General features: G+C 59.9%; 4 protein-coding genes across 7 annotated transcripts; 2 read left to right on the forward strand and 2 right to left on the reverse strand.

Annotated features, from left to right (window-relative positions):
* Positions 1–2,793: 2,793 nt before the first annotated feature.
* On the reverse strand, positions 2,794–36,207 carry IQGAP3 (IQ motif containing GTPase activating protein 3). 4 transcript variants are annotated; one of them, XM_039251396.1, is made up of 38 exons: positions 36,131–36,207; positions 33,347–33,434; positions 28,749–28,905; positions 28,171–28,248; positions 26,825–26,901; positions 26,104–26,171; positions 25,902–26,015; positions 25,527–25,705; positions 25,022–25,097; positions 24,358–24,521; positions 23,888–23,975; positions 22,102–22,265; positions 20,725–20,882; positions 19,389–19,507; positions 19,146–19,309; positions 17,870–17,960; positions 16,957–17,124; positions 16,734–16,873; positions 16,466–16,636; positions 15,151–15,234; positions 14,926–14,997; positions 14,762–14,831; positions 13,415–13,623; positions 12,826–12,978; positions 12,417–12,580; positions 11,875–12,099; positions 10,724–10,864; positions 9,948–10,032; positions 9,388–9,620; positions 9,013–9,145; positions 8,819–8,921; positions 8,157–8,283; positions 7,144–7,231; positions 6,305–6,517; positions 5,811–5,977; positions 5,485–5,586; positions 5,050–5,158; positions 2,794–3,744 (listed from the first exon to the last, which is right to left on the reverse strand). In XM_039251396.1, exons 1-38 carry the CDS (start codon positions 36,165–36,167, stop codon positions 3,631–3,633), a joined length of 4,893 nt encoding a protein of 1,630 aa, XP_039107327.1. In that variant the 5' UTR covers positions 36,168–36,207; the 3' UTR covers positions 2,794–3,630. The 4 variants fall into 4 exon arrangements, with proteins under 4 accessions (XP_039107327.1, XP_039107328.1, XP_039107331.1 ...); XM_039251397.1 differs by lacking the exon at positions 36,131–36,207 and adding an exon at positions 33,883–33,959; XM_039251400.1 differs by lacking the exon at positions 36,131–36,207 and adding an exon at positions 33,912–33,955.
* A 4,618-nt stretch (positions 36,208–40,825) lies between these two features.
* TTC24 (tetratricopeptide repeat domain 24) lies at positions 40,826–45,653 on the forward strand. The gene is made up of 9 exons (XM_039251287.1): positions 40,826–41,537; positions 41,735–41,938; positions 42,535–42,663; positions 42,776–42,888; positions 43,184–43,282; positions 44,180–44,247; positions 44,378–44,481; positions 45,107–45,203; positions 45,572–45,653. The coding sequence occupies exons 1-9, from the start codon at positions 40,826–40,828 to the stop codon at positions 45,651–45,653; spliced, it is 1,608 nt and encodes a 535-aa protein (XP_039107218.1).
* A 5,704-nt stretch (positions 45,654–51,357) lies between these two features.
* NAXE (NAD(P)HX epimerase) lies at positions 51,358–53,374 on the forward strand. Its single transcript, XM_039251415.1, has 6 exons — positions 51,358–51,557; positions 51,636–51,744; positions 51,840–51,950; positions 52,031–52,144; positions 52,660–52,807; positions 53,125–53,374. Exons 1-6 carry the CDS (start codon positions 51,376–51,378, stop codon positions 53,325–53,327), a joined length of 867 nt encoding a protein of 288 aa, XP_039107346.1. The 5' UTR covers positions 51,358–51,375; the 3' UTR covers positions 53,328–53,374.
* Positions 53,375–53,613: 239 nt separating this feature from the next.
* GPATCH4 (G-patch domain containing 4) lies at positions 53,614–59,926 on the reverse strand. The gene is made up of 8 exons (XM_039251410.1): positions 59,868–59,926; positions 57,804–57,942; positions 57,296–57,369; positions 57,115–57,207; positions 56,930–57,016; positions 55,289–55,380; positions 54,992–55,042; positions 53,614–54,717 (listed from the first exon to the last, which is right to left on the reverse strand). Exons 2-8 carry the CDS (start codon positions 57,880–57,882, stop codon positions 54,012–54,014), a joined length of 1,182 nt encoding a protein of 393 aa, XP_039107341.1. The 5' UTR covers positions 57,883–57,942; positions 59,868–59,926; the 3' UTR covers positions 53,614–54,011.
* Positions 59,927–66,806: the final 6,880 nt, after the last annotated feature.

Consider the following 66,806-nt stretch of genomic DNA (forward strand, 5'->3'; position numbering starts at 1 on the left):
CCATCCGTACGCGCACAGCCTCTGTTCATGTGTCATCGGCTCACAGACGTCTGTACCCCGACTTCCCTGTGCTCATCTGCTTTCAGTTCCCTCAGGGATGCACTCAGGAGGGCGAGTTGCTGGCGCCTATGTTTAACATTTTGAGGAAATGCCAATTTGTTTTCCAAAGTGGCCCCAGCATTTTACAACCACCCGGCCATACAGGATTTATAATTTCTCCCAGTCCGCAGCAAACCGCGTTATTACCTGTTTTACTGTAGCCATCCTAGCTGGGGACGAAGTGGTAGCTCATTAAGATTTCATGTGCATTTTGCTAATACCAGTGATGCTGAGCATCTTTTCATGGCTTATTAGCTATTTGTATATCCGTCTTGGAGAAATGGCCACCAAAATTTTTTGCTCATTTAATTGGATTGTCTCTTCATTTTTGAAATAAGTCCCTTATAAGATTCACGATTTGCGGGGCGCCTGGGTGGCTGTCAGTGAAGCGTCTGACTTCAGCTCAGGTTGTGATCTTGCAGTTTGTGGGCTCGAGCCCCGCGTCAAGTTCTCTACTGTCACCTCAGAGTCGGGAGCCTGCCCCAGATTCTGTCTCCCCTTCTCCCTGCCCCTCCCCCACCCATGCTCCCTCTCCCTCTCTCTCAAAAATAAACATTAAAAAAAAAAAAGACAAATGATTTGCCAATATCTTCTCCCTTTCTGTAGGTTGTCCTTTCATTTTTTGAAATTTTTTAAAAGTTTATTATTATTTTTAAACGTTTATTGAGAGAACCAGAACATGAGTGGGAGAGGGGCAGAGTGGAAGACACAGACTCTGAAGCAGCTCCAGGCTGAGCTGTCAGCACAGAGCCCGACGCGGGGCTCAAACTCATGAACCATGAAATCAAGACCTGAGCTGAAGACAGATGCTTAACTGAGCCACCGGGGTGCCACCAAGTTTATTTAGAGAGGAGAAAGCATAAGCAGGGGAGGGGTAGAGAAAGAGGGAGAGAGAGAGAATCCCAAGCAGGCTCCATCCCATGAACTGTGAGTTCATGACCTGAACTGATTTCAACCAACTGAGCCACCCAGATGCCCGTCCTTTGCATTTTCTTGAAGGTGGCCTTTGAAGCACAAGTTTTTAAGCTTGATGAGGGTCCACTTTATCTAATTTTTGCTGCTTTTGCTTCTGGTGTCTTCAGAAACCATCACCTGGTCAGGTGCATGCAAATTTATGTTTTCTTCTAAGAGTTTTAGCTGTTACATTTTGGTCTGTGATCCATTTTGGTGTTTGTATATGGTACGAGATAGGGGTTCGGCTTCATTCTGGGTTTTTTTTTTTAATTTCTGAGAGAGAGAGAGGAGAGAGAGAGAGAGAGAGAGAGAGAGAGAGAGAGAGAGAGAGCGCAGGGGAGAGACAGAGAGGGAGACACAGAATCTGAATCAGGCTCCAGGCTCTGAGCTGACAGCACAGAGTCTGACGCGGGGCTCGAACCCATGAACCCCGAGATCATGACCTGAGCTGAAGTCAGACGCTTAACCGACTGAGCCACCCAGGCGCCCCCATTTTTTGGTAAGTGGATATTCAGGTGTCCCAACAGTATTTGGTAGAAAGACCGCTCTTTCCTCATATTTGATGTTGTCAAATTGTCGTCCGAATTGTTGTCAAATTGCACTCCCCCCATAGGAGCTAAGTGGCGGTGTCTCAGACTGGCCGTTGATGGTTAGGAAGACACCGGGGAACCGCAGCACGTCGGGGCCACCGGGAGGGCTGAGCAGTGGCCTTGAAAGAGAGCGGCCTGAGCGGGTGGGCTGAAGGAAGTGGAAAGGTTTCTCTCAGATAAGACACGGAGGTGGGGACGCTGAGCCTGGAGGGGGCGGGTCTGAGCGGGCGGGCCCTGCCCCTTGCCACCGCAACCCAGAGCTCCCAGCCTCAGCTCCATCACCTGCTGAACAGGGGGCTGCTCCCCTTTGTGGAGTTGCTGTGAGGCGTGAGAGTACGCTGACCCCCAGCCACACAGGCCCTAGTGACAGCAGCCACAGTGCCCTTCCAGCGCGTGCTCTACGTGGCTGACACCACGCAACCGCCGGGGAGCGTCACAGTGGGACACGGTGCCAGGGTCATTGGGTGAGTGTGAGCTTTTCAGTGGCGACTGATGGCGTGTGGGGGCCTGGCTCCACAGTGTGTCACTGTCACCCAGAGTGAGGCGGTACTTTAAGCCTCTGCTGTGACACGTTACGGGAAGGACGAGACAGAGACAGATCCTGCGCTGGGCCAGCTGGGGGTGCCTGCAGGGGCTTCTGGGGAGTTCGGAGGTCAGGGTGGGCGCCTCTGTACCGTCCCCTTGTCCCCTAGCTTTGTCCCTGTTCCCTGAAAGCCAGGATGAAAGGAGGGGCTCCTGTCACGGAAAGGGGGTTTTGCTCTGAGCACAGAGGCTGTGGCACACTTAAGGCTCTGTGGCCAGGGCCCTTGTGTGGGTCGCCCAAAGCCCAGGAAGAGAAGCTGCTGGAAATGTGTGCGGGGCGGGCGGGGCACAACCAAGGCCGGGGTCTCCTCCTCTTGGCTTCAGTCCCCAGAGTGGCCGATAACAACAGCATCAAAACCTAAGCACCCGCCCCCCTTTTGTCCCCCGGGCCAGGCCGGAGAGGAACACACCCACGTCTCATTAAGCTTTTATGAGCGCGGGAAGGCAGAGCGGACCCACGCGGCGGCAGGTGGGCGCCGGGGGCCGCAGCAAGGACCCCAGCTGTGCCGGGAAGAGCAGTCCCGGACCCCGGAGGCCTGCTCTGCGGGGGACGAAGCCCAGGACGAACTGCAGATGTGCGGCAATAGCTGCTTTTACTCAAGTGACAGCAGGGACGGAGGGACAGGAAGTCAGCGGACGTGGGGTGAGCCAGTGGCAGGGACAAGAACGCAGGTTGATGGAACTGCCCGGAAGGGTGAGCGAGCAGAGGGAAGGCCGCTCCTCGTACCGTAGGAAGCAGACAGAAGGCGTCTGAAAGGTGAACGGGGATCTTTCCGCCCCGCCCAAGGCGGCCTGCGCACACAGCGTGGGGGGGCTGCTGGCGGGACCACTGGGCTGGGGGGAACCGGAAACCCCTTCTCTGAGCTCAGAGAGATGGACGAGGAAAACCATGAGGAAGGGCGCACAGTGACCCCCAGGGCTGGGGTGCGGGGAGAATAAATGCCCTCGGGGCGGGACGCGAGGCGGGCAGGGGTGGGCCCGGCTGGCATCAGGGCAGGAGCACCAGCTGCTGCTGAGGAGGGAGGGGGAGCGAGCCGGGGCCTGGCTCTGGGGTCTGCAGGGAGGCAGAGGGAGACGAGGTGGCCAGGGCAGTGCCTGCAAGTGTCAGGGTGACCGCAGAGGACAGCCACCAGCCTCGGACACAGAGCAGCAGCCTCCGCGGGCAGAGGGCGGGGCCAGACCCACACCTCGAGGGCTGGCTGGGAGGCCGAGGGCCTCCAGGGCTTAGTGGCCAAACAGCCAGCCTCTGGGGCCGGGGAGGGGTGGGACCCCTGGAGCCCAGCCTGGCGGGGGGCGGGGGGGGGTCTGTGGGCAAGTGCAGTCTCGAGCTAGTTAGTGTCGTCGAGAGCCAGTGTCACAGGCAGCCGGCAGGTCAGAGGGGCTTGCGGGTCGGCCGCTGCCGCCGTCACTTCCGCAGGAGTTTCTTGTTGAGGAGGAAGATGAGCAGGTTGACATTGACCTTGGCCTTATTGAAGAGCTTCATAACAGCTACACCTTCGTACTGGAGCTGCAGGAGGTCCTGGGGAGAGCGGGATGGGCTGCTGGCAGCGGCCCGTCAGTCTCCACAGCACCCGCGCCCCCGAGCCTCACTCCCCACCCAGCGGCACTGCCATCAAAACCGTGCTTATGAGGGGCGCCTGGGTGGCTTAGTCGGTTAAGCGTCCGACTTTCGCTTAGGTCATGATCTCGCGGTTCGTGGGCTCGAGCCCCGCGTCGGGCTCTGTGCTGACTGCCGGCTCAGAGCCTGGAGCCTGTTTCAGTCTGTGACCCTCTCTCTCTGACCCTCCCCTGCTCACGCTGTCTCTCTCTCTCTCTCTCTCCTAGAAATAAATAAAAATATTAAAAAAAAAAAAAAACGTGCTTATGAGGACGTCAAGGCCAAGAGGGGCACGGCGACTTGACCAAATGTGAATTCGAGCAAAGTCAGGGCTCGAAATCCATTTTCTCATTCAAAAGGCCAAAGAGCAGAACAAAAAGATGTGGGTTTAAAGTCCCTGATTCCAGGGGCATCTGGGTGGCTCAGTCAGTTGAGCGTCCGACTTCGGCTCAGGTCATGATCTCACGGTTTGTGGGTTCGAGCCCCACATCAGGCTCTGTACTGACAGCTCGGAGCCTGGAGCCTGCTTCTGATTCTGTGTCTCCCTCTCTCTCTCTGACCCTCCCTTGCTGACACTGTCTCTCTCTCTCTCTCTCAGAAATAAATAAAACATAAAAAAAAAAAAATTTAAAGTCACTGCTTCCCAGGGCGCCCGGGGGGCTCAGGCGGTTAAGGGACTGACTCTTGATTTCAGCTCAGGTCATGATCTCATGGCTGGTGAGTTCGAGCCCCAAGTCAGGTTCTGTGCTGACAGTGTGGAGCCTCCTTGGGCTCCTCTCTCTAATCCCCTCTACAGCTCATGCTATCTGTCTCAAAATAAACACACACACACACAAACATAATCACAGCGGCCCCGAAAGCTGGCCTGTGACGTAGGCCACGTCCTATGTGTCAGCTTCAGCGCCTGGACAGCAGGGGTCCTGCTTCGGGCTGTGCAGAGGGCTGCACCGGGGCACGCGAGGTCCCAGACCCAGGCTGGGATGTCAATGCTCACCCCGCTCTGACACTGCCCGCCCGCTGCACACTCTGTACTTGGCAGCAGGGTCTGTCAGGGCCTGGGGACAGAGGGGCTCGGCTGCAAACCCCTCAGCCTTCTGTTCGGGAACGGCCAGTGCTGGCGAGTGGGGAGAGGGGCAGATGCCCTCTGAGGCTGAGGGGGCGAGAGGGGCCGCTGTCCTGGGGCGCCGGAGCCTGCAGGCAGCTGAGGGCCCCCGGGAGGCCTCTCACCTGGTAGTGAAGCTGAAACCGCTCCATGTCCACCCCCAGGAACCGGGCATTGACCTCGAACTTCCCGGCCTCGTCTCCAGGGCTGATGTCAAAGATCACGTTTCTGAAGCTTTCGGGGACAGGATTCAAAACGCAGACTCAGGGCCTCTTTCCAGCCCCCCCCGCCCCCCCTCCAGAGCCCAGCCTTCCCGTCAGCACTCCCGGGGCCACGGCTGCCTGTCTCGTGTGTCCCAGGCCCTTACAGCCACCCCCTCCTCCAGGACGGGGCCCCTGCGTCCTCCTCCTTGGGTGTCCAGGGCTGTGCCGGACCACGTGCATTGCCCTGGGCTATCTGTCCGCAGGTGTCCTGTCTCCCGTCACCCCACAGCCCCCCCAGGCAGGGCCAGGCCGGGGGCCCAGTGGGGGCCTGACGTCCTGCCCTCCAGACACACGTACTGAGAGGCGGGCAGGCCCTCGATGTCCAGCAGGACCCCCCTCTCCAGGAGCTGGGCGGCCGTGTAACGCAGCGATGGCCGTTTCTTCCCTTTCCCGGAGCTCCTGGTTTGAAAAAGGGCCAGAGAATTCAAGGCGCAGGGTCTTCAACGCCGAACACCTCAGTTCTCTCTGTGGCCGCAAAGTCCCACCCCAGGACTCCGTGAGGGGCTCGGAGGCCTGGGTCAGAAAGGGACCATGCCGTCCTGGGGCCGGCTCCCTTTCAGAGGTCACATGGGCAGAGGTGAGGGGTCCCAGGGAGCCCCGGCGTGCCCGGAGGCGGCACCTACTTGGTGCGGGCGGCCAGCTGGCCCAGGCAAGCCCGGATGTACTGGCCGTAGTAGTCGGCCTGCTCCTCGTAGAAGGTGGCCTTACTGTCCAGGCCGCGCAGCGTGGCCTGCAGCTTCACCAGCTCCGCCTTCCGCCGCTGCCGGCGCCGGCGCTGGTTGCAGATGTCCTGGGTTGGGGGACGAGGGAGGGGGAGTTGCCCCCTGCGACAGGAGCGCCGGAGGCCTGGCGGGGCCCACACGACCCCTTGGGAGGGCCTCCAGGAAGAGGGGGGTTTCGCCGCTGCTTTCCCAGGGGGAGGGGGCCTCCAGGGTTCCTCCCGGACCCTCACGGCCGCGGCCTCCCCGGCCGAGGAGTAACGATCCAAGGTTCCTTGCCTTTCAGTAAGGAGCTCCCGGGGTAATTTCGAGACCTCCCCTTCAAAACGGGCCCTCTGCCGCCCCGTGGACACATGCCAGGGGGAGGCCGCCTCCCGCCCCCCGCGCCCGGGTCACACCTTGGCCAGTTCATCCACCAGCCCCTGGTAGCCGTCGCTGGCGCGGAGCAGCCCCAGGCCCTCCAGCCGCCGCAGGTTCCGCAGGACGCGCCGCCGCTTGTCCGCCAGCGGCAGGAGGGAGTGCGCCGTCAGCGAGCAGTGGCGCCGCAGAGGCTCCGGGGTCCGGCTCTCATAGGCCTGGCGCCGGCTCGTCAGCCGCTCGTGGGCCGCTTCCTGGGGGGAGGAAGGAAGAGCTACGGGGGTCTGCCAGGCCCGCCACTCCGCCCCTGGCCAGGGTGGGTGGATGGGGACGTCACAGACGGACGAGGACTCCGGGGGTCACCCCAGGGGAGCAGTGGCCCCAGGGAGACCCGGGCGGAAGCCACAGCATAAAGGGTTCTGGACACACCCCCACACCGCAACGGCCCTGGGGCACCCCTCTCCTGCGCCCTGTGCTTTGGGACTTGCCCCTACGGGCCGGCCTCACCTTCTCTCTGGGAGGCCCTTGGCTTAGACTTAGCTGCTGGGGCCCGAACAGACCTGTACCCACTACCTTCTCCTGCCTCCAGGCCTCTGGAGGCCGCTCCCCCTGTGGGGTACCTGCCCCTCACCGGCCTCTCCCCTGTGGGGTGCCCACCCCCCAGCTCCCATCAGGGGTAGCCCTCCATACCCCTGTGGACCCGTCCCACAGCACGGGCATCAGGGGCTTTGGGGTCCCTGCGGGGCTCACTCTTGCTGCAGGGGGAGCTGGAGGGGAGCACAGCTGTCTGCCTGTGGAGCCTGGGCGGGTCCAGGGTAAGGAAGGGGCGGTGCTGGGGGGGAGGGTGGGCGGACAGGACTTGTAGGCACCGGCCACTCACCTGCTCTCTAGATGCCGGGAGGGACAGCATCTCCTCGAGGGAGTCCCCAGGCTGGAACTGCATGATGTCCACCAGCATCTGCTTGGTGCTACAGCGGGGGAGGGGAGCGGGGGACGGGCTGGACGGGGGGCTGGCCAGGGGCTCAGGGTGAGTGGGCCCTGCCTTGTGTCATGCCTGCCAGGGACCTTGGGAGGTCAGATCAAGCGAAGAGGGAGACCCCAAGTGGGCTGCGGGCCTGAGTACAGGACCTCCGTGTGCACACACCGCGCCACCTCACTGCTGCCTGTGTGCACACACCGCGCCGCCTCACCCCTGCCCCCGTGTGCGCACACACCGCGCCGCCTCACCCCTGCCCCTGTGTGCGCACACCGCGCCGCCTCACCCCTGGCCCCATGCACCTACACTGCGCGCTTCACCCCTGGGCCCCTGCTGACAGTGCCCTCCCACAAATTGTTGTCCTGAGTCCTTGGGCTGAAGGAGCCGCCTCCTCCTCCGGGAGACCTTCCCCAGCTCAGGTGTCCCTTCTGCTGAGCTCTCAGGGCGCCTGACAGCCACCTCCCTCTCGGTGGCTCTGGCTGCGTCTCAGGCCTGGCCCCACCCGGCTGGAAGCGCGATGGCAGGACAAAGCCAAGCGCCACGCTCGCCGGTTCACTGGGTAAGCGGGTGCGGGGGGGCCGCCCTGACTTGGCTCCTCCTCTGCCTAGATGGCCAGCCAGCCCAGCCGGGCGCTCCGTCGCCTTCACAGGACCGGGGACGGAGAGCTCCCGACCGTCTCCCCCGGCAGGACACCTACCCCGGGTGCCTCTCCACCCAGGCGGGAAAACCATCCCTGACCCCACGGTCGTCCCTCGGCCTTCGGCTCAGCACCGAGCAGAGGCCCGGGCGGACAGCGGAGGCCCGGCGAGGGCAGCGCCTCAGGGGGACCCGCCCAAAGGACAGGGGCCCAGGCAGACGGTGGAATGGCCTCCTCCCTGGTCCGAGCAGGGCCGGGGCTGCGGGCCGCCCTCACCCACCTCAGAAGCAGGCTGCGGGCACTGGCGTCGCCGGAGTCCGTCTCCAGCCCTTCGAACTTGTTGGTGAGCGTCAGGGACACCTCCAGCTTGCTCATGTCCAGGCTCCCATCCGCGGCCGCGCCCTCCCCTGAGGTGCAGACAGCCACGCTACAGGCCCCCCCCGGGCACCTCTGTGCCACGGGAGGCGGGTCCACCGGGGGCAGCACCCACAGGACGGCTGTCGTCCACAGAGCTCAGCCTCCCGGTCCCTGCGGACGAGCCTCTGACCGACACCCTCGCCTGGATGCCTGGGGCTTCTGCCTCTCAGTCTGTCACCACCCCCACCCTGACCTTCCCCCTGTAGGACTACGTCCTGTCACCCCGTGGCCCCCGCAGTCCTTGTCAGAGAAACCCGTGGAGACTCCAGACAGACTCGCATCCATCCACGTCTCCCTCCCACGATTTGATTGGCCGTTTACACGATGACACCGGGTCCCTCTACTGTCTGTCCCTTTCTTCCTATCAGTCCACGTCCCTGTGTCCATCTTGCACCAGAGGGAAAGGGGAGGTGGCGTGCGGACTGGCTTCCTGGCACACGTGCATGGCCGTACAACTCGGGAGAGGGCCTGCGGCCTGCCCAGCTGCCCAGCCATCCCTCCCTGCCGGCCCCCTGGCCCCCGCACCGATGAGGTCACGGACGGTGGGCAGCTCCCCCAGGTCCTCCAGGAGCTCGTGCAGGGGGTCGCGGTGACTGGGGGCAAGCCGGTCCTGGTGCTCCAGCAACAGCTGCAGGTCGGGGGAGAGTGGACGGAGGTCCAAGCCCGCCCTCCCTCCGAGGGCCGCCCCCCCCCCCGCGACCCCCGGCCGTGCCCCTCACCCTGTGCGTGCTGACCAGCTCCCCCATGGTGATGTACACCACAGGCTTGGCCACGGCCACCATGTCCGAGTACTCGTCCATCACAAAGCGCTCTTCTGGCTCCGGCACCTGGCAGGCTCGGACCGCGAACCTCCTGTCCCCAGAGGCAGGGCGTGTGTGGCGGCAGCTCCCCCCCATTCTGTTCCCCCTGCAGGGCCCGCCCGGCCCCCCTCCCGGTGTCCCCTGTCGTCTCCACTGAGCAATGCTTCCAACAATCCACCCTCTGGCTCGCTCACCGCCGCTTCCCCGATGACCCGGCGGGGGGTGGGGGGGGGGCGTGACGGAGGGCGAGAGCAAGAGGAGGGCACAGGGGGGTCAGGGTGCCGGGACGGAGACCTGAACTTGAGGTGCGTCTCCTCCAAGTAGTCGTTCAAGACCCGCAGGTGGCGGCTCTCCCCGGAGAAGGCCTTGCCGGCCGCGGCGTGCTGCAGGACCTGGGCCACGGCCCCGAGCGCGTGGCGCTGGGGGGCGGCCAGGGCACCGCCCGCTGCCACGGCGACGACGTCGAAGGCATCGGGGGCCACTACCGCCGGGTTCAGGAAGCGGTAGTAGAGGAGGTTCCCTACCACCTGAGGGCAGAGGACACCGTCCCAGAGGCGTCCCGCGCGCCGGCCTGGTAGCCCCTGCCCCGCTCCCCAGCTGGCAGCCTGAGCAAGGTCACACGGCAAATCGGGGGCAGGAGCTGGGCCCGGAACCCAGGCCCCCTGACCGGTGCAGGGCTGCCCGGCCTGTTAGCTTGTGCCTTGGGCCGCAGCAGAGGCCCGGCCGGTGCGCCGGCGGGGGGAAGATTCCCCGCTTGGATCTTTAGACCATCGGGGTTTCCGTCCTCCGGTCTCAGTCAGGGACTCACCAGCAGGGCCATAGGGGAGCTGGGGAGGCGGGGAGGGGACACTCGCCTTGTAGACCTCGTTCTCTGGGGCGTCAGGGAACTTCTCCGCCAGGGTCGTCCTCAGGACCTTAGCTACATACCGCATCCCATACCTGCGGGCAAAGTGCACACGTGCTGAGGTCCTGCCCGTCTGCTGGAGCCCAAGGCACCGCCCCCCACTACCTGCCCCTGCACCCCCCAGCTCCCTGCCGCCCCCGCCCTGCATTCCTGTCAGTGCCCAGGACCAGGGCCCTGCTGCCCGCTAAGCTCGCACGAGGCCCTCTTCTTTGTCTCGCTCGTCTCCCCTGGAAGGCACCCCAGGTCCCGATATTCATCCCGCCTCCCCCCACGGATGCACCTCCACCATGGACCCAGGTGTGGGGCCCTCACAGCCAGAACCCTGTCCCAGGACCGCCCGGGAGGCTCTGGGGAGGCGGACCTCGTCTGCCATCACGGAGCACCCAGGAGGGGCTGGGCGGCAGGCAGGGCCCGGGGAGAGCACTGGAAGGGGGCTGACACCACCCTCCCCTGTGCCGACTCCTTCCCTGGTCTGGAACATGGAGACGGCCATCCCTGCCCGCCCTCTGTCTCAGGGCTTTTGTGAGGACCAGGTGAAATCATGTCTGTGGACGGGACGGTATTCGAACGTGCTAGATTTTATTACTACTAGTCCTACTACAGAGGCGCCACCTACTAATCTAACCCCTTTCCACCTCCTAGAGTGCCGGGGACAGCAGTGTACGGCTCACGTGGCCTGGCCCTCTTGAGGTCCTGTGCCCAGGCTGGGGAGGGGCTGGCACTTACGGAATCTGGTCCACAGAGGAGATGATGGCTGCGAGGAACTTGTCGGTCACGGCGAGGAGGCTGCGGAGGGAGATGTCCAGTCGTCTCTGGACCTCGGGGTGGCTCAAGGCCTGCTCTGGAGTGACGTCGTAGGGGAGGTGGCTGTGGCAGAGGGAGAGGAAGTATCAGCCAGAGCCCCTCCCATGGCCTCCCCTCCCCAAACTCCCACCCTTTGAACTCCATCTAACAACAGGATAGCGCAGGCATGCCCCCCCATGCACGCACACACACCCCCACACGTGCACGCACGCCCCCCACGCACGCATGCACACACACACACCCCCCCATGCACGCACACACAAGCATGCACAAAGTGCAGCCCAGTGCACTGGAGGGGACCGGGCCCAAATAAGAGAAAGGACTCAGAGGGAATGGAGCAAGGTGGTTGGAAGGTGAAGGACGAAGAGCTAAGGGCCCACGGGGTGGACGAGGAGGGAGTCCTCAGGGGAGCGGAGGCCACGGCCGTCCCTCAGCTAGTCGGGGCGATCAGGATGATGGCCTCGGCCATGCAGCCCCAACATATAGGCCCGAGCGCCACTGGAGAAGCCGCCAGCGCGAGCTGCTGCCTGGCGGCTCCCTTCCCAAGGACCCGGGCTCCCGAGCGGCACCCCAGCCTACAAAGCCAACCCAGTTCCCCCGCCACCTTGTCTACTCATCTGGAAATCTGGGTGCTCAGCTAGCCCCTATCAGTGAGGAGTCCATATCCCAACCCCCGGCAAATTGGGCAGATAATTCACGAGCAAGCACCAACACGGCAATTAAACACCTTTGCACGTTCATCAGCGTTCATTCTATGTTAGACACACACAGGCCCATGCCGTTTACACCGCTTCCATGTTAATTACCAGAGGGGGCGCTAAAAGCTACTTTGTTTCATCCTACAGGGTCGGAGTCACACTCAGACCGCTCACCTGCGCCAGCCTCTCACCTGCTCAGACCACTCACCTGTGTGGAGCACTCACCTTGGAGCACTCAGCTGCGCCGGCCCTTCACCTGCTCAGACCACTCACCTGTGCCGGCCCCTCACCTGCGTCAGCCCCTCACCTGCTCAGATCGCTCCCCTGCACCGGCCCCTCACCTGAGCAGACTGCTCACCTGCATGGAGCACTCACCTGCGCTGGCCGGTCTGGGCCTCGCTTTGGTTGATCCAGCTCTTGTAGAGGTGAACAGGGTCCGTGTGGACGCTCAGCGTCTTGTCCTCCAGCACGTCCTGGACGACCCTGCCCAGGATCTCGCGCAGGGCACTCTGGCCCCGCCCATTACGGTAGAACCTCACCACGAGCCCCACCACCGTAGGGTTGCCTGTCACCATGTCCTGGGGCTGCTCCACCTTTGACCTGTAGTTGAAGAGGTCACTGAGGCTGCCCTCCTGTCCCCGCGTAGGACAAAGAGCTGCTTCTCCTCTGTGGCCCTTCAAAGCCTGCTCTGCTATCGCGCCTCTGAAGGCCCGTCCTGAGCGCCTGTGCGCTAACTTGTCTGCCCACATCCTCCCTCCAAACTGTCCCCCAAGACTCTTACGGACGCTCCGTGTGAGGCTGAGAAGAGGTCTGTATTCCATCTCTACCCTCAAACCTCAATACCCCCTTGTGAAGGAGCCAACAGTGGCGTCCCTCCACCCGCCGCCTTCCCGCTCCTCTGTGCACGGAAAGCCCACCTGATCTCCTCCTGCAGCGCCGTCCTGAACAGCTGGAGGAGCAAGTAGGCCTCGCGGCGGTTGGAGGCATAGTTGTACAGGCTGAAGATCACAGACTCCATGAACTTGGTGGTTCTGTTCTGTGGCATGTGAGAGATCAGCTTGGCCAGGTAGAGAGGCTGAGTCTGCAGCAACGGGGGAGACAGGAAGCGGGTGATGTGCCTCGAGGGCCAGTGACGAAACAGAGGCGCTCCTGATGGCGACGTGGAGAGGAGCAGGCACCGGCCCACCTCCTGGGAGGTTCGAGGAACCTTCCAGACGAGCGGGAATGAGGGCAGTCTCTGGGGTCGTTAGGGTTAGGGAAGGGACAGGGAACACGGACAGGGAGGCCTCATCCCCGGACGCCTAGGGGGTGGTGGGCTCTGCTCGCCTGCAGCAGGTAGAAGAGGTGTTGGTAAGCTTCTAGCTTCTGCCTTTTCTCTTTGCTCAGCGCCTTTAATCCCTTCTGCTTGTCCAGGGCCATCATACCCGACAGCTGTTCCTTGTTCTTCCTGGTCAGCTTCTTGCAGTGGGAGATCACCTCCTGCAGGCACAGGGCAGGTGGCCACAGGGCCAGGCATATGGTCCAAACCAGCGCCTCAAGGACCAGGCACTTTCTGCGGCCCGCGGCGCTCCCGGCAGAAGCAGGGAGAGACACACAGACCTGGGTCCGCACCCCCCCCACCACGCCCCTGCCGCCTCTGCTTTCTCGGGGTGTGCCCCGCCCCCAGAGAGGACCGGGGACCGGCTTGGGTGTCAGATCTGTGGGGTGTCGCTCTGATCTCTCGTGAGGTCATCGCGCACTGGGGCTGGGGCTATCACTACCGCTTCTACCCGACACGGCACACTCATGTCATTTACCATGTGAGGGACTTTCCTGTCTGTCTACACTGGCCTGGTGAGGGGGGCACTCTGATTATCCCTGTCTCCCAAGCAGGAGACAGACTCAGAGACCCCACAGGCGGCCGGCGGCCCCTCACCTGCAGGGTGATCCGGTTCTTCACCAGCAGGCCGATCTTGAGGTCCATGAGGTCGAGGTCCTGCTGTAGCTGCTGATTGGACCGGATCTTCCTGACCACCTCTTCCTGGAGCTTCAGCAGCTCTGCCTCAGCCAGGAAGTCCTCCTGGCTTTGATTCAAGAGGTGGGCAAATCTGCACACCACGCTGAGAGGGGGGTGGGGTGCGTGCACTGGCGGGAAGGGGAGAGGCGTCAGGACCAGCCGAGCCCTCGCAGGAGCTTCCTCACCAGCTCCCCTGCCTCTGTCACCACCTCCTGGTCCCCAGCCTGCTGGAGGCCAGCGGGCTGCCTCCAGGCCCGTCCTGTCCCCAAGCCCCTCGTGTCTCACGGGCAGCTGTGACAGAGGAGCCATCCTTCCCCTGCCCCCCCACCCCTGGGCCCGTGCCAGGGCCTCTCACCCCCATCAGGCCCCCAGCTGCCTCCACGAACCCCCAACTCCAACTTGCTCCTCAAACTGGCTGGGGACCCAGGCTGAGAGGTGCAGGCAGCACCCCTAGGGCAGGACAGGCACAGAGGGGTAGAGGGGGCCCTGGGGCCCCGAACCCGAGGGCTGGAGGGAACTTGGAAATGGACCCCAGGTCTACTTAACAAAGAGCAGGGGCTCCAAGGCTGGGCTTCCAGACTTTCAGGGCAGGAGCCAAGAGTGGCCCAGAAGAACCCCCTGAAGCTTTCGGTGCGCGCCCCACTGAGGGGACAAGGGGCAGGATGACAGAGCACCCTTGGGTGCCGGCACTCAGTCCCAGCACTGCACGGCCCCAAGGCCGGAGCTGGGGGAGCCACGGGCCATGCGAGAGTGTGGGGAGCAGCCCCTTCCCTTGAGGACCTTGCTGGTGGCAACAGGAAGATAACCGAGCCCAGTATAGAAGATTGTGCTCAGGGGGCCCCCCGTGTGACCAGGCTGTGCCACCAGGCAGGTGGGAGCTTTTGCTACGACCCCTGTTGGACGCTCCTGCGCAGGCGTCTCCTACTTTCTCTCTCCCTGCTGTGCGGCCCCAGGAGGGACACCTGGATCTGCCTGACCCTGGGGGAGCTCCCGCCTCTACCACCAGACTGGGGGACCCCCAAAGGCAGAGCACATGTCCTCACTCCCACACGCACCCCGGGTCTTCAGCCATATGCTCAAGGTCGGGGACATTAGCTGTCAACGAGGGCTGGGGCTCAGGAAGGGCAGACAATGTCTCCAGGGCCCAGTCTGCCTGGCGGGGGTGGGGGGTGACTCTGTGCCCTGCTGACTCTCAGAAACCACGAGCTCGCACAGACGGGAGGACAGGCCGCGTACTCACAACAGAGTGGGGACCAGGCCGCGTACCTAACACCCTGTAGTCATCCCGGGCTTTCCGGGCTCGGAAAAACGCCTGGATCTTGACAACGGAGTTAACCTGCCGTGAAGACGAGTGGTAAAGGGCTGCTGGCCGCCCCTGCCCGGGCCTCAGGCGTGCAGGTTGGGCACAGGGACAGTGGGAGGACACTCACGTTCTTCTGGAAGTATCCCAGACGCCTCCGGTACTGCCTCCGAGCTGCCCACATCCGGACCCAGGCCTGGATCTGAAGACACGCACTGTGTCAGAGCCCCAGGCTCAGGGGTCGCCCCCAGGCCCGGGCCAGCCCAGCTGTCCCGAGGCCCCGAGGCGAGAGGACAAAACAGGTGTTCTCAGAGGGCCCTCGAGGACAGGAACCCACCCAAACCGTGACAGCTACCTTGATCACGGCATCCGAGTTCGCTTTTAGATACTGCAGCCGTTGCACGTAGGTCTTCCGCTGCCTGTAGCCCCGCCAGTGAGCCTGTGCGGCAGGACAGGAAAGGGGGCGACCTCGGCTGGTCCCCGCTGGCCTAAGAGGCTCTCCAGGGAGGGGGGAGGGAGGCAGGGAAGTGGAGGGGGAGGGGAAGCCGTCCACATGGGGAGACCCAACGTCTCCACCGTCCCTGGTCTCGGCACACACGTACGCACATGCACACTGCACACACACACATGCACGCATCCCCGGGGCACACGCACACATCCAGGCAGACCAGCACCCCCTCTCAGGAACTCTACTGTAAGACACAAGCTTAAAAGATAGCAATACCTCCTCACCAGAGCGTGTGCCATGTCCCCCAAACACACCCACATGCTCCACCAGCCCCATGCCCAGCCCGGAGAGGCACACAGGAACACGGACGGAAGGTGTGCGCAGAGGCAGAGCCGTGGGGGCCGCGGGCCACTGTGTACTCAACTCCCACCTTTCCTGGTGTGTAAAGTGGTCGGGCTGAGCCTCACCTTCCCTCTTGGCCTAGGCCCCAGTTACTTGGGGGCCCATCCCAGAGGCCGCACTGGACCCTCCGCAGGTGGGAAGGATACAACAGAAAGGACTGGAGAAAACAGGCAGAGCTCTTCCCCTTGGGCCTGATCCGCCCTTTCCCGTTTACCCTGAACCAGGGATGCCCCCCACTCATGCCTGCACCCCAATGGCTCACTAGATCTCACCCCTACCTCCCCACGGGGAGGCAACAAAGCAGCTTGTGCCCTGGGGACACTGATGGCGATGACAGTGACTAGCACCCACTCATGTCCTTGCCTGGAAGCCAGGAACTATTCAGATGCCTGTTGGACGTCACCTCACTTAACCCTCATGACAGTCCTGCATGGGGGGCGCTACAACATTTACATTTCTATTCTGTGGGTCCAGAGTAAGTACCTGTCGAGGTCACTCAGCTATTAGGTGGTGGAGCTGGGAGCTGAACCCAGGCAGTCCAGGCGCTAGAACACACGCTTAACCTCTACTGCTCTAGAATACACGCTCTTAACCCCTACAACCCCCGCTGCTCCAGAACGCATGCTCACTCACAACCCTCACGGGTCCGGAACGCGTGCCCACAGGCTCATAACCCCTACTGCTCTGGAACACATGCTCTCAACCCTCCTGCTCAGACGCCAGAAGACTGTCCCCCTTCCACTCAGCACAAGGGAGGCAGGAAGGAAACCCCGAAGCCCAGGTGAGCCCAGGCCGGACTCCCAAGGCCAGCGGCCGCCACCTGGATCTTGATGATGGCCGGCAGCCAGGTCCTCAGGTAGTGGGAGCGCTCAGCGAACTTCTGCCGCACCAGGAACCCACGCATGCGGGCCTGGAGCTGGATGACAAAGCCGACGCTGGCCTTCCAGAGCTGCTGGCGGTCATAGGCGGCCGTGACCTTGGTGACAGCGGACTGCAGGGGAAGAGGAAAGCCTGTGGTACCCTGGTAGGCAGAGGCTCGGCTCCGGGGAGCCCCGGCCCGGCCCCTCCCGCTCAGGGGCTCTGCCAACCTGGATCTCTTCCCGCGTCAGGTGGGATGTGTTCAGGCGGCAGCCCACGGGCCACTCCCATGTCCCCTGGAAGGTGTGCAGGTGGAAGTAGTAGGCGGAGCCGTCCTTCATGTCGTGTTGCACCCAGAAGGCTGCGTCCCCTGCGCGGAAGACAGGTAAGGGGGAAGGCCCGGAGCAGGTGGCAGGTGGCTGGGGCAGGGGAGGGCGGGGCTGGGGCCACTACCTGGGCGGCACTTCCTTGCCGTGGCTCCTTCCAGGACTCGCTGGTAGCTGTCGGCGCAGTTGGGAACCACCCCTCGGAGGCCCACGGAGGGGTTCCTTAACACCCGCTCTGTCTGGGCCGCCCTGCCCTCCTTGATGGCCTGGTTGATGGCGGCCACACCGAGAGCCACTGACAGGAGCATCAGGAGGCAGTGGTTGGTCGTTACCCGTCCCCAGGTCCCTCCCCAGGTCCCTCCCACCCCCGTCCTGTCTATGGAGGGAGGTTCACAGGACACCAGAGCCCCATCTAAAGGAAGGGCAGGGAGCCTCCCAGCACGGACGCAGAACGGATGAGAGCAGCAGCATGCAGCTGTGCCCACAGGGAAAGGAAGCCGTCAAAGAAGGCTTCCTGGAGGGGGCAGCACGGGGCTGGTGGGGGCGGGGTAAGAAGACAGTTCAAGTCTCTCTCCTAGGGAAGCTCAAAGGCAGGATGCGGGCAGAGAACTCAGGGCAGTTTCTTAGGGAGAAAATAAAGTCCAAGAAGTGCAGCACCCGCCTTCCCGTCACGCAGACAGACAGAGGGACTCCAGACAGCACGGACCGACAGCACCAGCATGCACCAGAATGCAGGTGTGCGCACTGACCCCCACCACCCACGCCCAAACACACCGTAGCCCCGGCGGGGAGTATGGGATGCATCTTCAGCCCCCATCTGACTTCACCCACTCGGGCTTCGGGTCAAGTACCCGCAGGCAGGCGTGGATGGAGGCACGGGTGGACTGTGGGCCCTCAGCCCGCCCCCTAGTCCAACCAGCAAGGCCCTGCTGTGCTCCGGCCCACCTCCCCGCAGGGTGGGTGAGTGGGGAGCCGGGACCCCCTCCCCTCCCCCAGCCTGCCCCCCATGGGCCTCCCGCGGGGCCCCTGAGCCCACGCACTACGCTGCGCAGCATCTGTGTCCTGGTTGGCTCGAGCCACCTCTTGGCGGATCTCTTCCAGCCACAGCACCGCTCCGGGGTCCCCGGTTGCCTGGGAAGTCGAGGGGGACAGGAGGGATGAGGGTCCGGGCCAGGCGCCCCAGGCCCCAGGCTCCGCGGTGTGAGGGCCCAAGTGCGGGCGGGCGGCTGGCAGGAGCCCCAGGGACAGCAGGGCCTGCCTCCTCCACCCACCGCCTGCAGGCACAGCCTCCCCTGTCCCCGCCACACTGTGTCACCCCACCACACCACTGTCACCCCACCTCACTGCTGTCACACCACACCACTGTCACCCCGCCACACTGCTGTCACCCCACACCACTGTCACCCCACCTCACTGCTGTCACACACCACTGTCACCCCACCACACCACTGTCACCCTGTCACCCCACCACACTGCTGTCACCCCACACCACTGTCACCCTGCCTCACAGCTATCACCCTGCCACACTGCTGTCACCTCACCACACTGCTGTCACCTTGCCACACCACTGTCACCCCACCTCACTGTCACCCCACCTCATAGCTGTCATCCAGCCACACCACTGTCACCCTGTCACCCCACACCACTGTCACCCTGCCTCACAGCTATCACCCTGCCACACTGCTGTCACCTCACCACACTGCTGTCACCTTGCCACACCACTGTCACCCCACCTCAAAACTGTCACCCGGCCACAACACTGTCATTCGGCCACACCCCAGTCACCCCGCCTCATTGAAACCCCCTACTTGGAGACACATCCGCCGTCACGGCGCATGTGCAGGTGAGGAAACGGCACGACATGTGCAGGGGTGGCCCGCTGTCTGGTCCGGCAGATCTGGCCCCCTGCCCCCAGCGCCACCAGGGGCTCGGGCCACTAAGGCTCTAGACCCCAGCATGCTCTCCAACCTGTGTGATCTCCCCTGTTCCAGAAGGCATGCAGGACCAGCGCGTGCGGTATGTCACGGACGCATGAGCAGAGCTCAGAGACCCAGGACCCACCGGAGGTCACGTGGGCACTAAGTGTCAGAGCAGGAAGTCAGCTCCCAGGCCCGCGCTCTTCCCACACACAAGCCCCACTGTCCCCCGCCGGCTGGCATCGGAGCTCAGTCCAGTGCCCTGGTCCCCCATGGTCCCTCCTGCCCGCCACCCCACCAGGGGACTGCCAACAGACCGGGCACGCCCAAGGTGCACCCTGGGCGCAGCTCTGCCCACAGGGGATGCTCTTCCTGCCCCGGGGACCGACGCGGACCTCACCTGGGCCTTCTGCCTTTTGGCCGCCACCAGGAGGAGATGGTACCGAGGCGCCACGGGAAGGCTGACGTCATCCAGGCCGGCCGAGGGGAGCAGGAGGGCCGACAGGGTCTTCTCGGGGCTGCCCCGGTCCAGGGCCTCGTTGATAAGACTGACCGCCAGCACCTCTGGGAACCACAGAGGCCGGTGCATAGATGGCCTACGCTAAGGGATGGGCGGCCCCCACGCCCCCCGAACCCCACTCACGGTCGGCTTCTTCCTGCACTTGGGTGTTGACCTGGTTCACGGCGGCCTGCAGGTCATTCCAGCTCAAGATGCCGCCTGGCGCGCGCTCCCGCCACAGAGTCACCAATGCATCAAAGTAACTGGAGGTAGGGCGGGGGGTGAGCAGCAGGGGAGAGGGAAGGGGGTGAGCAGCAGGCCCAGCGCCAGCAGGAAGTCAGCGGGCTGGCCGTGCTCTCCCCTCTCTTCTCCCAAAGCCCCTGTGCGGGCGCCCCCCTGACCCCCGCGTGGCCCAGCCTCCCACTGCTCGGGCTCCGGACTCCTATCCTGGCCTCACCGCCCGGGACATCCACACCATAAGGTCTCCCCAAATGACATCCGTTGCCCACGTGTGAGTGCCAGCTGCCTCCTCAGTCGTTCCCACAAGTGCCGGATGGGGTCCCACACCTGCTGCTCACGCCTGAGCTCCGGACCCCCATCCGGCCAGTGTTCCCCAGTCCTTCCCACTCCAGTCAACACTCATTCCAACCCAAAGGGAGGAGACCTTGGAGCCACAGCCGACCTCTCTCTCTCACAGCCACAGCCACACACACCCAAGTCCCGTGGGAACAGACCCAGAACCAGACCCCCTTCACCACCATCCACGTCCGCTGCCCTTGGCCACGCCTCCCTCACGCCTGGCCTGGAGGCTGCCCGGCTGTCCTGTCCAGCCCTGGAGCCCATCCCCAGTGCGGCAGCCGCGGAGAGCCCGGCAAAAGGTCAGATCGCCCCCTCCTCACTGAAACCCTCCCGTGGCCTCCTTCCCAAGGCTACGGCGTGGCCTCTGGGGCTTCCTGGCCACCACTCTGCCCAGCCATGCTGGCTTCCTGGTGCTCCCCGCACACACCGAGCATGTGTCCCATTCTGGGCCTGTGCCCCACACAGCTCCCCACAATCACAGAGGCCCTGAGGTCTCTCTCAACGCCCCCTCACTGACAGGGCCTTCCCTAAGCCCCCGCTTGTCACCAGCCTTGACCCCTTCCGGTTTTGCCACAGCTCTTCCTTCCAGTCACCCAGCACGTTGGCTTTGCCCTTCCCCTCCACGAGCATGTCAGCTGGATGAGACCAGGAACTTGGCCTTGTTCACGGCTACTTCCCATCACCAGGGACGGTATTCCCACCTCCGTATGAAAGCTCGGGGAATGGAGGAAGGGGGGATGCCCGAGCCCCACTCCCGGGAAGAGTCATGGCCAAGGGGCTGTGAACAGACCCAGGGGGCCTGGCCTAGGAGCGGGGACCCGCACAAAGGCAGGGCTCCAAGCAGAGCACCGAGTCCTGGCTCCACCCCCTCCCACGCACACCCGCTAATAAACCTTCTCACCGCTGAGCATTCTCTCCTTGCACCTCGGCCAGGCCTGTCGCAGGACTCGCCAGACTGCTCCAGAAGCCGCCAACATCCCCAGCCTCCAGGGCCCGGTCAATCAGGACCACGGCTGACAGCATCTCCACAGCCACAAAGAGCTCCTCGTGGCTGAGCTCCTACAACAGGAAGCACCGACTCCATGGGCTGGTGAAGGGCTTGGGGCCATGGCCGTCCTGTCCCCAGGCTCCCCCACAGCCGTCTGTACCCCAAGCCCCAACTCGTTCACCTGACACTGAGTGTGCTCAGTGCTCCACACACACTCTCACTCGATTCTCACACAAACCAGCCGAGGAGGTGCCATCCATGCCCCCGCTTCACACAAGGTGTGAGTTACGCTGAGCTGCCTGGCTCCAGAGCCCACACTCAACCGGTGAGCCGCACCGGCTCCTTTCTGGTTCCTGGCACATGCCAGGAAGGGCCAAGGCCCCGGGGGACAGAGAGAGGGACACAGCGTCCCTCCACACTGTGCCCCCCCTGTCCTGGCCCAGCTCTCTCCTCTCTCCTCCCTTTCAAACACAAGCATGTGCTGCTGCCCCGTCGGGGGCACCTCCCTGTCCCGCACAGACGGAGCACTGCAGGCTCACAGCGCCGAGCGCACGCCGAGCCCACTTCCAAGCGCACACGGGGACACGTGAAGCCCTCACAACAATTCTTGGGGTGATGTTACTGCTCCTGTTTCACATACGACCTGAGGGACAGACAAGTAACTAACTGGCTCGAAGTCACGCAGCGAGGACGCGGCGGGGCCAGAAGCTGACTCCTGGGTCACCGTGTGTCACCTCCCGGGACTCATCTTCTCTGCTTTGTACTAGAGTCGCCAGTGTGGAGGCTGTGCCCTTCCTGAGGGCCATGCTCTAAAATTCCCTGCTGTGGGTGGCTCTCCACAGGTCTCTCCTCCAGGAAGCCTTCCCAGACTTACCCCCAGCACTGCTCCCTCTATTTCCTGATCTGAAGTCCTCTGCCCCTGACGCCAGCCGCTCCTCCCTCCCTGTGACTGTGTGGGCCCTCAGGTGTGTTCCGGCTCCTGCAGGGATGGGCCTTCCCTGCAGGAGGGCCCTGTCACCTCCATGTCGTGGGAGCTGTCTGGACAGGGGTGAGGGGGCACCCGGAGCAGTGACAGGCACAGACTATGGCTGCGTCCGCCTCTGTGCCTCAGTTTCCTCATCTCTAGATGGAACTCTTACTCACCCGCCAGGGTGAGTCTGGCAAGGATCAATGGGCATGCAGAGCAGCGCTGGCTCAGGAGTGCCGCCCCTTCTGCGGGCGCTCCGCATGGACCTCCCCGGCCCCCCACTGCCTGGGGAGTGGGGCGGGACCCTCATTTCTGGGGCTCACCCCTCCCTGCTGCTGCTGGAGCACGGCCAGCTCGCGCTGGTACACAGCCGGGGCGCGGGGGCACACGGGAGGCAGCCGGGCTTCGGGGCACATCAGCTCCGCCACCGTGTCAGCGGCCACTCCCCTCCGGATGGCTCCGTTGACTCTGCGCACGGCCCGGAGCACTGCCGGGGAGGAGGAAGAAGGCTGCAGGGGCTGGCAGGCCGCGGCCGGTCCTGGCCTCCTGGCGAGCTGGCTTCTGCCGGGGCGTCGGAGGGGAAACCGTCCTGCCTTCTGCCAGGCCCAAAATGAGCTTCTACGTGTTTATGAGGAAGGGGTGCTGAGCCGTTTTACTGGAAGAGGCGGGAGGTGCAGCGGCGTGGCCGGGGACAGAGCGGCCGCCGCGGCAGAGGGGAGGCCCGGGGGCGGCGGACACGAGACAGGCAGGAGGCTGCAGGGCGCAGCTGAGAGGTCAGTCACGGAGCGCTGGGGGCCAGGTTTTGCCCACAGCACAGATAAGTGGGGCCACTGGGGCCACGAAGGGCAGGGGCGAGTTCGAGGGGCCACGGAGCCGTGGCTTCTGATCTCAAACGCCAGGGCCTGTGAGGCGCCAAGCAGATCTGGGCCCTGGTACCCAGGCGGATCTGCAGGGGAGAAATGAGGGTTCAAAGACGCCGGCCTCTCCGTGTCAGCGGTGCGTCCCTTCCCCCAGAGCTCTGGCGGCCGGGGTGGGGGGAGGGCTCCTGGTGGGAGACGGGGGGAAAGTACTCGAGGAGAGCAGCGCGGAGGACCGCGGGAGGCCGGGAAGGGCGGCGGGGCCGCGTGCAGCAAGAGGAGGGGGAGCCGGGCCTCATCCGCTCGCCGAGCAGATGGGACTGGAGGCCAGGCCGAGTCACGGAAGAGGCCAGGGAGGCCTGGAGACACTGGGCAGAGTGAGGGTCACACCCGTGCGCCGCGGCAGCAGGTCAGGATGGAGTCACACGGCCGGGACAGGGCTGGGGGCCCCCGGCTATGCACAGGCCCCCCACTCTCTTCACTTCACTCCTGCCACACGCTCCCAGGAGGGACGCGATCACCAGGCCACACTCTTCTAACAGAAAACTGTATTTGCGCCCAATGATATGTTTTTGAGTTGGCCTCACACCCAGCATGGAGCCTAATGCGGGGCTTGAACTCACGACCCTGAGATCAAGACCTGAGCTGAGACCAGGAGCTGGCCGCTTAGCTGACTGCACCGCCCAGGCGCCCCTGTACACGATGTTTTTTAATGTCTTATTTATTTCTGAGAGAGAGAGAGACAGCGTGAGCAGGGGAGGGGCAGAGAGAGAGGGAGACACAAAATCCGAAGCAGCTCCAGGCTCTGAGCTGTCAGCACAGAGCCTGATGCAGGGCTCGAACCTACGGACCCTGAGATCATGACCTGAGCTGAAGTCGGACGCTTAGCCGACTAAGCCGCCCGGCGCCCTGTGCGCAATGTTTTTAAGGGAAAGTGAGTTGGATCGTGAGCTACTTTCTCACTACATCTGACAAGGACTCAAGCAGGTGGAAAGCGTCCGCATACAGGCGAGTGGACTGAAGGGAGGGGTCTGCCCCCGGAGCTGGCCCGGTGCAGGACTGACCGCCGTCACCCCTAAGGCCTAAAGGAAGCCGTGTGCAGGCAGCCTGCGCCTGGGCACACCGGGGAGAGGTCCCACTGGAAACGCGGACAGCAGTTCGCATCGCCCTGTGCACTCCTACACAGAAGCCAGCCGAGGGTCAGAGGCGGCAGCGATGGGCCCCGGCCGGGCCTCATAAAAAAGGGACTTACTGGCTTGTTCCTGACAACCCTTCGTGTTGGCTGCAGCCACACCAGCTCGGACCTCCTCCTTTTCCAGAAGATCCACCAGGCCCAACTCCTGGGGAGGGGAAGAGGTGACGAAGGAGAGGGCCCTGGGCCGCGGACGCCCCCATCACCCTGCCTCCAGCCCCGGCTCCTCGTCACCCAGCAGGCACTGAACTAACAACACAGGCAACACAGAGCGCGGTGGGGGACGGGCAGCGGCGGTGAGGACGAGACCACTATGCTGAGGCCCCAATTCCGCAGCAGGGGAGGGAGCCCCTCACTGCTCGTCGGCTGCCCCCAGGGACCCCCGGTCAGTCTGGGCCATTAGGCTTTGGGGTGACGTAACCGTTTCCACACGCAGTCAGCACTTACAGGAGAGGACAGCGGTGATGCCTAAGTAAGAGGCCGTCCCCCATCCCACGGCAGAGAGCGGGGGGCAGGTAACGGAGCCTGACCTGTGCCTTCTGCTCCCTGTCTGAGCTCAGCTGTTCCAAGTACCAGTCAGCAAAGTCTCTCCTCACTCCGTGCAGGGCCAGGGCAGGGTCTTGGAGGGCCTCGAGCAAGGCCTCAGGGCTCTGTCTTTCCAGGGCGTCATCAACAACTTCTAGAGCCCCCTGGACTGCAAGAGACCCAGACCCCGCAATGGACAAGGTGAAGAGCCCAGCCCGCACCACCGCAGCCCTGCCCTGCTCCTCCTGCCCAGAGTTACCCTCACCCTGCCCCAGCCCCAGCCCTTCCCTCCTCCCCACCCCAGACCCAGAGGCCATCCTGGCCCATACAGGCAGGTGGCTACTCCACCCTGGGCCTTCAAACAGCCCCCCCTGCCCTCCATGTCCACACCCACCCCCTCCATTCCTCACAGCTCCTTCTCCAAGGACCCCGGCCCAGCTGCCCCTCTACACCAAGAGCTGGAAGGCCTGGCCTTTGCCTCTGCCCTGTGCATGGATCTCCATTCAAACAGAAACCCCCTGGATGGGGCTACTTCTCTGGACGCCGACAGCCGTAAAGCAGCGCACACACTGGCCACAGGGCCTCTGGCCTGAGAGCCACCCCTGAACCCCCCGATGCAGGGGCTTGCCCTGGGAGCACCCCAAAGCCCTCCTGGCCCACCTCTCTTACCATTGACGTGGTTGATATTGCCCTGGATTTCAGCCTGCGTCAGGTAGCGGTCGTACATGTCGCAGCTTTCTCCATCCTGCAAAGGCCACGCCGAGAGGGAGCCCTGGGAAGCTGGCTCGGTCCTCCCCTACTCCCCTCTCCCTGTCTCTAGCTCTTTCCTCGCCTGGGGGCCTTCCCAGGCCAAAGGTCGGTCTGGTCAGAAGGAATCTGGAGAACCCCTGGGTCTGAGCCCTTGGCATGGACACGGTTAAGTCAAATCTCCTGTCCAGTCTCAGCCGGATCTACGTCCGCACCCCAGCCCGGCCAGATCCAGTCCCCAGGACCCATCTCCCGCCTTCTCTCCTGAATCCTCATCCCCGGGTGTCTCCTCCGCTTCTCTGCAATGACTGACAAGCGTTTCTCTCAGCAACTGTGGGTGTGGAGACAGGACGGGCAGGGGCCCTGTCTGCCGGAGGCCTTCGGGGCCACCCCGCCCTCCACGCCTGCACAGCAAGCTCCTTCTTACTCGCGTCTGGGCGCTGGCAGCCTTCTCCGCCTTGGCCTGGGCCAGCAGCTCCTGGTAGATGGCTGCCAGAGGCTCTCGAAGATTCTCCAGCAGAGCACTGGGATTCTGCAAGGCAGCCAGGGTGTCCTCGACCACCCCTCGCTCCACTGCCTCGTTGATGGCGAGGACGGCTGCATGTACTGGGAGCAGCATGGAGACAAGGTCAGGAGCCCAGAACAAACCCCTGGCCACTCCGACCTCATTCCCTTTTTCCACCCAGAGTGCCAGGCAAACCAGGTCACCTTACAGATGAGGGGTAGCCAGAACCCATCTGAGGCCCAGGGGCCGCCCTTTCACCTGCACCCACCCCCCGGCAGGGCAGAGCCACGCCCCTACCTGCAGCCTCATCCACCGACAGCTCGTGGGCCAGGATGCCCCCGATCTTGCTGAAGGCAGGCAGCTGGAGGCCGTACTTGGCCAGCTCAGAGGCCATGTTGCTGAGCTCCTCGGCTGCAAGGACAGCGCGGGTGCCTTTCCTCAGGGCCGGAGCCCCCAGGACCCTGCCCACCCGCACGGCTGGGGAAGGAGCTGGGCTCACCTGAGAACTTCACCTTCCCATAGAGATCATGGATCTGCGGGGCCAGTCCCAGCCGGAAGAGGAAGAGGCTGCAGAAGAGTGGAAGGCACAGGGGCCTATTTATTTAGACACAGTCTGCAGGAGACGCCATAGGGACCTGGACAGAGAGCCCACCCCACCTGCTCCCGAGTCCCCCCAGCCCAAGGGGAGCAACACCATCGGAAGTCAGCCCGAGGCAAGTGCTACAGAAGAGGCCGGGGGGGTCGGGGGGGGGGACATTGGGGCTTCACAGAGAAGGGCACACTGCAGTCACCAGATGGAGAGAGAGGGCAGGGCGAGCAGAGACCCGCGGAGCTGGGCGGGCAGGCTCGGAAGGACATGGGAAGTGAAGTCAGGAAGAGGCCACACGGCAGACACAGGATCAGGTCGGTCCCTCTAAGATCGAGCCATCGGATGCTGAGAACCAAACAGCCTGCACCGTTCCCACTGGGCGACTTGCATGTGATGCCGTGATGGGTGCTGTGTTGGATCCTCAGGGCCCCGGGCGCGAGCCGAAGACCCTTCTCTCCTGCCCATTTCCTTCACGCCCAGAGGTCACATGCAAACGTGCCATAAATCCAAGCACAGCGGCAAACGTCCTCAAGTCTCACTCTCCTGAGACGCGCCCCTCGTGGTCTGCCCACCATCCCCCCCCCGCCCCAACCCTGCATCTGCTGCTCCAGGATGAGCCTGGGTTTCTCACCTGAGGGCGTGGATGCAATAGACCACCCGGGGCATGTTCTTCTTGTCGTAGACATCCGTGGTCTCCGGGAAGAAGGTCTGGAGGGGAACAGCTGGTCACTGCCGCCGGAAACGTGAGGCAGCACCAGCTACAGACAGAGGGGCTGAGGGATGCGTCTTCCTCTCTGACCCGGGGTGGGGGGGCGGTGAGGGGGCAGGAGGGGGGGCTCCTTTGTTGCCTGGGGCTCCGAGGTCAGTCTCCCCAACACCGACAGCCAGCACGTGGCCACACATACCAGGTGTTAAAGAGAGGGCGCCAAGGCCCACCCCCAGACGCACGTCGCCAGGTTCACGGCCGAGACCATGGAGGCCAGAGGCCGCAGGCCGTGTCCTCCAGGAGGAAGAGGACCCTCTGCGTCCTACGCACACAGCGAGCCCGTGCCCCACGCCAGGCGGACGGCATGCCGGGAGGTGGCTGTGCTCCCTCAGAAGGCCCAACACTCTGTCCCGCACCACTGGGGGGGCAGGGCATTCATCCCTGTCTCTAAGCCAAAGGCCGCGGATCAGTGGGGGCCCCTCGAAGAACTGAGTCCTCCAAGGCACGGCGCCCCATGCCACCTGGCGACTCCAGTGAGGTCTAACTTCAAAACCTCTTGGTTACTTCAGATTCACAGGAAAGACCGAGTCTGAAGACTTAGCAGCATCCCAGCCTCACTGAGGACAGACGGCCTCTCACTCCTGCCTCCCACCAAAGTCCCTTTGCTGCCGCTTCCCTGTCTTACGGTCCCCTGTGCAGAGCCCTATCGTGCCTTAACTTGTACAGGTCTTCACGATTCATAAAGGGAATTCACGCAGATCGCCCGGTCCTCCTGACAGCCTCACAGGTACACAGGGAAAGGACCGCCGCCCCATCTTACAGTCAAGAAACACATTAGGATCCAAAGAGCCAGAGGCCACGCAGTGTGTGTCCAGCAGGGTCCTGGGCCCGGGCTTCTGAGTCCACCACCCAGGGATGTGGCCTGTGACATGGCCCTGCTTCGTGCCACGAAATTCTGATGGAAGGTGGGCTGATAGAAGGCCCACCTCCTGCATTACGCAGGGGCCTCGCTCACTGATGGGGACGGTGCGGCTTGGGTCGGGGAGCCTCCACCTCCCTCCACTTCCCTCCCCCATAGGAAGAAGAGGCAGAGATCAAGTGATGTGGCTCAAAGGCAGACACCTGCCAAGCGATTTAAACCCTCAGATTAGGTTAGTCTAGGGGACACACGAAGATGGGGGCTGATGGGTCCAGGGAGACAAAGAGAGCACGGCAGGGGTGGGGGGCCGGTGAGGAGTGAGATGAGCCCCAGCCTCGAGGCCCAGCGTTACCGAAGGCAGGCCGATGTGGGCTATTGCCGACAGCCAAAAGTTGATGTTGTCTGTGTGGCGGAAATGTAAGCCAGTTGCCTGAAAGGGAAGGAAAGAGAAGGAAGCTATTTCTACGGTTCTCAGAGCTCCCCGTGGCCGGAGCCTAGACCACAGTTTGGAGATCTGAAGGGGGTGGGGAGCCAGGGGACCCTGGGGGTTTCCCGGACCCCGTCCCCCCACCCTCCAGGACACAGAGCCACAGACGGAAGCCACCAGGAAAGGATGACCCCACAGGACATCTGGGAAGGACGGCACAGATGGGGGATCAATAACCCAGTAAGGCTTCCTAGTAAAGGGGAGTCCAGGGGTGAGGCGGGAGGGAGACAGGGCCGGCCAGAGCAGCGAGGGGGCGGCGTGCCCAGGAAGTAACTTCAGGGCAGCAAAGCCCACAGGCCTCGGAGTGTAGACTCAGGTAGACAAGTTTGCTCAGAAGCCTCAGGCAGGGGCACCTCGGGGCCCATCTCACCAGAGCCCCTTGTCGCCGAAGAGAAGGGGAGGCTGAGAGGAAGCAGGTAGAAGGCAGAGCCCGCCCTCCGCACCTGGTACCGCAGCTGCTCCACGTCATAGATCTTCTTCAAGGGAACTACGGCGGGTGCAAAGCAGTGGCCCAGCTTGGCCAGCAGCACCCCGTTCCGAAGGCTCTCCTCCAGCTCCACCGGGGGAGGAAGCACCTCCTTCAGGCAGGCCTCCATCCAGCTGAAAGCACCAGAGGACAGTGCCTGTCACCGGCCGTGGCCTGGCCCCCGCCCCTCCCCCAGCTCCCCTCTCTGCCCTCCGTCTGGCTGCTCCCAAGCTGCCCCCACACTGGAATGGCTGGTCCTCAGCCCCCCAACCCCGCACCTGCTCCCTGACAGATCCTGATCCCGCGCGTCCCCAGTGTGGCTCTAACAGGCCACGGCCTCCCACTGGGTCTGGTCACGCGTGCCTGCTGGCCGCGCTGCACGTGCTCTCTTGTCAGGTTGCGTGTTTTCGGAGCACCCGGGTACTGAAGGGTCCTGTCCGCCCCGGTGACCTACACAGCTCATAACCCAGCTTGGAGGTGGATGAGGGGAGTGGGGACCCCCGGGGCTGATAGGAGGGAGCAGCACAAAGAGACAGGAAGGCCGCACCCTAGGGATCAGAAGTCCTGCTTTTCCACGCCATCCCCCCTCCACCCTCGGGGCCTCACTCGCCTAACTCGCAAAGTGAGGAGAACACGGCCTGTCCCCCCTCTGCCTGGGCAGCGCGTGAGCTAACGGGTGTGAAGGTGCTGGGGACAGGAACGCTCAGCATTATGGTCACTGCTGGCCGCACAGGGCCCCGGGGGAGAGCGTGAGCGCTCTGCACGCGGGCTGTCCGCGCTTCTCCCTGTACCGAGGTCTCTGGGAAAGCGTGTTTCCAGGGAGAGCCTGTCCCACTTCCCTCCGTGCCTTCCCGGCCACAGACGCCGATTTCCTGTCCACTCATGCTATCTGTTTTCCTGGAGAAGATTAAAAATAGACTATGGATTAAAAGGAGAGAATTAAGAACTCTCTGCTGTCTTTGGAGCCCGCGTCCGTCCACAGGAAACGGGGCAGAGAGGAACAAGGTGGCACCAGGAAGCAAACAAATCCGGGAGGGGGACGTTCTACAGGCCAAACGGGCCGCTTCTTCCCCAAGTCCGTGACACACAGTGTGGCAAAGGGGAGGCGGGTTATTCTGGATTAAAGAAGAGTCAAAAGACACAAAAACCGAATGTACTATGTGAGCTTTTTCAGATCCTTATTTGAACAAGCCAACTGAAAAGCACGTTATTCTTTCAGACAATCGGGAAAATTTGAACGAGGCCTGGGAACGGGCCTCCCCAGGAGTGAGGGGCAGCTGCTTTGGGTGTTATAATGACACCGCGTTAGTACGTAAGCAAATGTCCACATATTTTAGAGACCAGCAAGGACGCATGTGGGGTAAAAGGACATGGTGTCATCTTTGTTCAAGAAGGCGTGACCATCTCCGTGGAAAACCTGAAAGGAGGCGACGCAAAGCCTCCGGGACCCAATGAGGAGCACGGCAAGGCTGCGGGACACCCAGGTAACATGCTGTCCCATACACCGCAGCCAACAGCGGGATTTGGAGAACACACATGGTTTCCGTTAGCACCCAAAAATGAAATGCTTAGGTCTAAATCTAACAAAATATGTACAAGATCCCTGAGGAAAACTACGAAACCCTGATGAATAAAATCAATGGAAAACCAGACGATGTGGAGGACGCCCCAGCTCTTCCCGCCGGATCTGCACTCGGCAGCACCCGGACGGACTCCCAGCAAGCTATGCTGTAGGTAATGAGATGCTGACCCTAAAGCTTGTACAGGCGCCTACAAGTCCAGAAGAGCCAACATGACACTGCAGGAGAACAGAGTTGGAAGACGGACGAGACCCGACTTAGCCACAGGAATCAAGACGGTGAGAAAGAACAGACAGACGGACGGGACAGAACGCAGAGCCCAGAAACAGACCCACATAAACACCGCCAATTGCTCCCCGGCAGAGCAGACATCGGCTCTCAACAAAGGGCACCGGAACAGCAGGGCTCCACATGCAAAAAAAATCAATCCAGATGCCGACTTCACACCCTTTACAAACATCAACTCAAAACAGACCATCAGTTTAAGTGTCAAATGCCGAGCGAGCCGTAAAACCCCTAGAAGATAACACAGGGAAACCTAGGTGACCTTGGGTGTGGCAATGACTTTTATTTTTAAGTAATCTTTGCACCCAACGTGGGGGCTCAAACTCACGACCCTGAGATCAAGGGTCGCATGCTCCACTGACTGAGCCAGCTGGGCGCCCCTGGAGATGACTTTTTAGGTATAATGCCAAAGGCAGTTGTTGAAAAAAATAATTGGTAAGCTGGGCTTAATTAAAGCGAAAAACTCCCGCTCCAGAAAAGACAACATCAAGAGAATGAGAAGACAAGACATGCTCTGGGAGAAAATATTCACAAAACACACATCTGAGAAAAGACCAGTATCCGAACTACACAGAGAAGTGTCTGTGTCTGGCCGCCTCAGCCCGCAGGGCACACGGCTCCTGCTCTCAGGGTTGTAGGTTTGAGTCCTGTGCTGGGCGTGGAGCTTATTAAAAATACACCTATATGTACATAACTCTTAAAATAATAAAAGAACAAACAACGATTAAAATATGGGCCACAGACAGACTCCTCACCAAAGAGGACACACAGGTAGGAAAGAAGCACAGGAAAGATGCCCCGCATCACATGTCCTCAGGGAAAGGGAAACGGAAGCAGTGAGACACCCCTGCACCTGTTAGAACGACACAGTCTGAGCACCGCCTCCCCTCCTAGTGCTGGCGAGGCGGCGCCGCCCCGGGAGCTCTTCTTCTGCGGTGGGGATGCAACATGGCGCCGCGCCTGGAACACGGCCTGGGGGTTTCTTACAAACCTCACACAGTCCTACCATACAATCTGGCAACCTCCCTCCTGGGTGATCCCCCAAAGGGGCTGACACATTGTCCACAGAAAACCCTGCCTGCGGGGACGCCTGGGGGCTCAGCTGGTTAAGCATGCAACTTTGACTCAGGTCATGACCTCATGGTTCATGGGTTCGAGCCCCACATCAAGCTCTATGTTCACAGCTCAGACCCTGGAGCTGCTTCGGATTCTGCGTCTCCTTCTCTCTCTGCCCATCACCTGCTCATGCTCTGTCTCTCCTTCAAAAATAAACATTAAAAAAAAAAAGACGGGGCACCTGGGTGGCTCAGTTGGTTGGGCATCCAACTTGGGCTCAGGTCACGATTCTGCAGTTTGTGAGTTTGAGCCCTGCTTTGGGCTCTGTGCTGACAGCTCAGAGCCTGGAGCCTGCTTTGGATTCTGTGTCTTCCTCCCTCTCTGCCCCTCCCCTGCTTATACTCTGTCTTTCCCTCTCTCTCAAAAATAAATAAACAAACATAAAAAAAAAAAAGATTCTCTCTCTTCCTCTGCCCCCTACCCCACTTGTGTTCTCTATACATAGAGAGAGAAAAACACTGCATGCAGAGGTTGTAAATGGCATAACTTGGAAGCAACTGAGATGTCCTTCAGCAGGTAAGGGATTAATAAACTGTGGGTCCTCCAGACAAGGAAATATTAATCAGCGCTGAAAAGAAATGAGCTGCCCAGGGGGCTTGGGTGGCTCAGTTGGTTAAGCAACCAACTCTTGATTTCGGCTCAGGCCACCATCTCACAGTTTGGAAGATCAACCCCATGTGGGGCTCTGTGCTGACAGCATGGAGCCTGCTTGGGATTCCCTCTCTCTCCCTCTCATTCTGCCCTTCCCCTGGTCATGCTTTCTCTGTGTTTCTCTCTCTCTAAAATACTTAAAAAAAAAAAAAAAAAAAAAGACATGGCGGAATCTCACATCCGCGCCACAAAGTGAAAGAAGCGAGTCTGCAAAGGCCCTGCACCTATGATTCCAACTACAGACAAACTATGGAGGCCGCAAAAAAGATGAGTGGCTGCCGGGGCTGGGATGCGGGGACAAGAAGGCAAAGCACAGAGGATGTTCAGGGCAGCAAAATGACGGGTTTGCTGTACATTCTGCAATTCTGCGTTTGCTATACATTCCACAGAACGTTCACCAAGAGCGAACTTCAAGGCAAACCGCAGACTGTGGGGGATTATGTGTCAAGGTGAGTCCATCAATGGCAACAAATGGACCACCAGTGGCCATGTTGATAGCGGAGGAGGCTTGGGGGGGGGTGGGCAAGGGTACGTGGGAAATCTCTATCTTCCTCTTAATTTCGAGCCTAAAACTGCTTGAGCAAGATAAAGTCTCTTAAAAGAAAAAAAAAAAACACAGAGATGGGGCACCTGGGTGGCTCAGTCCGGTAAGCACCCGACTCTTGATCTCGGCTCAGTCATGATCTCACGAGTTCGTGAGTTCGATCCCTGCATCAGGCTGTGAATTGTCAGTGAGTAGCCTGCTTGAGATTCTCTCTCCCTCTCTCTCTGTTCCTCCCCTGCTAACTCTCTCTCTCAAAATAAATAAATCAAAAAGAGAGAGGTGCTATTTCAACTCGCCTCCTCCCATAGAACCAACTCCATCTGCATCTGCTGGGGGCCGGGTCCCGGGGCGGGCAGGGAGGGGAAGGGGACCCCAGAAGGAGGCAGCCCCTCCACTTACCGCTTGGCCTCCTCCAGCCGGCACAGGTACTGATAGGCAACATTCTGCCGCCTCTGCTCATCCATTTCCTCGGCCGTGAGGCGTTCATCTGAGGGGTCAGGGGGATCAGGTCAAGGCGGGAAGTATTGCACAAAAGGCCAAGGCACCGAGGCCACTTCTGAACAGACTTGCTTACGCAACTCTGTCCGGAGACCTGAAGCACCCCGTACGTCTGTCCCCCAACTCCTGACAGCCCTGGCTCCCATCTCCAGCCCCCAACCCGGAGAGCCGCCCCGGGCAGCACCGTAACTGGGGGCTCCCCTGCGTCAGAGGTGTTCCGTCGTTTTCCTCTCCAGCCACCTCCTGACCCCTTCTTCCCGTCCATTTCAAGCCCTTCCCTCGGGGTCCCCCCACGCGGATGTCAAGACCCCTCTGTGGCTGGGAACTTAGCTCCATATTTTATCCCTAACAGCCTCTGAGGTCCAAGACCTGGGCCTGTGTCATATTCCCCAAGGACCCTCCCAGAGACGTAGGCTACCAGGGCCATTAGGACTCACCATCCCACAGTCATTCATTCACGCGCTACCTTCTGTAGGTCGGGCCCTGGGCTAGCGGATCCTCACTCTCAAGAAACATGATCAGGGCGCCTGGGGGGCTCAGTAGGTGAAGACCCCCTCTCTTGATTTCAGCTCAGGTCACAATCTCACTGTTTGTGACATGGAGCCCCTCCAGGCTGACAGTGAGGAGCCTGCTCAGGATTCTCTCTCCCTCTCTTCTACCCCTCCCCCACTTGTACACGTGCATGCTCTCTCTCTCTCAAAATAAATAAATAAACTTTAAAAAAAAAGGGGTGCCTGGGTGGCTTAGTCGGTTAAGCGTCCGACTTTCGCTTAGGTCATGATCTCGCGGCTCGTGGGTTCGAGCCCCGCGTCGGGCTCTGTGCTGACTGCCAGCTCAGAGCCTGGAGCCTGTTTTAGTCTGTGACTCCCTCTCTCTCTGACCCTCCCCTGCTCACGCTCTCTTTCTCTCTCTCTCTCTCTCTCCTAGAAATAAATAAAACATTAAAAAAAAAAAAAAAGCAACACGGGGTGCCTGGGTGTTTCCGTCGGTTAAGCGCCCGACTCGGCTCAGGTCATGATCTCACGGTTCGTGGGTTCAAGCCCCACGTCGGGCTCTGTGCCGACAGCTCAGAGCCTGGAGCCTGTTTCGGATTCTGTGTCTCCCTCTCCCTGCCCCTCCCGTGCTCCCTTTCTGTCTTTCTCTCTCGCTCTCAAAAAATAAACATTAAAAAAATTTAAAGAACAAACAGGCAGAAAGGGGCGGGGGGGAGGGGGAGATAGTTCAACGAAGGGAATTATGTAGAAGAGGACACTCACTTGGGATTCAGTGGAAGGACAGAGAATCGTAAAAGATCACAAACTTTACTCTCCTTTTTGGTTAAGTCACTCGGGGAGGAGAACAATCGCCAAGCTCATAAAATGCGGACAACACTGACCCCAAACGTGAGCGCCGGGAGTCCCTCGAGTGAGCCACAACCTCCCTCCTCCTGTCCCCGGCGCTCAGTCTCCTTAGGAAAGACAATAGGAAACCAGACACGGTGGCACACAGACGAGAAATAAACACAGACCAGACGGCCTGAAAAGAGACAGAGCTCACTCCGTCTGCCTTTGACTCAACACTTCATGTCAATCCTACCCTTTTCCTATTTCCTAATCCTGCGGATCCTGCAACAGGATTGGGGGAGGGGCGGGGCTTATTGGAATTGGCAGTGGAGCAAGTGAAAACACACAGGCGCACGCAGAAAACCTCCCCGGTCAGACCCGACGGGACCAGCCAACCGTAGGAAGTCCATCGGTTCCTTCGAGGGAGTGTACAGGGAACAAGCCTTGGCTGCTAAGCACGGAAAATAAACCAGTTAGCCAATGACGTCACCTGAGCTAGGACCCGAAGGCTGCGTGGATGGGCGGGGCTTTGTACACACACGAGTCTTAAAAACAACACAAAGAAAGTCTTCCTGCCCTTCTAAGGTCTGAAGCCAGCTTTCCTTCAACAGAACGGAGAACCGGGACTTTGCTTTTTTGAACCCTCATGGCAAGGAAGGGGAAGGGGTGGAAGAAGGAGATTTCACCTTCATTCCGAAGTATTGAGACAGAAACAGCATGAATGGGGGAGGGTCAGAGAGAGAGGGAGACCCAGAACCCGAAGCAGCTCCAGGCTCCAGGCTCCGAACTGTCAGCACAGAGCCCGACGCGGGGCTCGAACCCACGACGTGAGATCATGACCTGAGCGGACGCCTGACGTTTAACCCCCCAGGCGCCCCCCTAAAGCAGTGTTTCTGCGAGCGCGGCCCACGGACCCCCTGCAGGATACCGGGGCTCAGGGAAGCTGCACAGCGGGCTTGCAAAAATACAGAGAAGGGCCCCAGTCCAGCCCCGCCGGAGCTGAAGCTCGGGGACAGGCCTGCGGGATGCGCACCTGAAAGAAGCCTCCCGGGTAATTCCGACACGAAACTTCGGGAGACCTCGTCTCGAAGCGGCATCAAAAGCCAAGGCCCCTGGCGTCCCGCCCCCCCGGGAGCGCTGGGCATGCAAGCCTGCCACCCGTAACTGCCGCCTGTCTACGCGGCGGTCCAGGCCACCCGCCCCCGCCCGGCCCCAGGGCCCCGGAATGTGTGGAAGCGTGAAGCGCGGCCGAGTCCGGCGTTTCGCCGCCCCCGGGTCCACGGCGGCCCGCCGGCGGCCCGACTGGGGGCTCCCTCCCCGCGGAGCGCAGCCCGCCGCCCTCCTCGGCCCCCTCCGCACTCACACGGCGCCGGGCCCGCGCCCGCCCTCCGCCGCTCCATGTTCCTCCTCCTTCCAGGTTTGAATCTCCCGCCGCCCGGCCGCCGCCCTCACCGACGCCGCGGGCCGGACAGCACTTCCGGCTCGGGCCGCGGGGGCCGCTGGGATTTGTAGTTCCAGGCTGCGCGTGCGCAGGCGCAGGAGCGCCGCGAGGTGCGGAGGAGGAGGCCGCCCCGTGGGGGGGGGGGGGGAGCTGCACTCCCCTCTCTGCACTACCTTGGGCTCCTCCCCTGCGAAGGTAGCCCTAGCCCTTACCCACCATCATTTCTCCCTAGTGTCCCATGGACCCCGTTCCGCCTGCTGTAACAGCCGTGGCTCCCGCTAACTTGCGGGCCAGCTTGTGCTGAACTAGTTGGTGCCGATGCAGATAAGTCAGCATGATGAATGTCTTAAAGCCTCCTCTTCTGGAGTATGAGACAGACCTAGGGTCCAATAAATGAGAGGTCAGTGATACTCAGAAGGACGAGGTCACTGCTGCAACGAAGCTAAGGGCAGGGAAGGTCTGGAAGACTTCCTAGCGGAGGCCACAGCTGATCTGGGTTGGAAAGGGAAAGATTTCACCAGACTGAAAGAGAGAGGAATTTCAGTCCGTGGAAACAGCACGTGCAAGAGCACAGAAGTGAGTTCAGGAAATTGGAAGCGGTTCAGTTTTATCCGAGAAGAACTCTGGGGCAGGGAGAGCAGGGAGAGAGCCTGGAGGGGTGGAGCCCGCGCGGGTACCTTGGGCAGCGCTGAGGTGCCCGGGTGTCCTCTGGGGCAAGTCACAATCCAAGGAACACTTCGGACCCAGGGCAGCGCCCGATTCCTGTTTTGTAAAGACTCCTTCTGCGGCAGGGGCGTGGAGCATGGTGAGGCCAGGGGCAGAGACCTCGGAGAGCTCAGGCGAGAGACAGTAAAGTCCAAACTAGTAAAAATAATGATGACACCTGCCCTAAATTGTTTTCTTACGATATTAATTAGTAGGCTTCCCCATCTGGTATTTCTCCTTTTGCCCTCTGCCCCCCACCCCCATGTCTGGTTCAAGCAAGGAGGCAGCGTGGGTTCATAGGCTCAGGGGAGAGATTTGAAGGGGTCCGAAACAGAAAATATCCACACCTTCAGGGCGGAGACAAAACTGTTTGGGAGATGGGCGTGTTGGAGAGAGTGGGTGTGCCCCGAGACCAGAAGGGACCCGCTTTGCTCTCCACCTGCAGGAGAGTAGAGAAAATCTCGGCTCCTGGCGATAGAGACCGCACACCCCGCTTTCTGAGTAGCACAGGACCCTGACAAGGAGCAGTTGCATAATGAGGCCCTCAGACACTTGTGCAGAATGTCCCCATCTCAGCCAAAAAGGAAGTACCCGGATGAGTTACCCTCACTTCTGCTTTGGGATGAGGGCCCCTGGGCCTGATAGGAAGAAGGGAGGTGTCAGTGGATAGCAAGTAGATGGCTAATGACCCAGTGGGCCTTCCCTCTCAAGTCTTAGCGTCCCAAATTCCCTGCGTCCTGGGGAAAAGGAGGGGATAAATAAACAGACTCACAGTGTCTCCACCATCCCCGTGCAATAGGGGCTTGAAACAGGGACTGGGGAGAGAGGTATTCCTCACATACCAGAGTTAGGGACCGACGCACGACAGGGACATGCATCAGTGTTTATTGCATGCTGGCACTATATTTAGCATTAGCTTGTTTAATCTTCACAAGACAGATGAGGGAACCGAGGCTTAGAAATGTCACACAGCTAAAAACTAGTGGCACCACGAAACAAGCTCAGACGGCGCGGCTCGAAGCTTGAACTCCCTGCCGCTGTGCCACCGCAGCCCTGCCTAGGCGACCGTGGAGGAGAGGGCGCGCTGGGGAGAGGGTTCAGAGCTAGAACCGCATGACCCAGAGCCAGAGGAGAGGGGTCCTCGATGCCCCCCACGTTTCCAGCTTACGGACTGGGGTGGTGGTAGACAGCTAACACTGGGAACATGGGATGGGTAGATGGGAGGAAACAGGAATTTCACTTAGACAAAGTGAGTCTAGAGATACACGTTTAGAAATACCCGGGGGGAGGCTCAGTCGGTTAAGCATCTGACTCTTGATTTCTGCTCCAGTCATGATCTCATAGTCATGAGATCGAGCCCTGCATCGGGCTTTGCGCTGACATCACAGAACCTGCTTGGGATTCTCTCTCTCTTTTCTCTCTGCCCCTCCCCAGCGCAAGCTCACTCTGTCTTTCTCTCTCTCTCTCAAAATAAATAAACAATAAAAGAAATTATTGGCTTATCAGTGGCGTGGAAATCAGAGGAGTAGATGCAATGTTCATGGAAATGTATATAAAGTAAGAAAAGGACAAAGGGCAGAGCATTGGGGACCATTAGCGCTTAAGGGGTGGACAGAGGGCCCAGCAAAGGGACAGAGAAGGAACTGTCGGAGGAAGAGAACGAGCCAGGACACAGCGGGTCCTGGGAGCCCTAGTGAGGGGAGAGTTGCAAGGAGATGTCAGGTAAAGTGGGGATCGAACAAGAAAATGATTCAGAAACGATCACTGGGTCCTTGAGAACCTTGGCGAGAGTAGTTTGAGTCCCTGCATCCTCCCCAAAGCCTCCCCCAAAGCCTGGAGGCCCGTGGGCGTGGGCGGGAGCTGCACGCAGCTGGGACACACCTGGCAGCGGCTGGTGTCTGCACCCCGCAGGCACACGGCAGGTGCTGCCCGGCCAATGCAGGGAGCCCAGCGACTTCCTGGTAACTTGGTTTCTGGCGAAGCCTCTCTACTTTCAAAGAGGCTTCTGCCCCAGGTAAATGAGGACACTTGGTTTCTGAGGCTGCCACCCTCGGTGAGTTAGCGCAGCAGGCGGACGCTGCAGGCCAGCCGAGCCGGGAAAGGGATGCGGGGGCAGAGAGGCTCTTCTGATCTCCAGGCCTTTCCTGACCATCAGCCTTTCACCTCGTTCTCAAATGTGGAACGTACCACGAGGGAGCACTGTGTGTGTGTGTGTGTGTGTGTGTGTGTGTGTGTGTGTGTGTGGAAGGGCTCACTTCGAGGACAGCCCAGGCCGCATTAAAGCTGGCAACGGCGGCTGCGCAGTGGAAGGGACCCTGGGCTCATTAGCGCAGAATCAGGAAACCTGGGGTGTAACTCCTGCTGCGTGTCTCTGTGACCTCAGGCGAGTCCTGCCTGCTTTCTGAGCCTGGTCCCCTCCGCTGTGGAACAGAGTTCGGCCCAGATGGTCTCTGGGGTTGTAACCAGTCACAAGCCCCTCGCACTGTGGCTCCTTTTGCTTCAAGCGAGGGACTTGAGGGGTGTGAGCAGGGGTGGGGCAGGAAGGGCAAGAGAATCCAGGTAACCTTGCCGGTTGCCCTCAGATTCAGCACCAGGATAGGGCGTCTGAACTGTCCATCAAAAACTTCCAAGGGGGGGAGGGCGGTGCCTGGTTGTATGGTAACCCCGGGGCTTGGAGCTAAGAGCTGGGGTGGTAACCCAAGCCAGAGGGACCATTCCAGAAGGCCGGCCAGCCGAAGGGAGGATCGAGGGAGGTAAGGCACCCCGTGGCTGGGGCCCCAAGACCTGGTGGGGTCAGCCAGGAATGCCCCCGGGATGAGGATTGCTAGGTGTTCTTAGTCGCAGGGTGAATTTCTTTGAAAGGAGAGACACCTCTGCCTGCCTCTCCCAAGAAAGACGGGAAAGAACTAAAGAAATGGGGGGGGGGGCTGCTGAGCGCCCAGGGCCCCGTCTCCACCGCCCTTTGCCCCGTCTCCTGGGAAGAGAGTTCTGGAACAGGCTTCCCTTTCTAGGGGAGCAATCCTAACCGGGGAGCACAGGCTGATGCCTGGCGCGGGCACTGGGGGCGGAGAACTAGCCGGCCATGGAGAAAGACGCCCCCGAGGTGGGGCGCAGGCGGTGAAGGGACAGACAGCGCCCTTCTTCCTGAAAGCCGACTCCTTGCCAATTCTACAGGCTGCTCGGCGGCTCGGGTCCCCAGTGCCCTGGAAGGCTCCCGGGACGCAGCAGGCGATCACCGAGCATCTGTTGAGCTGACTCGACTACACCTAGAAGCGCCTAGATTGTGAGTGGACGGGCGTCCGTGGGGAACAGTGAACAGGAGGGAGGCCCTGCGCGTGCCCTGCTCATCTGCCTCTTCGTTTTCTCCTTCAGTGAATGCTTTTTGTATTGTGGTAAGGTACACATAGCATACATTTTTATCACATTAAGCCGTTTCTAAAGGCTCCGCCCAGTGGCATTAGGTACACGCACATTAATGTGCCGCCATCCCCACCACCCATCTCCATCCCGTTCGATGACCGTTTATTGAGGACCTACTATGTTCACGTTCGCTCCAGATCTGGTGGGAGAGATAGACAAGGAAGTCGGCCACTTTCACCCGGTGTGATAAATGCCGGGAAAATCGCAGGCATACGGTGCTCTGGGGTCCGGAGGGGCCCGGGCGGCTGAGGGAGGAGGCTTTCTGTCACTCAAGCTGGGTCCCGAGGGAGGAAAGGGAACGAATTGGGACGTTGGAGTCAGGGCTGAGGTGGCGCCCACGAGGATCACCGAAGTGAAGTGCGGGGGCAGCGAGAAGTCCTCATGGCCCAGGGCAGGGGGGGGGCAGGGGTAGGGCTGAGGCTCCCTGTGGGTCCTGCTTTGGAGGAAGGCAAGGGTGACATGCTGACCCCTCTGCTCCCCATTATCAGCACCATGTCTTTCTCCAACCCTGAGGATACCCCCCAAAAGCCTGAGTCCGCGTCTGAACCCTCAACCTCCAAGCAGAAGAAGAAGAGGAGAAAGCGGTCACAGCAAGAGGCCAGCGTCCACGCCCTCACCAGGGCGGGCCACGGGGCGCTCCTGGCTGGCCGGAACCACGAAGCCTTGACCAGCTTCCAGAAGGCCTTCGCCCTGGCCTCCGAGGCCCCGCGCACTCGCGACGCCCCTGTTCTCCGGGCCTGTGCCTTCAACCTGGGGGCTGCCTACGTGGAGACTGGGGACCCGGCCCGGGGCCTCGAGCTGCTCCTACGGGCCCAGCCTGAGGAGGAGGCGCAGGGCAGGCGTCATGGCGACCAGTGCTTCAACGTGGCCTTGGCCTACCACGCCCTGGGCGACCTGCCTCAAGCTTTGGCCTGGTACCAGAGGGCCCTGGGTCACTACCAGCCACTGGGTGACCATGGGCAAGCCCAGGCAAAAATGGGAGCCTGCTACGAGGCCCTGGGGCGGCCCGAGCTAGCGGCCCACTGTCTGCAGGAGGCAGGCCGGGCCTACGCCCAGGCGGGCCGGCCCCAGGCTGCGGCCCTGGCCTTGGGGGCTGCCGCGGGGTGTATGCTGAAGAGCGGGCGGCACGGGGTGGGCGCGGTGGTGCGGGTGCTGGAGGAGAGCCGGAGGCTTGCGGAGAGGACCCCGGAGCACAGACTGCTGGGTGAGACCTGCGGGCACGGAGGTGTGGGGGCCGGGGAGGTCAGACCGGCGGATATTCTGAGAGGTGGGGTGCAAGCAGAGGCTCTCCCAAGGGCTGGGGAAGGGCCCGGGGACCCCAGGATGGGGGACAGGGGCGGCACCGGCACAGCGTCGGCTGCGGCTGACCTGGCTACCGGTGACCCTGGCCACGCCCTCCAGGGCACCTCTATAATGACCTAGGCCTGAGCTACTCCCAGCTCCAGCTGTTCCCGCTCGCGGCGGAGGCCTTCCTGCGGGCCCTGCCCCTGTGTCGGGGGCCGGGAGAGGAGGCCACGGTGCTGAGGAACCTCGGGATGGCCCACAGTGCCCTCGGCAACCACCGGCAAGCCCGGGACCTTCACCAGAAGGCTGCTGACCTGCATGGTGGGCACCAGGGGCCGGGGGCAGGGATTGGGACCGAGGGATTAACGGGGGTGGGGGGGTCCAGTTGGGACCTGTGGCTGGAGCTCGGACAGACCTTTGGGACTGGTTATGGGGCCAGGAAGCCCAGAGCCAGGGGTGAGGGCTAGGGATGCAGGAGGTGGGGTAGCCAGACGGGAAGGTGGGCTGAGGGCCCGGAGGTGAAGCCTGGGGGTGGGCAGGGTGCAGTGGGCAGAGGGAAGGGCCCCGGCCAGGAGGGGAGCCTGACGCGGAGCCCAGGGTCGCTCTGGCTAAGCGGTGGTGTGACAGGGAGTCACGGTGGCTCTCTGCGCTTCAGCTGCTGCACCTGCAAGAAGGAAACTTTGCTGCTTCGCAGGGTTAGCAAGTCACAGGGTCATTGCACGGCTCAAAGGGGCCGGCGGGGGCGGGGACGGGGGTGCATTCAGGCCACAAAGCAGGCCCCAGGAGAGGTCCCCGCGGTGCCGCTGGAGGTGTGCTGGGGCTGAGTGCCATGACTCCTGGGGGCCCGCCCTTGGCGGTTGGGGGACATGCCTCAGCAGCCGAGGTCGCCTCTTAAGAGGGGGTGGCTCTGTCGTCAGGCTCCGCGGGGCAGCGGCAGGAGCAGGGCCGGAGCTTCGGCAGCCTGGCATTTGCCCTGAGCCAGCTGGGGGACCACGGAGCAGCCAGGGACAGCTACCTCCACGCCCTGCAGGCGGCCCGCGACACCGGTGAGGCGGTGTGGCCGGTGGCTGGGCGGGGGGAGGGGCTGAGGGGTCTGGGGGCTGGTGGGAGGCTCAGCCATGTGGGGGGCCGTGAGAGGACCCCGGGCTCTCTCCCCAGGGGACACGAGGGGCCAGTGGCAGGCCTGCGAGGGGCTGGGGGCTGCTGCGGCCAGGCTGGGGCAGCACGAGCAGGCCCTGAGGTACTACAAGGAGGCGCTGGCCCGGAGTCAGGTGAGGGCCTGCTGCCTCCCGGGGCCTCCTCTGCTGACGCTCCCGCCTTCCCTCGCCTGGTCTCCCCACCCCTCGTCACCCACCAGACACGCCCTGGGCACCGTGTGCTAGGCCACTTCTGGGAGGAGGGGTCCGCCTCTGTCCACAGCTGTGGGCGGGCGGTGCCCAGGGAAGGGGGAGAAGGAAGACAAGGCCCCCCCGCTCCCCCCCATCTCCTGTTTCTTTCCTCCCCGATCCCCAGAGGAGCACATAACCCAGGCGATTACCCCCATCACTCCCCATTACCTCCCTCCAGAAGGAGCCGGACTCTGTGCGGGACCGGCTGGTGGCCAAGCTGGCGGACGCCATGAGGACGCACTTGGCCTGGGCCGGGCTGGTCCCCACGCACACCCTGGTGAGGGGCCACCTGAGACAAGGCGTGGGGGTGGGGAGAGGTGGCCCGCAGAAGGGAGCGGTGGCAAGCAGAGCTGATGCCCTCCAGGCTGCCATCCTGTGTTCATCTGCCCCATTGCCTGCAGAGGAGACACGTACCGCCTTTCCGAGGCCACCAGGGGGTAGGGGGTGGGCGGGGGGATGTGGCACGTCTCCCAGCACTAGGCACTGCCAGGCCTTTGCCTGGGTGGTAACTAGCCCCGAGCGTGAAGCCAAGGGATGCAGGCAAGGATGCGGAGTCCTACCCAGAGGAGCTGGAAACCGTCCTTGGCTGCAGTTCTCCGAAGGGCCACCGGATGGCGGCAGTGCTGCGGGAGGGTCCCTTGGGTCTCCGCCATCCCCTCGCTCTCTGGCTCCCCCCACCCTCTCTCTGCCTCCCTGCCTCTCACCCCTTCAGATACCCTCAGGCAACCCCCCCACCCAGGAATTAAAATTCTACTTGAGTATATAGTATATTTATTTAATGAGGCTTATATTTTCTCTTAAAGACCAGGACACTGTATTTATAATTTGCAAGTGAAACTACATTAGCCTGGTTTGGGCAGAGGACTGGGCTGGGGTCAGAGAGCTGGGGTCCATCTGAAGGCAGCCACCGACTTCCTGTGACTTTGCCCCTGGAGGTCCCAGGCAGGATGAGGTGGAGGCCAGGCTCTGGCCATGTCCGATCGTCCGCGAGCCTGAGCTCTAACTTGAGGGGTGCTAGCAGACACCTCGCCACCGATTCCCACTCTCGGAGGCGTGGCACAGCCCAGTTTGTCTCTAGCACATCTCTGTCTGTGTGGGGCCTGCGTGTGCAGGGAACACAGGCTCGTGGATGGATACATCACAGCGGGTTCCCTTTACTCCCGGCCACCCCCAGACTTCGGCGCCAGGGAGGCCCCAGGCTTCAGGTGGGCCGGGAAGGGGCCGAGCAGAAGTGCGGCACAGGTGAGTGGGGTGAGGCCAGGGCGCCCAGGTATGCGGCCCTGGTGGGGTTGGGGCCACGCCACGCAGGCACCCCGGGGAGGAGGGCACCCGGCCCTGGCGCTGCTCTGCCTCCTGTTCCCTGCCCCTCCAGGTCTTCGGGTGGGTGGGACGAAGAAGAGTTGGACCAGGGCCAGGAGAGAGAGGGCCAGGCACCACCGGATGTCCCCGCGGCCTCCTGGGCGCAGAGGCTGGAGTGTGAGTGACAGCGGGCTGTCCCCAGCCATGCGTCTCCTACCTGGAAGTGGGAGCACTCTCTCCCCCACGTTCCTTTCCTGAATGCTCCCCCTGCCCCCCATCTGCCGCTGAGGCCTGACAAGCCCTTCCCCCACCCTGCTCACGTCTCAAGGCCCTGGCCCAGTTTCCTTGACCTCTTTTTCAGTCACCCCTTCCTCGCTGCTTCCGTGGCTTTCCTAACTTCTAGAACTTTGCATCTTAGAACACCAAGTTTCAGTGACAGCCTGCCCCGTGCCAGGTACTGAGACTGAGTGATTTTCTTGCCCTAGCTCCCCTTTCACCAGCCTCTTCCCCCAAAGGCTTCGACCTCTGGGGCCAGAGCTCCTGGCTACTTGCTGTTCACACTTGAATTCCCTGTGTTCTGTGCGGGGCGTTGTCCCCCAGGCAGCGGTGAGCCGTAGCCAGCCCAGCTTTGCCAGACACCTGCCGGGAGAGGGCGGCCTTCTGCGTGCCCTCCGTGGCAGTGCCCCGCGAATGCACCCCGACGCGCACACTCCGTGCTCTTCTCCCTAAGTTTCCCCTTTCCGCCATGTGGTTCTTGTCGCGGAGAGGCCTGTGATGAATGTGCCTGTCCCTCCTGATCCAGGTCCAGGACCTGGGGCCCATCTCCCGCTTGGAGGCCAAGGCCCCCTCCGAATGGAGCATCCTGGCACTCGGGTACCCAGTGGCCCCCAGGTCCACAGGTGGGTGCCTGGGGGAGGGGAAAAGGCCTGGGGAATGGATAAATGTGGCTTTGGACGGTTTTAATGGGGGAAGGGGGGGAGGTCCGGCCCAGTGCTTGGGGGCATAGTGCTTGGACCCCGTCTGTCTTTGCCCTCGAGCAATCTTAACAACACTCCCCCAGCTCTGGAAGCCCGGGGCTTGTCTCCTGCACAGCCTGACTGTAGGCCTCCCAGAGAGGGAGAGTCCCGCTGGGTGGGGGGCGTGGGGCTCAAGTCTGTCCCCTCCTGCCCTGGGGCCCAGCGGCGAAGGTGAAGGCCAAGGGCGGGCAGCAGGAGCTGCAAGGACAGGCTGCCCTCTGCTCTTCCCCTGGCCGCGGTGCCCCCCGCAGGTCACCCAGATGGCCCAGGGACACCCCCAGCAGGAACCCTCCAAGGAGACCCACCAAGTCTGGCTTCTGTGCCATCATGTGACTCCACTCTGCTGGCCCCGAGGGCGGCCTTTGTGCTACCTCCGCAACACACACGTCCAGGGGTTCTGGGACCGAGCCCCTCCCCGGCCATTCAGCGCTGTACGGACACGCGGTAGGACCCCGAGGGCAGATGGGCTGCTGAGCACGCTGAGCACGGGCTTTGCGCACTCGGCTCTGGGATGTTCTGTTCGCTCCTCACTGGGAGTTTGGGACTCAGGGGGTTAAAGGAAAAGGGGACACGGACAGTGAGTTTCCTTCTGGATTCGAGCCCCATGACTGCTAAGGCCCTTGCCAGTTCTAAAAGCTGTGACTCGTTGGTCAAGAGGCTTTGCAGTCACTGTCTGTCTCCAGACCTCTATTTTCCCGAGTGGGAAATGGGGATATAACCCTACAGCGGACGCCTCTGAACGCACTGATGTGCTGTCACGGGCTTGGGAGGCAGCCCCGGTGCCCGTTCTCCACGAAGAGGCCCTGGCCACACGCTGACAGACGGCAGAGGAATGTATTTTTTGTTTTAAGTTGAAATAAAAGAATCCATTCTGGGTCATGTCAGAGAAGAGAACCACTCACCTTGAGATTTTGAGGATTCATTGAAATATCTGCAGAGGCGCCCATATGCCCAGCACACGACCAACTGCTGGGGACACAGGGGACACGGCCGCTCATCCTTCTTATTGTCTTGTTGGGGGTGTTTTGATTTGGGTGCAGGTTGGGCTGTAACAGAGCCCAACGTACTCTACCCGTGCCTTTATTTATTTTAAGTTTATTTATTTATTCTGAGAAGGAGGGAGGGCCAGAGAGAGATGGAAAGAGAGAAAATATCCCAGCACAGAGCCTGACGCAGGGATCAAACCCACGAACCGTGAGACCATGACCTGAACTGAAATCAAGAGTAGAACGCTTCAGCGACCGAGCCACCCAGGAGCCCGGTAACTGTGCCTTTAAACAGAGAGAACGTCACTCGCGTCTCACCGTCTCACGTGAGCAGTCCCTGTGGACGCGGCGGCTCCCTGGAGTCGGCCAGGAAGCTCTGCCGAGTCCCCAGCACAGCATTCCCCAGCCGCCGTCCTGAACTAGCCACCTCCCCCCACCGCCGCGGTGTAACCTCTCCTTTCCTGTCAGTGAGAAGGGAGAAGGAAGTGGAGGGAAACATGACATTTTTTTCAGAGGTGCGATCTGGCAGTTGCAAGTCATTTCTGCTCGGACCTCATTGGTCAGAGTGTAGTCACATGTATGTGCCGGCTGCTGCAAGGGACACTGGGAGATGCAGTGTTTCTGGGGCAGCCACGTGGGCCGATAAAACTCGGGAGTTCTACTGCCAAGAGAAGAAAGGAGAATGGGCTTTGAGGGACGAGTAACAGCACCTGCCACACGGGCGCATCGCCACGGGATCAGGCCGACCCGGTAACAACCGTCACCGGCTCTACTACTTAATAGCTGTATTATCTTAGGGAGATGACTTTTCACTCTGTGCTAGTCCATTTCCTCATCTATAACAGGAGGACAAAACTACATCGCAGGATTGACAGATGAAATATGTAAGCATCTGGAACTCAGCAGTGCTCCATCCACGAGCCTCTCCTAAACTGGTTTTGAAGGCATTTCCCAAAGAAAATTCCAGAAGTCTGAAAGGCAGAAATAGGATGGAGTAGGTCTTCAGCTCCAGGTCCTGGGGACAGCCATCTTTTGGTTGTTTTATAAATTCTGGGGACATGAGGTGGGATATCGGTGTCCCTGTTCTATACTTACATCTCATCAGAATGAAGAGAGCAGTGACAACCCTTTGATTACCTATTTCCACACCGGAGACGTCAGTTCAGTACAGACGGATGCTTCAGAGTGCTGACTCTAGGTCAGGCTGTGTGGATCCGAGCTCCCCCTCCCCCAACAGCTATCCCTGTGGCATCAGCATGCGGTTCAACACCTGTAAGTCTCAGTTTGCTCATCTGTAAAATGGGAACAATACCAGGACTGCTGCAAGGGTAAAATGAGCTGATTCATGTTAGCACGTGGCACACGTAAATATTCAAATGTTATCTGTCAAGAAAGCATGCTTCACATTGTGTTTTAGAAATGAATCTTCAGGGGCACCTGGCTGGCTCAGTTGGTGGAGCCTGTGACTCTTGACCTCAAGGTCATGAGCTCCAGCCCCATGTTGGGTATAGAGATTACTTAAAGGAAAATAAAATCTTAAAAAAAAAAAAAGTAAAACTACTTATATATACTGATGATGATATACAGTTAATGAGGTCTTGGATAAGATTATCCAATTGGGTTTGTTTTTAATTTTTAATAGTTTATTTTTGAGACAGAGAGAGAGAGAGACAGCATGAGTGGGGCAGGGGCAAAGAGGGAGGGAGACACAGAATCTGAAACAGGCTCCAGGCTCTGAGCTGTCAGCACAGAACTTGATGCGCGGCTCGAACCCACGAACTGTGAGATCATGACCTGAGCTGAAGTCGGACGCTTAACCGACTGAGCCACCCAGGCCCCCCAAGATTATCCAATTGTAAGGTACATTACAATTTAGATGTGGGGCGCCTGGGTGGCTCAGTTGGTTGAGCGTCTGACTTTGTTCAGGTCATGATCTCACAGCTCATGGGTTCAAACCCTGCGTCAGACTCTGTGCTGACAGCTCAGAGCCTGGAGCCTGCTTCACATTCTGTGTCTCCCTCCCTCTCTTCTCCCCCATTCAAGCGTGCTTATGCATGCTCTCTCTTTCAAAAATAAACAAACACTTAAAAAATGTTTAAAAACAATTTAGACGTAAAAACCCAATTTCTAGCCACAAACACAGTCTAACAAAAACAATTTTCCACCAAAAATGCAGTCTGATAAATTCTATTTCCTACAACAAACATGTAAAACAAGCGTAGGTGAGAGACAAGGGTACATCTTATAGGAGACAAATCTTTTTAATTAAAAAGGAGAATATCAGAAGAGTAGTTAAAAACGTGAGGAATTCTTGCCTTTCTCAGTGACCTGGTGAGGATGCAATTCATGACACACAAAAAAATTCACTAACTTAAAAGCAGGAACTTCACCTGGATAATTATCTTTATCTTTTTTTTTTTTTTTTTTTTTTATTTCTAGGAGAGAGAGAGACAGACAGACAGCGTGAGCAGGGGAGGGTCAGAGAGAGAGGGAGACACAGACTCTGAAATAGGCTCCAGGCTCAGACCTGGCAGTCAGCACAGAGCCCGACGGGGGGCTCGAACCCACGAACCGTGAGATCATGACCTAAGCGAAAGTAGGACGCTTAACCGACTAAGCCACCCAGGCGCCCCTTTTATCTTAATGTCTTAGTGGTAACTGGTATATTATTCCCAAGACTCACCCCCTTAAGTATGTGAGAGTGTGTTTGCATTCTATTTATTTATTATTTTTGAGAGGGTAGAGGGGCAGAGAGAGAGCAACAGAGGATCTGAAGAGGAGAGCAGAGACCCAGATACGGGGCTCGAACTCATGAAATGTGAGATCATGATAGCCTAAACCTTAGGCTTAACTAACTGAGTCACCTGCGCGCCTGTTTTGTTTTGTTTTTTAATTTTTGTGTTTGCATTCTTAAAAGCACTTGGGTAAAAACTGTAGTCTCTCCTCCAGGTGTTTCTTGATATGTTTTCAGAATCTGGAGTCTATGGTTTCAACTACATTAAAAAAAATATTTTTAAGGTTTTATTTATTTCTGAGAGAGAGAGCGCGAGCGAGCACTAGAGCAGGGGAGGGTCAGAGAGAGAGGGAGAAACAGAATCTGAAACAGGCTCCAGGCTCCGAGCTAGCTGTCAGCACAGAACCTGATGCGGGGCTCGAACCCACGAACTGTGAGATCATGACCTGAGCTGAAGTCGGACACTTAACTGACGGAGCCACCCAGGCGCCCCTCAACTACATTTTTAACCATGACACTTTTTTTTTTTTTTTTTTTATTTCTAGGAGAGAGAGAGAGACAGCGTGAGCAGGGGAGGGTCAGAGAGAGAGGGAGACACAGAATCTGAAACAGGCTCCAGGCTCTGAGCTGGCAGTCAGCACAGAGCCTGACGCGGGGCTCGAACCCACGAACCGCGAGATCATGACCTAAGCGAAAGTCGGACGCTTAACCGACTAAGCCACCCAGGCGCCCCTTAACCATGACACTCTTAACCTGTTTAACGTTTATTTATTTATTTAATGTTTTATTTATTTCTTAGAGAGAGAGAGGCAGCGTGAGAAGGGGAGGGGCACAGAGAGGGAGACACAGAATCCGAAGGAGGCTCCAGGCTCTGAGCTGTCAGCACAGAGCCCGATGCAGGGCTCAAACCCACGAACGGTGAGATCATGACCTGAGCTGAAGTCGGGCACTTAAACCGACTGAGCCACCCAAGCGCCCCATGTTTAACGTTTATAATCTTGTATTTCCACAGCTATTATCTTGACAACGGGGGACAAGGGTTATGTGTGATTAGAGAAATGCATCGAGCCACCCTGGGAAGCAGATGTAGGGCAGCTAATGTACTGGGGGAGGGATCCTAAATTACACTGTAAACAGCACTCCAGCCGGTCTTAAGGGTTAACTTACTTCAAGCTTAGGTGCTCCTTGCTTGTTGACCTAGGTCCCTTGGTCTGTAGCAAAACACCTGCCTTCCTGGAGATTCTGCAAACCGCTGGCCTTGAGGAGTGAGGGACCAGGCTCTGCCGGAGGTAAGGCCTGTGCAGGGTCATGACCACAAACTGATAGGGAAAACTCTGTTATAAGATGGCCGGCAGGACTGATAAGGAACTATCTGTCCCGGATCAAAGGCTCCCTCTTCCAGGTGCTTCTTCCCACACTGCTGGTCTCACGCATTAATGAGGAATGCGGAAGTAACAGGCTACAAATTACTCCCACTGCTGATGCTCTGGGCTCAGACCTCTGGAGCATGATCTCTGAGCCCCGCGGTGTAAAATAAGCCTCCTCCCGTCCAGGATCGCCGAGCGCCGCTTGGTTCTTCGGCCGGTGATCCAGACCAGATTCCGCAGCAAAACGACTAAGGGCCCAGGCACCAGCTTCCCTCGCACAAGCCCCCACGTTTCTGGCGCCCGCCCCTCCCCCTTAAAGACCTCCGGCTTGGCCGGATGGGCAAGGTGGCCTTTGGGGTGTTGGTGCACTCTCTTCCTGAATAAAGCAAACCTTCCTGGGGCGCCTGGGGGGCTCAGTCGGTTACGCATCCGACTTCGGCTCAGGTCATGATCCCATGGTTTGTAGGTTCGAGCCCCACATCGGGCTCTGTGCTGACGGCTCAGAGCGCGGAGGCTGCTTCCGATCCTGTGTCTCCCTCTCTCTGCCCCTCCCCCATTCGCTCTCTGTCTCCTCAAACATGAATAAATATTAAATTTAAAAAAAAAACACCTTCCTTTCCCGCCATCGCTGGTCTCTGGAGCCCCGCCCTTCCAGCCGGCGCAGCCCACCCCGCCTTGGGAACCGCTTGCGGTGTGAGTGACGTTAGCCCGACTGAGCGCGCGGCGGCCGGCTCTGCAAGCGCTGGCGCCCGCGGAGCGCGTGCTCGCAGGGCCCTGACGCCAGGGGCGCCCCGGGCGCGGCCAGCTGGCTCGTGCCCGGGAGGCTGCGGGAGCGGCGCCGGCGGAAGGAACGCTGGAGCCGGCGCCCGCGAGGGGGCGGGACGAGCCGCGGCTCCGCCTCCGGGGGGGGCGGGGCGCGCGCCGCGCCTGCGCCGCACGCGGGGGGAGGGGCGCGCGCCGCGGGCTCCATGAGGGCGCTGCGGGCGGTGCTGGGGTTCGGGCTGCTGGCCGCCGGCTCGCACCTGCCGCGCGTCCGGGGCCCGGCCGCGGTCTGCCGCGCGGGGCCGGCCTGGTGGGGGACGGGGCGGCCGCAGTCGGGCGGCCGCGGGGACCCGGCGCCCATGGCGAGCCCGGCGGTGAAGTACCTGAGGTAGGCGGGGCTCGGGCGGGCTCGCTCCGGGCCGGGGGCCGGGGCCGGGGCCGGGACTCAGGCCGCGGGTGTCCACAGCCAGGAGGAGGCCCAGGCCGTGGATCAGGAGCTGTTCGGCGAGTACCAGTTCAGCGTGGATCAGCTGATGGAGCTGGCGGGGCTCAGCTGCGCCACAGCCATCGCCAAGGTCGGTGGCGCCGGGCAGGCCCCATCGCCGCGGGGTGGCCGGGACGGCCTGGGGCCGCCCAGCGCCCCTGTGACGCCCCCTGCCTCCGCCTGCAGGCCTACCCGCCCAAGTCCATGTCCCGGAGTCCCCCCACGGTCCTGGTCATCTGCGGGCCCGGGAATAACGGAGGAGACGGCCTCGTGTGCGCCCGGCACCTCAAGCTCTTTGTGCGTCTAGGGGGCGGGCCGGGGTGGCGGGGGTGGGGCCTCCGAGATCCGGCCCTGAACGACCCCTCTCTGCCCCCTAGGGCTACCAGCCAACCATCTATTACCCCAAAAGGCCTAACAAGCCACTCTTCACCGCACTGGTGACCCAGTGCCAGAAAATGGACATCCCCTTCCTTGATGAAATGCCCGCAGAGGTAGGTGGCTCTGCCCCCGCCCGGTCTTCCTCTGGAGGACCGACTCCTGGCAGGTGGGGCGGTGCCCCGCACAGGTGCCCGAGGCGGCCTGTCCCTTCACGGCCACACCTGTCCCTCTGAGGTCAGGGCCTGCCCAGCCGGCAGCACACGCGTCTTCTCAGGCTGAAGGGACTGCCTCGTCGTAAGCCCTTCCTGCAGGGCCACGGACCGAAGGATGCGCAAGAACTTTTTTTTTTTTTTTTTAAGTTTCTTAACGCGTTGCACAGAGGAAGGGACAGGCATTGCAGAGGAGGGAGGGGTCTGTCCTGACTTCAGCCGCTGTGGCCTCCCCAGTGGCAGGCAGGCCCTTGGAGCAGAAACCGTGCGTGGACTCAGCTTGTCCTAAATCACTGACCAGGTCGCACTGAAGCCTCTGACCAAGATAAAATGACACAGGTGCCTGAGTGGCGCGTGCAGGAGACAGCTCTGTCCTGTCCGGGGCCCTCACACCCTGTCCCCTCCCTGCTCCACGACAGGCCAGGCTGATCGACGAGCTGTACGAGCTGGTGGTGGATGCCATCTTTGGCTTCAGCTTCAAAGGTGACGTCCGGGAGCCATTCCGCGGTGTCCTGAGCGTCCTGGGCGAGCTCACCGTGCCCGTCGCGAGCATCGACATTCCCTCAGGTGCCGGGCCCAAGGAATTTGGGGGGGCACTGGGGCTGAGGTCCTGCCCTAAGTACCCAGGAGACCTCATTCTTGACCCAAGGCCCAGGCCAAGCCGTAAGCAAGTTGAGCGTAGGGGGGCAGGATACAGCTTTCAGGACTCACGGCAGGGCCTGGGAGGCCGGGGGCAGGCGACACCAGAGCCTAGGAGGCCGCGGAGCACCAGGGGCGTGGGGACACGGGAGCCCCTGCTTGCTCAGGGCTGGGGCAGAGCAAGGCAGGGAAGGGGCATGGACACCTGGCCGCCTCTCGCCCGCTGACCACCACCCTCTTTCCAGGCTGGGACGTGGAGAAGGGGAATCCGGGGGGGATCCAGCCGGACTTGCTCATCTCCCTGACCGCACCCAAAAAGTCTGCAGTCCACTTCACCGGCCGCTACCACTACCTGGGAGGTCGTTTTGTGCCTCCTGCTCTGGAAAAGAAGTACCAGCTGAACTTGCCACCCTACCCTGACACGGAGTGTGTCTACCGTCTGCAGTGACGGAGCTGGGCAGCTGCCCCTCCCAATAAAGACTCTGTGGCCTCTCAGCGCTATGGGGTCCCGAGAGCTGATCTGGGAGTGAGGGTCACTGGGTGGCAGGGGCCGGAGAGCGGCGCTGGAGACAGGGCACCACCTCTGGGGGAGCAGAGCAGGCAAGGCCCGGCTTTTGGGGACACTGAAGACAAGACTTTCAGATGCTGGAAAAAACCTGCTGAGGAAGGTTCTGAGCTTTCTTCTGCGAACAGGGCAGCAAAGCCGTGGGAGGGAAATGAAGAGACGCCTTGAGGCCCCCGAGGAGACTAATTTGTATTCAGGATGCTCAGGCCGGGCACAGGGAGGCCAGGTGGCGCCTCCACCGGGGCCCAGAGCCCAAGCTCAGGTCTAACCGTGTCTCCCAGGGCCCAGGCGGGTGAGCTGTGGGCTGGCTCCCCTTCCGGCCGCCCCTGCGCTGGCAGCTGCCTCTGGCCAGGGTGACCCCCCAGCGGGCTTCCGCCTTCCTGTCCCCAGCACTGCACCCCGCGGTGCCCGAGGTCACCAGCTCCAGGTTAGAGGCTGTGGAGGCGCTCCACTCCAGCTTCCTCCTTGGGAGGACTCGTCCCAGAGAGGCCGCAGGAGGCCTGTGCCCACCTGGGTCTGAGGCTCCAGATGCGGACAAGGAATCCGCAGAGCCCCCTGGACCGGCCTTCAGTCCTTCTGTTTCTTCTTTCTTGTTCTCTCGTCGGGGCTGACTCCGGCTCTTCCCTGCTTCGTCTTCTTACCCCTGCTGCCCGAGCCCCCCTCCTCCTCTTCCTCCTGGTGCCGCTGCCTTTTCTCCTGGCTTCTCCTGTCCCCGTGCGCCCTGCCTGCTGCTTCCCGGGCGCCCCCCGCCGCTGCAGCCTCCGCGCTCAGGTCTTCCTCCTGCAGCCGCCGCCTCCGCCTGCGTCTACTGTGCGGCTCCGCAGCCTCCCAGCCGCCTCCCGCCCCGCCAGAGACCCCCTCCTTCTCTGCACGGTGCCGCCGCTTCTCCCTTTTTCTGGGGGGCCCATCAGTGTGCTCCCCGCGCCCCCGCTCTCCAGGCCCCCTTGCCCCCGCGGCCTCTCCGTCCCCGCTCCCGACAGCTGTGCCTTCCCTCTCCTCTGCAGCCGCTTCCTGCTGCCTTTTCTTCTTCCTGCCTCTCCCGAGGCGCCGGCCTGGGTCCTCTGGGCACCTCTCTCCGGCTTTCCCGTCAGCTGCTGCCGCTTCTTCCTGCTCTTCCTGCTTCCTTTTCTTTTTCTTCTTCTTGTGGGGCTTGCTCTCGGGCTGTAGTTGAGGGGCCCCGGGGTCCCCGCCTTTGAGCTGAGCCAAGAAGGCCTGCTCCTGGGCCTCCAGCCGAGCAAGCTTGGCCTTCATGGTGATCCCAAGCCGAGCAGCCCTGGGACAGACAGGGCGCGGGTCAGGGTGGGGTACAGGGGAGGCAAGCCCAAGGGGAGGGGCTGCCCCCCTCTCCCATTTTAAATATTTACTTTGGAGCCCAACGTGGGGTTCGATCTCACGGACCATGAGATCATGACCTTTGCCACAATGAAGACGCCTGACTGAACCCCGCAGGCACCGCGCAGCTGCCTGTCCCCGGCAGCCGGAACCCTTCCCCCGGGTGCTCTCAATGGGGAGGAAAGCAGGGAGCCCAGGGAGCGAACGCGACTCACTTGTGTGCCGTCCGCCCCTCGCAGGCCTGGAGCAGCATCTCATCGGTCAGGCTGTGGGGGGGGCGGGGGATCAGGACTCACACAGCACTCGCGGAAAGGCCTGGCCTCTCCCAGCCTCTCAACACCTGTCCACACTGAGCTCCTGCTCAGGGCCTGGCACGTTCCAGGGTGGGCGAGGCAGAGCCCAGCACGACACGGTTCCACCAGAGTGGCCCACTCAGGCACGAGGCCCGGGGTTTCCTGAGATTCAAAGGCCTTCCGCCCCGCACGCCCCCCACCACTAAAATGAGCTCTCACATCTCTGGAGGCTTGGGCCCCTGGCTGTCGCCTCCACTGCGCCTCTCCAAGTCCTCGTTTGGCTGCTCCCCGCTTGACGTCAGCGTGGCCGTCTAGAAGGAGCGATTGGGGGGGGGGGCAGAGCCCACTCAACACCACTGCCAATCCCTCTTCCCTCCTGGACCCCTGCCCCCCACAAGAATTGGCAGCCGTAGGCACAAATCTGCCAGTGCCCAGCACAGCTCCCTCAGGCCCCCAGAGGCTTGCGAGCTGCAGGGGTGGGGGTCGCAGCTGCAGGGGTGGGAGCCCGTGGGGGGCAGAAGACGGGAGGAGGGAGAGCTCCGGACCAGTGGGTCCTCGTGGTGCTGACCGGCCGTAGACAGTACTTCTCGCCCCTCCCCCACACCCACACCCAGGCCTTTACGGAAGCTGACTGAAAACGCACTGCGGGCCAGGGGCTGGGGTCCCGGGTGGAACGGGACCGAGAGGGGTCCGGCCCACGTGGAGCCTACGTGTGGGGCGAAGGCAGGAAGGCGGAACACGGGCCGTCATGACCAAAGTGCTGCCTGTGCTGGAGGAGGCACCCGAGCCGACTTCGGGGTCTGGGGAGGCTGCGGGCACTTGGGGAGCTCCGGGGGACGCCCCAAGGCCGCCAGGAAAAGGGGGAAGCGCTGCAGGCAGCGGAGGGAGCGTGCGCAAAGCCTTGAGGCCGAAAGAAGATGGTACCTTCTGGAGAAGCGCATCCCTCTGGCTAACCGTGCAGAGGTCCCGATGGGGTGGGTGCAGGCCCAGGCTGCAGGGCCACATAAGCCAGTGTGACCCATCAGGACTGTCCCAGCTCAGGGACGAGCCAGAGCCCCAGGGAACCCTGCTCTGCGTCACTGAACTAACGGGGTGGGGAGTCCGCGTGAGGCGGTGGACGAGACCCGGCAGCAGGACGACGGCCACAGCCATGAGGACACACGGGAAAGGGCTGCTACATGACACACAGAGCCCTTCATCCCTTCAGTCAGTGCGCTGGGAAGTGGGAGTCTGTGGGGCGCCGGGGGGCTCAGTCGGTTAAGCCTCCGACTTCCGCTCAGGTCATGATCTCGCGGTTTGTGGGTGCGAGCCCTGCATCGGGCTCTGTGCTGACAGCTCAGAGCCTGGAGCCTGCTTCGGATTCTGTGTCTCCCTCTCTCTCTGACCCTCCCCTGCTCACGCTGTCTCTCGCTCTCAGAAATAAATAAAACATTAAAAAAAAAAAATTAAAATGTAACACTTTAAAAAAAAAAAAAAAGAAAGAAAAGAAAGGGGGAGTCTGAAGACCTGGGCTTTAGTGTACAAGCCGCCTGCCCGCTCTGGGCCACAGAGGCGGGGTCAGATCATCTCTCAGGTCCCCGTGGATTCGGAGTCTCTGCACTGGACGTCCCCTCTCGCCTGGCTCCGGCAGCGCCTGTGTCCCCCTCCCTCCAGCGCCGCCCTCGGCGATGACGGTACCTGTGGTACCTGCAGGCCTCAGTCCCGGCCGAGGGTCCGGGCAGTCTGAGCAAGCAGCGGCAAGGCCGGTCACCGAATCTCACGTTAGGACAGTCCCAAAACAGGTAAGGCAGAGCAAGTGCTCAGGGCCCGGGGAGCCCGGGGAGGGGAAGGACGGGCCCGCTCCCACCCGGCCCCTAATACCTTCACAAACTTCTGATACAGCAAGCTGGGCTTGGGACCATCATGTCGGAGCGTCTCCTTAGAAAGACGCCTTATCCGGACTCCATCCTGGGGGAGGGATCAGTGAGTGGGTGGCGTGGGCGCCCCCTCACCCCCACGCCTCCCAGACCCGCAAGGGCCACACGGCCATCTGTTCGCACTCATACCTGCCCAGTTTCCACCACCAAGCTGGATGCAGTCTTGTTGAAGAGCTCGGCCCACCAGTGGTCTGTGAACTCCTTGGCAGGGTCGTGTCCCACCTGCCAGAGGAACAAGTGTGAGCTCTGAGGCCCTGTCCCTGCCCCGTCCCCAGGGTCCCCCTCTCCCATCCCCACAGCCAAGTCTTACCCCATGAGTGTCCTGCTTCAGCGTCACCCTGAGGGCCTGGGTGATGCCATTCTCCTTCCGGCCCAGACCTTTGCCTGCAGGACGCGGAGCGACGTGGTTTATTCTGCCGCCTGCCCTGGGCCCCCACCGGGAGGGCCACCCTGCCTCCCACACTGAGCGCTGGGCACACTCCGTCCCTGGCTGACCCCCTCCAGTCCCACTCTTCCTGCCATTTCTGCACGCAGCGTCCCTGCCTGTGCGTTCCTTCGTGCTTCCTTCGGCACAGAGGCCACGCCCTCCCCCTCTCCCAGTCCTCCCCACCACTTCTTTCTCACGGACCCACTGCGAAATTTCTTCCACGCTTCCATTTTCTGGAAAAGCCAGAAATTTTCATCGTAAATTTCCCTTTAAACTAGCTCTTCCTTCTCCAGATGCACAGATTACAAATGGGTAGCCCCGGATGCCACCGCTCCCCTGGGCGGGTGGGCGGAGAGTTGGGGGCACGTGGAAGGGGCCCCATGGGGGTGACCTTGGGTCCATCCGTGCTTCAGCAGCTGTTCCTCAGCAAACTTCATCCCGCGGCTCTTGATCTCCGGTGTGACCCTCATGGTGAGAGGAGGGGCACCAAGTTCAGGCCCTCACCAGAGCAGTCGACATCATTCTCATCCCTTCAAAAGGAGAAAGGGCCCAAATCAGCAGCAAATCCATCCTGGCTACTCTCATAAAAATTCTTTTCCGAACCGGGGGCAGAGACGGAGGAAGGAGGCCCAGTCTTTAGGGAGTTCCCTGTCTGACCAGAGAGAGATCACCAACACGTTGAAAAGTCAAGGACTGGTGTTAATACCGGAATGTACAGAGCTCACCACACAATTATCTCATTTAAACTTCCCAGCCCAAGAAGAGTACTCTGATTTCGGAAAGGTATTATTCTCCCTACTTTAGAAATGAGGAAATGGAGGCCTAGGCCGGCTGGGTGACTCACTCCAGGGCACACAGCTGATGCGTGGAGAACGCACAGACATCTTGTCTGCAGAGCCCTGCGCTTCACCACTGCCTGCAACATCTCCCACGGTTTATCACCATGGAAAAACAAAGCTGAGGAGGGGCTTTTACCCTGAGTTATAAGAATACTTGGCAAAGGGGCGCCCCGGGGGGCTCAGTGGGTTGAGGGTCCAACTTCAGCTCAGGCCATGATCTCGCAGTTCATGGGTTCGAGCCCTCATGCGGCTCTGTGCTGACAGCTTGTAGCCTGAAGCCTGATTTGGATTCTGTATCTCCCACTTTTTCTGTCCCTTCCCCGGCTCGCTGTCTCTCAAAAAATAAAATAAATATTTAAAAAAAAAAGAATGATGACCGGTCTGGTTAGGTATGAAAACAAATTCAGGATGACTTCCATTTCTGTTCACATTCCTGCCATGAAGGACAATTACCTGAAAACCTGATACCCTGAGAATCCCGAGAGAAAAGCACCGAATGAAGAAATGGCTCTGTCTTGCTTCTTAGATTTCCAAGAAAAGTAAAAGTCAAACACTGGGGCTTTAAGACCACCTCAAAACTCTGCCTTCTCCCAGAAGTTCTCTCTGATGTATCAGCCCCTAATTTTAATAACAACATCTAACACTAACGCATTTACCTGATGCCAACGTGCTGCTAATTGCTTTACACAGATTATCTTATTTCATCCTCCCAAGAATCCTACTAGGAAGCGTTACCATCATCTGCAAGTGAAGAAATGGCACCGAGGAGTTAAGCTACTGCCCAAATCAGACGGAGGGCAAGTGCTGCATGTAGGACCTCAGGCGTCCCAGAGCCGGTGTTAATCCCCCTGGTCTCTTACTGCTCTTTGTGCTTCACCACAGCCTCTCCCTCGAGGCGGTAGTTCTGTTAGGGAACCAGGATGGACCGCTGGCCGAGAAGCCAAGCGGCACTCAGAGATCGTGGAGGGTCGGAGTTTTATTTCACACCGGCGGGCTCACAGGAGACAGTCTCTCCAAAAGTCTGAGCCCCGAGCGCAAGCGGGAAGGATAATTTATGGTGTTGTCTCTTTCGTATTCGTGGTAATTTCGCGCGCGGCAAAGAGAGCAGGAAGAACCCGGAAGAGGAGTCTCTAAGCTAGGGACTGGAGCTTCTGCGAGTCCCGAGGGCCATCTTACAGGGCCTAACTTTACTTATTTTCCCAACAGTTCAAAACCATACGCCCTAGAAATCGGAGTCGGACTTTGCTCTCCAACCCCAGGGCACTGAACGCGGCGCCCTGACGGAGAATGCGTCCGGTCGGCAGGACACAGGTGAGGGCTGCTCCGGCCGACTGGCCCTGGAGAACTGTGGACAGAAGCCGGTCCCAGGCTGCGAGCGCGCTTTCACGAACTACCTCCTCTCCGGTCAACCTGCGTTTTCTGGAAAAGTGGCCCCGGCCACTCTCCTGACAGCGGTTCCAAAGGGCCGCTCCCCTTTCCCTGGCCTCCTTCCTCGTGAGACCTAAATCCCAGCCCTCCCGCCGCGGTCCCACCGGGTAAAGCTACCCTCCTGCTCCATCTCTGCTCCCGAGCCCGGGCTCCAAGTGCCACCGTTGCGGAGGGCAGCAGCCCCTTACCGTCACCGCGGGGCCACTCCGCAGGAACATGTGCCGCCTCCGGCTAGTGCGCCGCCATCTTCCCGGAAGTGCCGTAAGCGGCCCCTCTAGGCTGCCGAAACCATAGAGACAATCACGGGCCCCGGAAGTCCAGGTCCTGGGAGGCTAGGGAGTGTTGCGGAGGCTCATTGGCCAGTATGGTTGCCATGGAAACTCGCCGACGCGCGCCAGCTTCCAGAGGTTCGGGGGTGTTCTCACCGCCAGCCTACAGCCCCGGAGCGGCCCAGGGACGTCTCCTAACTGGCCCTGGGGTCCCGGCAAGGACATGGGACAGGAGTCTCCGGGGAGCGCGCGAGGGTCGCCAGGGGGCCTCTCGGGGGCGGTCTCGGCGGGACAAATGCTCAGCTTGCGGGAACAGGCGTTTGGCGGTTTGAGTAGGCTCATCAAACGCTGTGCCAGGACCTGCCCCTTTGGTACTGCTGATGCCCTGACTCGGGGAGCCCCTGGCCTGGCCAGGGTCATTGACACCGTGAGTGGGGCTGGGGGCAGTGGGGGTGGGGCACGGAGCAGGACGCGGGCCCCGGCGTCCCGGAACGCGCGCCAGGCTGGGGGCTTGCACTTGCCTGGTAAATTTGAGGCTCCACTGAGCACACTTGGCAGTTAGCTCCACGTGGCTAACAAGCAAGAGAAGCTGCACACGCCCCCGTCCGCACCAACTGTACCTGAGCCTCGCCAAGCCCCCTACAGAACTAAAACCTGAAAAAAAGCCCCTCTTTGGCCTCCCTACATCCGTATTTAAGGTAACTTAAGCGTGCACCTCCCCCAGGAACCGCAAGAGAAAAACCGGCATTTCCCCGGAAAGGTTGTCTTAATTGCTCAGTTTGTCACACTCTTCTTCACCACATTTTCCCCGTAAAATTTACTTTTAAAATATGCTACATGTGGGGGCTGGGGGGCCTGGGTGGTTTCCTTGGTTAAACGTTGGACTCTTGGTTTCAGCTCAGGTCATGATGTGACAATTAGTGGGTTCAAGCCCCTATTGGGCTCTGCTGACAGTACAGAGCCTGCTTGGGATTCTCTGTCTCCCCTTCTCCCCCCCCCCCAAAAAAAACCATTTTTTTAAAAAAAAAACATGCTTCGTGGAGGGATGCCCGGGTGGCTCAGTCAGTTATGCCTCTGACTTGGGCTCAGGTCATGATCCCACTGTCTGTGGGCTCCAGCCCCGTCTCTGGCTCTGTGCTGACAGCTCAGAGCCTGGAGCCTGCTTTGGAATCTGTCTCCCTCTCTCTCTGCCCCTCCCCCACTTGTGCTCTGTCTCCCTCTCTCAAAAATAAATAAACATTTAAAAAATGCTACATGGGGACATTTGTTTAAACAGTGGATCTAAGTTAATGGAATTCTAGATGCTTGCCTGTGGGGTGTGATTGCTTCGAAGGTACGTTCAGTAAGGGAACCTTCTGTGAATGGGAGTCACTTCTGAGTCCTTTTTCTCTGCCACTCACTGTGGGACCTTGAACAAGTCACTTCTGCTCAAGAGCACCCTTTCCATGGTCTGGATAATTAGAATATTGGACTAGTTAAATCATCTTTACCAACTTGATTTTATTGTGATCTCTCAGGGCCACTGAGAGGAATCCCCAGACCAGGCTTCAATTTCCACTACCTCCTCCTCCATCACGTCTCTCCCCTCTCCCTATCCAATGTCCTGTATCATTGTGGTGATAAAAGAGGCTTGAAAACTCCAGAATGACGCAACCTCAGGGGCCCTTCCCAGCTCACAATACTCCGTGGGTCAGTCTAAAAACCGAGTGACACTAATTCTCTGACTCAGGGCTCCTATTCTGGTCTAGGGCCTTGGGCTCCTTGTTCTTCCAGACTCACTTATTCAATAAACATTTATTAAGGGTCTTCTTTTTTTAAATATTTTAGATTACTTTTTAGTTTATTTATTTTGAGAAAGAGAGCATGGGAGGGGCAGAGAGAGAGAGAGAGAGAGAATCCCAAGCCGGCTCTACACTGTCAGCACAGAACCCAATGCAGGGCTCAAACTCACTAACCTTGAGATCATGACCTGAGACGAAATCAAGATTTGGATGCTCAACTGACGGAGCCACCCAGGTGCCCCATTAAGGGCCTTCTATAGACCAAGGGCTGGAGGTATAAAAGCGTCCAGCCCTGTCCTGTTGGGCGTCGCATCTTGTTGAGCTATAGCAGGTTGCAGGCATTTATATCACTGAGGCACCAGAGCTCTGGCAAGGTTAGGACGCAGTCCTGGGATGGGGGTGGGGAGTAAGATAGAAGCACCTGCCTGTATTCCGGGCCCCCAGGAGGAGCTTTCCAAAGGAGCCCCTGAATGTGCAGGCCTGGGCCTGGGGAGTGTGTGGGATCGCACGGGAAAGGGGCCTCAGGGAGTGCCAAGCTAGGTGGAGTCTCATGCCTCCTCACAAGAGGGGAAATAAAGGCTGTTGGAACAGGAATCCACGAGGACTTATGAGGAAATAATCTGACACACAGAAATCTCACGGTACATAGAAACAGTACAGTAATGTTAAAACATGGAAATCCAAGGACCCCAGAGTAGCCAAAACATTCTTGAGAAAGAACAAAGTGGAAGGAATGGTGCTTTGCTGTTTCAAAATTTGCTACAAAGCTACAGTAATCAAGAGAGTGGTTCTGGTATAGGATGGACGGACAGGGCAGTGGGAGAGAATTCAGAGTCCAGGAATAAACCCATACATTTACGGACAATTAATTTGCAACAAGAATGCCAGGACAGGGTGCCTGGGGGGCTCAGTCGGCTGAGCGTCCGACTTCGGCTCAGGTCATGATTTCTCAGTCCGTGGGTTCGAGTCCTGTGTCGGCTCAGAGCCTGGAGCCTGGATTCTGTGTCTCCCTCTCTGTCTCTGTACCCCCCCCCCCAGCTCACTCTCTGTCTCTGTCTCAAAATAAAATAAAGACATAAAAAAAAAAAGAATGCTAGGGCAATTCAATGGGGAGAGAATAGTCTTTTCGATAATGGTGAAGAAACAACTGGATAACTAGATGTAAAAGAAAGAAAGAAAGAAAAGAAAGAAAAAGAAAGAAAGAAAGAAAGAAAGAAAGAAAGAAAGAAAGAAAGAAAAGAAAGAAAGAAAAGAAAGAAAGAAGGAAAGAGAAAGAAAGGGAAAAAAAAGAAAAGAAAAGAAAGGATTTGGACTCTTCCCTCACATCATGCAAAAACTAACTCCAAATGAATCAGAGAACTCATGCAGGAGTGAAATCTCTAAAGCTCTTTTTTTGTTGTTAAAAAATGTTTAAGTTTGTTTATTTACTTTGAGAGAGACACAGAGAGAACACCAGCAAGGGAGGGGCAGGGGTGGGGGGAGAGGATCCAAAGCAGGCTCTCTGCTGACAGGGGCTTGAACTCACAAACCGCGAGATCATGGCCTAAGCCAAAGTCAGACGCTTAAGCAACTGAGCCACCCAGGGGCCCCTCTCTAAATCTCTTAAAATTAAAACTTCTGTGGTCCAAAGGACACTATAAGGAAATTCCAGAGACCATCCACAGAATGGGAGAAAATGTTTGCAAATCATGTATCGGATAAGGTTCTAACATCCAGAATATATGAAGAGCTCTTACCACTCAACAATAAAAAGACAACGGAATTTTAAAATGGACAGAGGATCTGAATACACATTCCTCCAAAGATGATCTACAGATGGCAAATAAGCTCATGAAAAGACGCCCAACATTATTAGTCATCAGGGAAATGCAAATGAAAACCATAGTGGCAAACCATCTCACGCCCCCTGAGATAACTGTGATTTTTTTTTTAAAGGTAACAACATGGAGAGGATGTGGAAACATTGAAGCCCTCATGTACTGCTGGTGGGGATGTAAAATGGGGCAGCTGCCATGGAAAACAGTTTGAAAGTTCCTGAGAAAGTTAGACACAGAGTCAGCGTAGGACACAGCCGTGCCACATCTGGGTGTGCGCCCAGAGAGAAGTGAACACCTATGTCTCTGGGAGAACTTGCCTATGAATGTTAATAGAAGCATCATTATCATATCCAGAAGGTGGAAACAGCCCAAATATCTATCAACTGCTGGATGGATAAACGAAACATGGTCGGCGCACCCCATGGAATATCACGTGGCCGTCAAAAGGAGTGAAGGGCTGGCACACGCCGCAGGGTGGAGAAACCTTGGCAACGTGCCAGGGGAAAGAGCCCAGAGACGAAGGCCCCCCGCTGTGTGGTTCTGGCCACACGCGGTGTCGGGAACACGCAAATCTGTAACACGAGTCAGCGTGGGAGAGGGCGATGGATACCAATATGGTATAGGGCTTCCTTGTAGATGGGTGGACTGTTCTGGAATTTGATAGCGGTGGCAGTTAAGCCCGTGAATATCCTAAAAACAACTGGATTGTATTTTACAGGATGTAAAATTATGCCTTTAGAAAACGCACAGGCTCGCTAGAACACGGGAAGAACGCTAACATTTAAAAGCAGTCGTTCCCAGGTAAAGGGATTACGGGTAAGCGTTTCCTCCTCTTTGCACCTTTTCCCAGAATTTCAAATTTTCTGCAGTCAGCATATATTATTTTATTGGAAAATAATTTTAAAACAGCAAATGGGGACAGCTCAGAGTTAGTGCTGGGGGATTTGACACAGAGAAGAAGAGAAACGTGATCGGCAATAGACCAGGACGAAGTGGGCGTGGTCCGGGGATGACCAACTTGAATTCCTTTCTGTGTTTCCAGCTAAATCCTCAAGGTACTGGGTTAACTTTCTGTACTGCATTTAAAGCCGAAGGCTCGTGACCTCCTGAGTCACTTCTCTTCCTCCAGCTCTTGTCACTCTTTCTCTTCCTGCTGATAAAACCCGAAACCGGGGCGCCTGGGTGGTTCAGCCGGTTAAGCATCCAGCTCCTGGTTTCGGCTCAGGCCATGATCGCAGGGTTCGTGTGCAGAACCTGCTTGGGATTCTCTCTCTCCTCCTCCCTGTGCTGCTCCCCGGCTGGCATTCTTGCTCTCTCTCAAAAATAAATAAATAGGGGCGCCTGGGTGGCTCAGTCGGTTAAGCATCCGACTTCAGCTCGGGTCATGATCTCACGGTTTGTGGGTTTGAGCCCCATGTCGGGCTCTGGGCTGACAGCTCAGAGCCTGCAGCCTGCTTGGGATTCTGTGTCTCCCCCTCTCTCTGCCCCCTCCCTTGCTCACACTCTGTCTCTCAAATATAAATAAACGTTAAAAATTTAAAAATAAATAAATACATAAATAGGGGCGCCTGGGTGGCTCAGTCGGTTAAACATCCGACTTCAGCTCGGGTCATGATCTCACGGTTTGTGGGTTCCAGCCCCGCGTCAGGCTCTGTGCTGACAGCTTGGAACCTGGAGCCTGCTTCTAATTCTGTGTCGCCCTCTCTCTGCTTCTCCTCTGCTCATGCTCTGTCTCTCTCTGTCTCAAAAATAAACATTAGAGGGGCGCCTGGGTGGCTTAGTCGGTTAAGCGTCCGACTTTCGCTTAGGTCATGATCTCGCGGTTCGTGGGTTCGAGCCCCGCGTCGGGCTCTGTGCTGACAGCTCAGAGCCTGGAGCCTGTTTCAGAGTCTGTATCTCCCTCTCTGTCTGACCCTCCCCTGCTCACGCTGTCTCTCTCTCTCTCTCCCCTAGAAATAAAACATTAAAAAAATAATAATAAACATTAGAAAAAATTAAAATAAATGAAAAAACAAATTAAAAAAAAAAAAGAAACCCGAGACTGAACTCAGACAAAATAGCTTGTGGTCACAAGTAAAATGTGGGGTTTTGAAAAGCCCGTAACACAAGCACTGGCAATGTTTACAGAACAGGCTCTATTTACTTTTCTTTCCAGGCAGAAAAGAAGGTGCCCTGCTCTCACGGACTTTTCCTTGGACCAATACGACTTCCTCGTCCCCCACCTAGGCAGTCTCTCATTTTTCTACCCCACCGACCGAGCTCGTGACAACCTCTGCGGACACTGCTTTGCTATTAAAAACAAATGGGTTTTATCTGTAATGGTGGTTTACAGTTTAAAATGCCACTTTGACAAACATTGTCACATTTGATCCCGGCCATGACCCTGCGTCGATGCAGCTGTCGCCATTTACAGGCGCGTCCTCGGAGGGCCAGAGGCGCCCAGATCGGGGACGGAAAGAGGCCCGGGGTCTTGGGGACACACGGAGGTGACGTCCTCACACCCCACAGAGAGACGGAAGTGCAGAGAGTGGGAGGGAGCGGTCCTGAGTGGAAAACATGCCTTTTCCTGAAGACTGACTTCCCCAGCCTCCCCTCCCCGCCCCAACACACACGCAGGGACTCGGGGATCCAGCCCCGCAGGAGGCCTCGCCTGGGCCTGGGGCTTGCAGGGTGGAGGCGGGACACAGCTGTGCGTGAACCTCGCTGGGGAGGGGAGGGGGTCCTGTCAGTCACCCACCGAGCCTCTCCCTGCAGCCCCTAAGGGCCCCCTTGCCAACTCTCCTGTCCCTCATGCAGCAGGAAAGGGGACCTGCTTGCAGGAAGCTGGGCCGCCCGCGGCCTGAAGCCGGCTGGGTCTGGTCTTCGAGGAGGAGAAGTCAGGGCTGGCGCCGCCGCCTCCCCGCGCCTGCTCGGTCCGCGGCCGCGCGTGGCAAAGGCCGCGCAGAAGAGGCAGCCCAGCAGCCAACCCTCCTGGTCTGCGGCGTGGCTGGAGGGCAGGGGGTGACAGGGCCTCGGGCAAACGGAGCGCCCTGTGGCTGGTCACCGCACGTGCCTCCCCGGGCCGTCCCTGCCCCAGCCCCATCCTCGAAGCCCTCCTTCTGCCTCCAGCGAATAGCCCGGGCTCTCCTCCCTGCCGGCCCTGCTGGCCCCCCACACCGGAGACTCGCAGACCACGGTCCAGAAGCGACCTGGCGAGAAGGGAGGGCGGCGGGCCGGGCTGCTGGCCGAGCCGCGGGGGCCCCCTCCTCGCCCCCCTCCTC

The sequence above is a fragment of the Hyaena hyaena genome, unplaced genomic scaffold (assembly GCF_003009895.1).
Source record: "Hyaena hyaena isolate Hyena2069 unplaced genomic scaffold, ASM300989v1 scaffold_385, whole genome shotgun sequence".
Lineage (NCBI taxonomy): Eukaryota > Metazoa > Chordata > Mammalia > Carnivora > Hyaenidae > Hyaena > Hyaena hyaena.

Bases quoted from the DNA above. Each gene is read 5' to 3' on its own strand.
- IQGAP3 (XM_039251396.1), bottom strand. From the start codon at position 36,167: ATGGAGCGGCGGAGGGCGGGCGCGGGCCCGGCGCCGT. The intron at 17,961-19,145 runs GTGAGGTCCGCG...TCGACTTCCCAG, and splicing joins CCAAAAGGCAGAAGGCCCAG to GCAACCGGGGACCCCGGAGC. The intron at 5,159-5,484 runs GTACGTGTGTCT...TGTCCCCGAAAG, and splicing joins GAGGGCCTGCCCGCCTCTCA to CTTCAGAAACGTGATCTTTG.
- TTC24 (XM_039251287.1), top strand. From the start codon at position 40,826: ATGTCTTTCTCCAACCCTGAGGATACCCCCCAAAAGCCTGAGTCCGCG. The intron at 42,664-42,775 runs GTGAGGCGGTGT...CTCTCTCCCCAG, and splicing joins GCAGGCGGCCCGCGACACCG to GGGACACGAGGGGCCAGTGG. The intron at 44,248-44,377 runs GTGAGTGGGGTG...CTGCCCCTCCAG, and splicing joins CGAGCAGAAGTGCGGCACAG to GTCTTCGGGTGGGTGGGACG.
- NAXE (XM_039251415.1), top strand. From the start codon at position 51,376: ATGAGGGCGCTGCGGGCGGTGCTGGGGTTCGGGCTGCTGGCCGCCGGC. The intron at 51,951-52,030 runs GTGCGTCTAGGG...TCTGCCCCCTAG, and splicing joins CCCGGCACCTCAAGCTCTTT to GGCTACCAGCCAACCATCTA. The intron at 52,145-52,659 runs GTAGGTGGCTCT...GCTCCACGACAG, and splicing joins TTGATGAAATGCCCGCAGAG to GCCAGGCTGATCGACGAGCT.
- GPATCH4 (XM_039251410.1), bottom strand. From the start codon at position 57,882: ATGAGGGTCACACCGGAGATCAAGAGCCGCGGGATGAAGTTTGCTGAG. The intron at 55,381-56,929 runs GTATTAGGGGCC...CGCTCCTTCTAG, and splicing joins TGTATCAGAAGTTTGTGAAG to ACGGCCACGCTGACGTCAAG. The intron at 55,043-55,288 runs GTGAGAGCTCAT...CCCCCCCCACAG, and splicing joins GGGCCCAAGCCTCCAGAGAT to CCTGACCGATGAGATGCTGC.